Source organism: Telopea speciosissima, chromosome 2 (assembly GCF_018873765.1).
Source record: "Telopea speciosissima isolate NSW1024214 ecotype Mountain lineage chromosome 2, Tspe_v1, whole genome shotgun sequence".
In the NCBI taxonomy this organism is placed as follows: domain Eukaryota; kingdom Viridiplantae; phylum Streptophyta; class Magnoliopsida; order Proteales; family Proteaceae; genus Telopea; species Telopea speciosissima.
The window spans coordinates 15,733,274-15,805,362 of NC_057917.1; the positions used below are offsets into that span (position 1 = coordinate 15,733,274).

Sequence of the window (72,089 nt, forward strand, 5' to 3'; positions counted from 1 at the left end):
GACGATCTTGATCCTCCAACGGTAGAAAATTATCTACTCCATTTCCTGTCTGCTCCATTTTCCCAAGTGCCTCTAATAGAGGAGAGGTGGACCCCACTAGCACAATGTGGTCTAGTAGGGATAAGGTGGTCATTTTCTCCCCCTATTTGAGAAACTTGGGGAAATGGAGCTGCCGGGGAAATGAAGCTGATAATGATCCTCCAATGGCTGTTCTGGGCTGATTATGCGCACATTTGGGATGTTTATAGGCATACATCCCGGTGCTTGTCCAATCAGCTCAGCCGTTGGATGCTTTTTAGGGGTCCAATGAACATCCCGACCTGCACCCAGTCAACCCAGCCGTTGGATGCTCATTGGGCGTGTGCCCCTCATTGGAGAGGATCCGGACACCCCATGTGGAGTAGGCTCTAAGTGTACTGGTGGGTCACACCATTTATTCTAATCGAACTGTACTTGGAGGAAATCCCATGTGAGAACATTACAACGGGAAACAAAATAGTGATGATGATCCATATATCAAAGCTTCTTATACATACTTATAAGAACCTTAATGATAAACAAACCAATTTATATATTTATATCCCCTTCAAAATGATCCTTAGAAACTTAAAAGAAAAGAGGAAAAAAAAAAAAAACAGATGAACTTTGACAGCATAAGAATCAACATTTTCACACTCTTTATCCAATCTATCAGTCGATCTATCATTCTTATACCACTAATAAGAAATTCAACAATAAAAAAAGAAAACAAGCAACACCACAATTGGGGTAAACTAGGCCACTCTCCCCCTCCCCTACCACCCCACTAAAGTGTATGATACAAGAGAGAAGCTGATTGTTGTGGACGGGTTTGGCCCAACCCGGTTCTTCATCATAATTAAGACTTGGTTTACTACTGATGTTTGGGAGCAGGAGCAGCTGAAGGAGGCGCCTTACACTGATAACACTTGGCAAAGAGGCCGAACGTGTCAACTTGCCTGATGAAATTGGTCATACTGGCCCAACCACCGAACCCAAACCCGACCACAAGTATCCACACGACAATAAACGAATTGATCACAAACATTGCGGTCCAACTTGGTAGGAAGAAAGGAGGCTTCTCCGCAGCATTCTGCATCAAGTGAAACAAGAACAAGATATCACAAGTCTTTTCAAAGGCCGACCCTAATTGGTTTTAGATATAAGACAACCAGACCGGCGGCTAAACAAACCAACTAGGGTCCACTACCAATAATGAGCCGTGACTAGTAGAAGATTTAGTCATAGTTAGAGACAAGATTCTGTGTCATTGATGTAGAAGTGGAAACGAACGCGGTACACAACACAACACAAGACAATGGTTGCATATAACTAAGTGAGAAGGACATCCCACCATACTCTTTTATCATCACCTACAATGTATTTCTAAAGGTCCCCAAAGGCTTTAAATGCAAAACACACACACTCTTCTCTCTCTCACGTGCTGGTCGCATGGCCCTTGCAACCAATGAAGTTGCCCCCCAAATGGGGATGTTAGGGAATTGGGAAACCATTACCGGTGTGAAGGATACGCACTGATACGGATACCTACAATAATTAACCATCAAATTTATATTGCCAGTTGCCATACCCCACAACACCCATATCTCATACGCCATCCGTAGGACCCTTCTTATGAAAAGACAAAAGAACCCCTCAAAACAGAATAATAGTCCATTGGCCTAAGCCCAAAAGGTTAGGCAATGTCAATAATGTAATGAAACACTAAATCAATAATGCCTGCCCCTACCAATCAATTACCAAACCTCCCAGCCATGGATTGAGATATTGGTCTTGGTATCGGATCAGCCGGATTGTATCGGTAACGGTTGAGGTTCATATCAATACCTGACCAATCCTAGATTGGGGATCGGTATAGGTATCAAGGTAAAATTGTCAAAAAAAAAAAAAAAAAACACAAAAATTCCAATTTTAATGAGAAGTAAGGGTTAAATTGTCTGATTCGGGTTGATACCGGCCAATCCGGATTGTTATTGACACAGATCGATCTCTCAATCCTTGCTCCCAGCTCCTATTTGACAAAAGGAAGAAGCCCCAACATCACTACTAAGACCGAACTGCTACTTTGTGTAGACGATAAACAAGCTTTCAGGATGACAACTTATGGAACCATGGTTTGAGGTATACGTCACTTGTATTGGCTGATTTAGACTGATACCCGCTGAACTATTGGTAGAACGGTACCGACTAAAGGTAAAACGGTCAAAAAAACTTATTGTTAAGAAAAACCAAAGGCAAAACCGTTCTATCCAAGTCACAGTTTGAGGAATTGATATAGGAAGGTGCGGATTCCTCGTGGATTGTTACAAACAAGGGTAAAAATGTTAAAAAAATCTAATTTTTTGAAGAAAACAAGGCTAAGCCTAATAGATAAGGGACCAATCCGGATCTCCAAGCCGATCCGATTTCTAGGGTGATGGATCCCCAATCCGATACCATGCACTTAAACCATGTATGACCCCCCCGCCCTACAGTCCTTACCAATCACCATTTGTAGCTCATAAATCAAACCAGTACCTAGCCTGAACCAGAACCCGGTTCATCTTTTATCACCAGAGGATGATTGTTACCGAGTAAGCGTGAATAACAACAGTTCGCTCGGTGCAACCCCACCTTGACCATTCAATCTTTTTCACTATACCCTGGCTGACCGTCATCATTTCCTCGTTGTCGTGGAGAGAGTAGTCAACAGTTTATCACTCCTAGTCCACTACTCTCCCCTCTAGAATTACCAAAAGAACCAAACAGGTGAAAAATAATTACAGAATTTGCCTTGATTACCTGTCTAGCAGAGGCTTTCCGGTAGGTGAGCATATGAGCAAGAGAAGGGATAATGTAGACGGTGAAGCTAACCAAGAGAGCACCAACGGCGGAGTTGATAGGCCCAAAGAATGGAAAGATTATGGCCAGAAACCAAATCGGTATCACCACAGGCAACCTCGCCAGCGCTCTCAAGCATATACTCTTGGTGTCATGCATTCCTATCACCTTCTCCCACACAAAATACAAAGGCGTACATGCGAACCCAAATGTTATAAACTGCATCACATTCAAACAAACAGGTCAGAAGAAGAAGAAGAAGAAACAGAAAAAGAAAAAGAAGAAGAGAATTAGACCTGGTGAATGAGCATCAAGATAACGGCGGCATCACGAAAGCCGTTCTTGGGAAGAAGGGAGAAGGCGTTGGAGTGGTTGAGAAGCTGGTCACCGAAAGCCCAGTACACAGAAGCTGCCGACGGAAGCGTTAACGTGAACACGTACAGTGTTGCCAGCAAGTATATGTACTTGAATTTCTGTGGTTTCCACATCGCATGCATTATTTCCCTGAGAAAAGAAAGTAAAAAAAAATCTCAGAAATTCTCAAGAAGACACAGGACCCACAGTACAGAGTTTTCCAGAACCGATAAATAAGCAACTGGTCTTGAATAACGGAATTCTTCTGCAACTCTTTCTACTTTTTTTTACCGTATTTGATTTGAGGAAGAAAACTAAATGACCAAAATGGCCCTTTAGTCTCACAAGAGCAGGATGGGAAATGACACAGAGAAAAAGGGTATAATCGTTATATCTCGTTTTCCTCTTTCCCCCATGATTTTGTCTGGGTTCATAGAAAATCCCAAAATCCCCGGAATGGCCAGCAAAAACTGAAGAAAGACGGGACCCAATTACCCAAACGATTACTCAATACTCACACAGTAACAGCGTGTCCACCGAAAGTGTAGAGGATATTGGTAGCGCCGGTGAAATACAGAACCAGTTTCGTCGGCGCTGTGTGTTGAACTCCGTCAACTTGGCCGTGAACTAGAGCAGCGAATCCCAGTGGCAAACTCCGATAACCATTACTACCATGACTGGCCTCTCCCACCTCCACAGAATCCGGAGTTCTAGTTACCCAACACCTAAACCCCTATTAGTAAGGGTCGTAGCATAAGGGTGCAAAGTCCTAGCCACAGATATACTACATGCAAGTCCTATCATCCCAAGAGATAATCCAAGCGCATCAACTTTTCATCTGGTTTAGCACTCGACTACCAGCACTGCATGGCGTATACAGTTCAATATGACATTCAATCAAAGATATTATATATGTATTCTGAAGTTCTGACACCGGCATTCACCGACACCGTAACCCAATAAAGAATGGAAAGCAACCACAACATCATCACATCAATCATTTAATAAAGTATGCAAAATGCACAATCATGCTTAATAAAATATACTAATAGCATGGTACATATGAAATTAATAATAATAGCAAGCTCAAACAAACCAAACCCACTCATTACATGTTAGGCCCCGAAATTACAAGTTGTCGCAGCGATTAAGTAACACATCACAAGATGGGAGTTTTAAACCTAGACAAAGAGTAAGAATATGATTAAATAAGTAAAAGAAAGGATTCCTAAAAGGTCTCTCTTAATTCTTTTAAGTATAAGATTTCAGAGACAGGGTGATTTTATGGGTGGTCTCATGCCCAATTCCTGAAACCACAGGTAAATCTTGGAAAACCAAGGGCTCAGAACATTCTCAGTCAAGTACGGTTGCACAAGTGGTTTGTCTCAGGAAGTGAAACCGCACATAAATCCTAACTTTCCAGGGGCCTTCTCAGGGAGGTAATTTCAGGGTGGTTTCTTGCAGGTCTTAAGCCACATGTAAAACCTCACACCTGCAGGTCCAAAATCCAAGGCACCTCCTTCCAAGGGTTTCATTTTCAAGTAGTTTAAAAGCATAGGAACACCAAAGAAGCTCCTTCCTATGCTCATTACGGTTCTAAGGCCTCATTAGGTCCATTCAATCTGAGGGATTCAAGAGAAAACCCAAGAAGAACCTAATCCAAGGCACAATAGGGTAGAAACCCTAGATTTCTCAAATGGAAAGAGAATGCTTAGACTTAGAGCTTGTAATGGAGTGAAATAACTCCACCATAGCCTAGGCTTAGAGGTTCCATCGATTCCTTGGGTTCCAAGAGAACCCTAGGTCAAGTCTCTCCCATTTCCCCAAACCTTAAAATCCAAAATAGAGAAAGAGGTATAGGATTTAATGGCTTACCTACCTTAAGAATAGGAGAGCTCCATGTTTATGGCTCCAAGAAGTGGGGTCTCAACCTCCAACCAAGCTTCTCCACCTTCCTCCTCCTTTTCTCCTTCCTCTTTCATTCCACTTTCTCTCCTCCACGATATAGGTTAGATGGGAGAAGTAAAGAGAAATGAATGCTCTCACCCCCTTTAGTCTTATTTATAGAAAATGGGCCTTGGGTGCTTTAAGTTAAATGGGTTAAGAGCTAAATGGGTTGACCCATGATTTTATTTGGGAACTAGGAATGGAATAACCCATCCTTGGGTTAAATAAAGTTAAATGGGCCCTTAAGTTAAATGGGCCATATAAGTTAAATGGCCACTTGAGTCCAATGGGCCTCTTAAACTAAATGGGCCTGCCCACTGGTTATAATTAGGAAAGAGCCTAATTAAAAGATGGGTTCACATGATATGGCTTAAGCTCTTCACATGTTTTCCGAGGTAAGTGGGACCCTCCAATAAAATATTTTCTACACAAATAAAATAGTTCGGACGGTTCAAACCTTGACCCGTACTTCGAGGACATCGAAGGGAAGGATAAATAAATATATTAAGGGCTAGAACTTACTTCTCTAATTGTCATGGTTTGTCATCCATGACCCCAAATAGTTTCCTCCACAGGCAAATCAGTACTGTGGTCAACAATTTTGTAGTTGGGTTTGACCACCAGCGAGAACAGCTTATCAACATACGTGATAGCAGTAACTACACAACACGGGAAGGAAATAATAATTAATTATACTCCTGGGGTGCGGGTATAACAGATGCACAAACACACAGATCACATAGTCCAATGATGCATGCATATGTTAAATAAAATTTTCACCTATCATCACAACTGAGTCAAAGGTATATGCTACTGTGACAACTCGGGTAACACTGTGGGTCACTTCTATCATCACCACAATGAAACCTCAATTGTCACTTGGGGGCCTACGCCAGACAAAGCCACCAAAACTTTCCAGTGGCAGACCCCTTGATAACCATCACTACCATGACTGGCTCTCTCTCACACCTCAAAATTCGGGCTCTGGTTAGCCAATACCTAAACCCCTGTTGGCAAGGGTCGTAGCATAAGGGTGCAAAGTCCTAGCAGCAGATATACTACATGCAAGTCCTATCGTCCCGAGAGGTATTTCGAGCGCATCAACTTTTCATTTGGTTTAGCACGGGTACCAAAGACGGACACGGCGCATACATTCAATATAAAATTCAATCAAAGATATTATATATATAATCCGGGGCTCCGACACCGTAACCCGATAAGAAATGGAAAGCAACCACAACATCATCATATCAATCATTTAATAAAGTATGCAAATGCACAAACATGCTTAATAAATTATACTAATAGCATGATACATAATGCAAATATTAGTAACAAGCCCAAACAACCAAACCCACTCACAATATATGTTATGTCCCGATGTTATGAGTTGTCACCGCGATTAAGTAACACGTCACAAAATGGAAATTTTAAACCTAAATAAAGAGGGAGAACAGGGTTAAATAAGTAAAGGAAAAGATCCCTAAAAAGGTATCCCACAAACCTTTTAAGTATAAGGTTCCAGAGGCAGGGCGATTTTATGGGTGGTCTCATGCCCAATTCCTGAAACCACATGTAAATCCTAGATTACCAGGGGCTCAGGAAGGTCTCTTCAAGCCCGGTTTTAAGGGTGATTTTTCTCAGAATATGAAACCGTACGTAAAACCTCATACCTGTAGGTCTGAGATTCAAGGGATTTCTCACCAAGGGTTCCATTTTCAAGGGGTTTGAAGGCAAGGGAACACCAAGGAAACTTCCTCCTTGGCCCATTAGGGTCCTAAGACCTCATTAGGTCTGTATTTCCCAAAAGATTCAAGAGAGAAAAGGAAAGAGAACCTAATTTAGGGCATAATAGGATAGAAACCCTAGGTCTTCCAAAGGGAGTGAAGTTGTGAGCCTCAGGGCTAATAATGGAGTGAAAGAACTCCACAATAGTCTAGCATAAAGGTTCCAATCAATCCTTGGGTTCTAAGTGGAACCTTAGGCCAAGTCTTTCCCATTTTTCAAACCCCAAAACCCACAAAAATAGAAGAAGTGAAGAAGGTTTTAATGGCTTACCTACCCCAAGGTAGAGGAGCTCCACGTTGAGGGCTCCACAAGGTGAGGTTCCAAGCCTCTAGCCAAGCCTTTCCATTCTCCTTCCTCCTTTTCTCCTTCCTTCTTTTCCTGTCCTTTCTTCTTTCTTTCTCTTCTTTCCCTTCTTCCCACGTTTTTGGTTGGAGGAGAAGTAATGAGAAATGAATGCTTCTCCTCCCTTTTGTCCTATTTATAGTAAGTGACTCGGGTCCTTTATGTCAAATGGGTCATGAGAGCTAAATGGGTCGACCCACTAGTTTTAAATAGAAAAGAACCCAATAAAGGATGGGTCCATTTGGTTGGACAAGAAATAGAATAAAACCCATTATTGGGTCAAGTAAACTTAAATGGGTCACCCAGGTTAAATGGGTCACCAAGGTTGGATGGGTCATTAAGCCAAATGGGTTATTTAAGCCAAATGGGTTTTTTTAAGTTAAATGGGTCAATCCATTAGTTCTAAATAGAAAATAAGATTATTAAAGAATGGAGTCCACATGATATGGGGACATAAGTCCATCACATGTTTCCCAAGGCAAGTGGGACCCACAAACAAAATATCTCCTACTCAACTAAAATAACCCGGGAGGTCCAAACCTTGACCCACACTTCGAGGACATTAGGGAAAAAGGATAAATAAATAAGACAAAGGGGGTTACATCTTATATCACAACTACCATGGTGCGTCACCCATGACCCCGAATAGTTTCCTCCACAGGCAAACCCGTACTGTGATCAATAATTTTGTTGCTAGGTTTGACCACCAGTGAGAACAGCTCACCAGCATATATGGCAGTGGTAACCACACGTCACGGGAAGAAAATAATAATTAATTATACTCCCGGGGTGCGGGTATAACATCGTGCTTGGTTCTTCTGCCTCTCTCAGTACCTCCTCAGTTTAGGTTTTACTGCAAGCAAGACGGATCCCTCTTTGTTTATTCTCCGGGCAGGTCCTCATGTTCTCGTATGTCTTAATATATGTGGATGACATCTTGGTCACCAAGTAGCAATCCTAAGGCAGTTACCAAGCTTTTTGTCAACTTGCAGATGAGATTTCTATCAAGGATTTGGGTAACCTACACTTTTTCTTGGGATTGAGGCGTGTTCGACTGCCGATCGGTCTACTATTATCTCAAACACGAGTACATCAAGGATTTACTCAACAAGGCTAGTATGATCTGATTGCAAGCCGCCTAGATCGCCATGGCCACTTCCACATCTCGACTTTGATTCGTGGGGGTGAACCACATTCAGATCCAACCCAAGATCTGCGCTCCATTGTTGGGGCTCTCCAATATGTCAATTTGACTATAAGGTTTGCCAATTTATGCAATCACCTACAGCAAATCACTGGGTCATGGTCAAACATATACTTTGGTCTCTTCAAGCCACAATTGATCATGGTTTACACATTGGTCGATCCACTTTTTGCTCTCTTTAGGTTTTCTCTGATGTTGATTGGGCTGGAAGTGGTCATGATCGGCATTCTATAGGGAGCTATGCAAATTTCTTAGACCCCAACCTTATCTCTTGGTCATCCCACAAGCAAAAGACCGTCGCACGATCCTCCACTGAGTCTGAGTATAAGGCCCTTGCTGATGCATCGACAGAACTTATATGGTTGGAATCGTTATTTCAAGAGCTTGGTCATTCACTACGTGGTCCTCCTATCCTGTGATGTGACAATATTGGGGCTATCTATCTCTCCACTAATCTTGTTTTCGACGCCCGCACTAAGCATGTGGAAATTGATTTCCACTTTGTTCTTGAACATGTGGCCAGCTCCGTTCAATTTATCTCTACACAAAATCAACTTGCTGGAATTTTCACCAAGCTGTTGGGTACTTCCCGCTTCAAGTTTCTACGAGACAAGCTAAAGATTCGGTGTCCCGATTCTCCATCTTGAGGGGGTGTATCAACACACGTGCTCTCTCCACATCAGGAAACTGTATATCATATCATTTATTGGATATCCTTTGTAAGGAAACCATATCACATGTGATATCGGTTCACATGGAATCCATATCTCATGAGATATTGGTCCTCCACTCAATCTTCTCTTTCCTTGTAGCTAAGATAGACTAGGATCCTCCCTTGTATCTTATATATTTCACTCTCATTGAAGAGATCAATTCAAGGGAAAATCTTTCAATAACACATCACCCCTCCCCCACTCTAAGAAAAAGAGAGAGATTTGAGCAGGAACATGTTGCTTCACACCTCTTTGTCTTCATAGCTTAAACTTAATAACCTTTTCTATCTTCCCTTTCGTCTTTCTTGAATTTCTTATTCAATCTTCAATTAGTTTCAAAGTGATCATCTCCAAGTCTCTGTAACCATAAAATTAATTAAAGATTTCTATATTAGCCATCATAACATTCGAGAGTAGCTTTGGTAAAAGGCTAGAAGGATCACTGTTCCTTTTGTGGCGTGCAGTCAAAATGCATGTTAGCCTATTGAATCAGGTTTTCATCAAATTTGATGAAGAGGACTGTGCAAATCATGGTTTTAGTTATTGGTATTGATATCGATACGTATTGGTCTCAGCTGATACCGATACCGATACGTATCAGTTGAATTGATCTATATCGGTCCAATTCAAGATCAAAAAGTTACTTCTTTCATATAAAAAAAACCACTTTTTGGTCATATCGCCCAATCGGTATCAATGACTTATCGGTATCAGTCTCCGGCAATACCAATTACTGTCGATACAACGCCGATACTTAGAATAGTTGTGATTCTATGCTGTTTCATTTAGTGATTGATTTCAAGATATAAACTATTTTCTTTTTTACTGAATGACAAAGACTAGTCATTCTTACTTTACAGGTGAACAGAGATTAATAGATAACACTGAATTATTCTAACAATATCCAAAAGGTAACAAATTATTTGATGCCTTAAGAGGTGTCAATAAGAAAATCCCATATCTAAAATTTCGAGTTTAAGTATTTTTGTAGATAATAAAAATAGACGATTGATTATCCAAAAATTACCTCTTAAGTTAATCTTGAGAAGAGAAGTGGCGGCCTCTCAATTGTTTCAAGACGTCGTCCGGCGGCTTCATCCGCAAAGCCCCAAAAACCCGAATTGAGAAAACCGGCTTACCAGGGGAAGGGTGGCTAACTCTATAGAAACCAAAGTTTACAGACTCGGCAGACGATGTGGGACTAAAGGTTCCGCACCTTCGCCATGTATCCACACCCCACGACACACAGCTCGTGCCAAAGTTCGGAGTAGCGTCTACACACCAGAGAAAATGTACACCAGTGGGAAGGGTGGCTAACTCTATAGAAACCAAAGTTCTGACTGTAGACGATGTGGGACTAAAGGTTCGCACCTTCGCCATGGATCCATGGCGAAGGTGCGGAACCTTTAGTCCCACATCGTCTGCCGAGTCTGTAAACTTTGGTTTCTATAGAGTTAGCCACCCTTCCCCTGGTAAGCCGGTTTTCTCAGGTGTGTAGACGCTACTCCAAACTTTGGTATCAAAGCCTTGTGAGTAGTTCTCCTGACTCCTGTGCGTTGGAGCTCTGCTCCCTGTTGCTCTGTCTCTGTCTCTGGTTTCTTATGGTTTCCTTGTTTTGTTGCCTAAGTATGCTCTGCAGTTGCCGTCTTCCGACGGATCCTCTGCATCAGAAATAGGTGTGAATTATGAATAGTGTTCTGCCCAGACTCTGGTTGGTAACGTCCCTTGAGGTAGGTGTGGGTATGCAGGCAAGGCCGCTATAAAATCCCGGCACAATCGGGTTACCTCCGACCTAAGTATTAAGAGGCTTACTATTCATTATTCTCTGTGTTATTATTAAACCATCTCGAATCAGTTCCCAGACAGAGGAACAGGTGCATCTCTAACAACCAGTAGTCCCCTCTCTTATCCTTTCATGGCTTTACAACCTCCAGTCACGGCTCCAGTCACCCTTACGCAATCACATGCGTCAAAGGTTGATTACTTGTACGAACTCAGCTATACTCCAGCTGAACAGCAGATTCATCCGACGAATTTCCCGATCCTCAATCCCTATGATGTCTTCCCACAGACATCCACCTCGGTTACCAGGAAGCTTCGAACTATTATTGCTCCCAAGAAGACTCAGGGTCTTAAGGAGTATGTTCAGGCTCCCCCATTTTCACAGAACCAGATTACCGCCAGTGGCAAGGAACAATATTTTCCGGTGAATATCAGTCCAGACTTGATCCGCCAGTGGATCCATCTTGGCTACACTCATCTTCACTTGGGTGCGGTTAAGATCGCAACAACCTTCCATGGTCGTAAAGGTCTCCCAGTGGCGATGCGTCTCAATTTTCTGGATACTCGTTTCTGGAATTTCCCTCATGCCACGATCACAGACGTTCAGACCACTCTGAACGATGGCACGGTCTTCTACACTGTATACCCGAACTACAATATTTCTCTTCAGGATCCCAATCTTGCGGATGCCTGGCAGTTCTTGATACAGCTTACCGGTGCTCCCCAAAAAGAATCAGCTATTGCAGCCACCCTCCATTATCAGATCTGCTACAGGTTGCAGAACCATGCCATGAACCTCAACACTGGATTCTCCAGTAATGATGCAGCCCTCTTCGTCCAGATCGGCGAAGATAGGATCCCGACAATCACTCATGTTCCTAGACAGATTGATCGTGAGACCCTCATCAAGCTCATCCCTGAATCTTGGATCACGGCATATGAATCTACCCACAATATACCTGCTGCAACACCTCCGTTGACAGCCACGAATCCCGTCTACAAATCTCTTGAAGACGGACGTACCATGGTCACCTATCCTCGACCAACTGATATGGGTATGATTCTCCCCGTTCCATCCTCGGATGCCTGGCCTCCCTGGCCTGATCAGGAGAATGATCTCGATGTTTCACCTCCCACGCCGCCTCCAAAACCCAAAAAGAAGAAGCGCGGCCCAGATTCTCTTTGGCTACGTTATCAGGCAGGTTGCCCTAACGTTGGCCCCCTTGGTGAAGATCGTGGACGATATCAGTTCTTCGTAGAATATGGCAACAGCAAACCCTGTTCAGTGGGTTGTTGTTCATCTCCAGATTCTCCGGTAGATCCACCATCCACGCCTTACTGTAAGCCAGATCTTCCACCTGCTCCTCCATCTCCCCCAGCGGAACCTCCGCTCATGCTTTGGCAGCAGCAGCCCATTCCATGTTACATGGCTACCAGTTCTGAAGGCATCAGCAGGAATTTTCCTCCTACAGTTGATTATGAGGATGCTGACCGCCGCTATCATAAGTGGAAGATTACACCACCAAATGTTCTTGACAACAATGGCCTCATGGCTCATAATTCCTCAGTTGAATCCCAACTCAACTGGCAGGCGGAGAATGCTTTAGTTCAGAATCAGTACCTTACCAAGCTTCTCTCATACCAAGAACATCACACGCTTGCTCTCCGTCAGAATGAAGGCGACATCCGTTATCTGAAAACACGGATCGAATCCCTCCACCAGGAGCTTATGACTATAGCTATGACGGTGAAGGATTCAGCTCAGGCCTCCTATCTTATTTCAGGCCGAGAAAAAGAAAAGCGTCTTCTGGAAGAACAGCTCCGCCTAGCCCAAACTCAAAATTATCCGGCTAGTCCGACCCTGTTCCCTGACTCTGTCATGACCCCTGTTTATCATGATTATCAGGCTCCGCATAGTTTTCCTACAGCTATGTTCAAAGAGCTCCAGGACCAGCAGAGACAACTAGCTGCACATAAGGCACGATCCGCTAAACCCAAGCGATCTCATGACTCACCATACCCATCAGTGCCGCAGCCGGTTTTTCAACCCTCTCCATTAAATATTGCTAAGCCCATGGTGCAACCTACTTTCCAACCTTTGACCGAACAACCTTCAGGACCTCCTGGTTTTGTCCCCTGGGTTCCTCCCAGATCTAAACCATCACCTCCTGACTCTGCTTATACGGTTGTTCCCACACCTGCACATCCAAATACCCTTAGCAATTACTTAACACAGTTAACCTTAGCCCCTCCGAGCATCCCTGCTTTGGCAATCTCTAAGGTCTCCTCTGTCACTACTTTTTCGGACTTAGACTCTCAGTCTTGCTCAAGTCCTTTGCCCGTCTATCAGACTAAGGCTCCAGATGAACCTCAAGCAACTGAACCTATCATCTACAGCAGTGATAGTGAAGTGGATATTGCTCCACATGCACCGCACCAACAGCAGCAGCAGCCACAGGCCCAGCATCCTATGATGCCTCCTCCAGTTCAGGCTCCAAGCCCTTTTGGCAACCAAGACCCCAAACAATTGTTCACTTTTGACGGTCTTCCTTTCCATAAATGGCCTGAACGGATCTCCGAGTTTCATGCCTGGCTCACTGCCGAAATGTTAATTGCTGGTGCTACTGACAATACTGTCCTCACCAAGTTCTTGGCCCGTTCCCATGGTACTCTCAGAGAATGGTTTATGGCCCTTGGTGGTTATCGTCAGCTTCAATGGACTCAGATCCCCATTGATGTTTTCATCGCCCAGTTATACAACGAGATGATTGGCCCTATTGAAAACAACCGCATCAAGGCACGAGAAGAGTACTTCCAGATGAAGTGCTGCTCCTTCCAGAAAGCAGATCTTGCAAAACATTACACCCGCATGCTGGACCGCTTCTACATCCTAGGTGGACTGGATGACCCTAACATGAAGCAGGTTTTCCTGAACTCTTTCCCTGAACCTTTGGGAAAAGAGGCTACAAAAGCTTTGCAGCAGTTTGGCCTTCGTATTGATCAGGCTCCTATAGGACGTCTCTACCAAGAGATTCTCAGTGCCCTGCAAAAGCTTTGTGATCAACAGCTCTTCTTCAAGCAATGGGAGAAGACTACCCATAAACTCACAGATGCGTGTGATACCTCATATCTCAAGATCAAGTGCAAAGATAAGGACTGCTCATGTCCTTCCAAGAAGAAGTCCCATTTCTCCAGGATTCATCCCGGCAAGTTTCGTTCTAAGCATAGCCGACCTCATCGGTTCAAACGGACATCTCAGCAGCAGCGACCTTACAAATTCTTCAAACGTAAGAAGTTCAGGCACAAGACTTCCACGAAGTGCTATGCCTGCGGCAAGATTGGTCACTTTGCTCGAAACTGTCCTGACAAGGCTAAACAGGCCAAGCTCATGCATATGCTTGCCCCCTTTTCCATCACAGATGACCCTGATGCAGACGTTGAATCTCTCTACTCTGTAGACGATGATTTCACGCCAGATCTCCTATTCGTTCTTGAAAATTGGAACGAAGATCAACCAGACTCTTCTTCACCCGAACCCGAGTCCGATGGATTTGAACCCATCTACCCGGTCACCTCTTTTGACCCGCCTAAGTCACCAGCTTTGGCTATTACCAAAACCCCCTTACCACAGGCTCCTCTATCCATCCTTCCTACCAAATGGGATCGCCCTATCCAGATCGTTGGCTATTTTGACACAGGATGTGCTAACACCATCCTAGCACCCCAGGTTCTTCCATCCAATTATTGGAAACCCCATCGACAGTTCTTCACTGCAGCCGATGGTGAAACTTTTTCTGTTGACCTCATTTCAAAGCATCCCATTAAACTTAGGATATTTCCCTCTCTTACCATCTCCCACACGGTGTTAGGTTCCTCTCTCCCTGGTCGAGATGCCCTCATTGGTTTCGATGTTCTATGCCAGTTACCCCACCTTCGATGGAGTATCCATGGCCTCAGTTATAAGAAGCATTTTACCCCCTGGACCACTATTCCCAAGTTATTTCTAATGACCCCTATTGCAGATATTAAGGACCGATTAATCCTCAGTTGCAGTGCGGACAATCATGATGATTTCCTCCAGAAGTGTTCCAGCCCTCTCTGGCAAAATGCTAAGTTCTTCATCCATCTTCCTTTCAAGAAGAACGAGGATATCAATCCTACCAAGGCCAGCCATTCAGGCATGAACCCTGATCATCTCACTAGTGCACGTAAGGAGATTGCCCTCTTAGAAGCCCAAGATCTCATCGAGAAGACATCTTCCCCTTGGGCCTGCGCAGCATTTTATGTTAACAAGAGAGCAGAACAGAAACGTGGCAAACTTCGTCTTGTGATCAATTATCAGCCTCTGAACAATTTTCTGCTGGATGACAAGTTTCCATTGCCCACAAGGCCAGCCCTTCTCCTCCAGTTGTCTCAAGCCAAGCTCTTCAGTAAGTTCAACCTCAAAGCAGGATTTTGGCAGATAGGCATCCATCCTGACGATCGACCCAAGACAGATTTCTGTATCCCCGGAGGTCACTACCAATGGAAAGTCCTTCCTTTTGGTTTGAAAGTAGCTCCTTCATTGTTCCAACAAGCCATGCTGCAAATCTATGCTCCCATCCAAGAGCATGCTCTCATCTACATAGACGACATCCTCCTGTTCTCTACCACAGAGGAAGAACATGCACTCCTTCTTCAACAATTCTTGGACATCACTGTCGCCCACGGCATCATGCTTTCCCCAACAAAGATGGTAGTAGCAGTCAACACTATTGACTTCCTCGGTGTCACCATCTCCAATGGACAATTCCAGCTACAACCTCACATTGGTCACTCTTTGCTAGAATTCCCAGACGGCCCTCTTTCTAGGCAAGAAGTCCAACAGTTCCTCGGCATCATCAACTATATGGCCGAGTTCCTTCCTCATCAGATCCGCATGACTAGTCATCTTCACCGCCTCCTGAAGAAAGATGCACCTCCATGGTCCGCTATTCATACCAAGGCAGTTCAGGATCTAAAGGCTCTGGCTCAGAACCTTCCCACTCTGCAGATCCCTTCTACAGGACTCCGCATCCTCCAAACCGATGCTAGTGATACTCAATGGGGCGCTGTTCTCCTCGAAGAACTCCCGGACAAGACACGACGTATCTGTGGATATCGTAGTGGTGAATTCAAGCTCTCCGAGCAACATTACCAATCCACATTCAAGGAAATCCTTGCAGTTCGTCGCGGCATTGAAAGGTTCCAGTTCTTCCTCCTTGGACATTCCTTCCAGATTGAAATGGACATGACAGCTTTCCCAAAGATGTTACAGTTCAAGCAGAAGCAGCTTCCTGAATCTCAGCTCCTTCGATGGGCTCAGTGGTTTTCCCAATGGTCATTCAAGGTTCACCATATCAAAGGCAAGGACAACGTGCTTGCAGACTTCCTCTCTCGCACCAAGAAAAGATTACCATTATCTTCTTCCATCCCTGTCCTCTGCATGCCTCTAACTCCAAGTGCTTCCTCTTCATCTTCCCCAGCACTTCCACCACCTGACCCTTTGCTTCGTCTTCTACCAAGGCTTCCAGCCACTCTTTTTAGCCATCTTTCCCTTCGTACCCTGAAGGCATATAGCATCTCTACATACCAGTCAGTCCTCCTTTCCATAGTCCACACCAGTGGTCTCCAATTTGACTGGGTAGCTTGTCACCCTGACTATCCGTTCCTTACCCCTTTTGCTATCAATCCCGCCTTGTTTGATAAAGACTGTGTAGTCTTCTTCTGGCACCTTCTTGCAGTTCATAAGGTAGCCCTCACCTTTAACCGCCATACCCTCTGGCATTACCTCAGCACAGTCTCCACCATCTTCTCCAACCCAATAGGCTCAGCCTATTTTCGTCTTCAACGACCCCAGTGCTTAGCCCGTTTTCTCCGTCTCTTTGCTCCTCTTCCTACTTGGCTTCATCAACTCTCAGCCCTTGATGAACTCCCCTTTGTCACTTATATCTTCCATCGACCACCGGATTTAATCCATCATCATCTGGTTACTCCCCCCATATTGGATCATAACCTCATTGCCTATGACCCTACCTTTACCTTCCATGAATCCAGCTCTCAGGATCTCTTCATCCATCGTGATCAGTCAGATGAGCATAAGGCTCGATGGTTCTCTTTCATGACAACCATGTGCACCCATAACCACGTTGATCCAGCCGCCTTGCCCTCTTGTCTTCTGCAAAGTACCAACACGGCTTGGGAAGTCAACAACGTCCTACAGCATCCGTTCATCCATCGCATCATGAATGAGCATATGGAGTTCGAAGTCGATCATGCCCTAGACTTCTTCATTCCCTACACCAGCGATACCGACTTTGATACGGATTAGCTTTTTATTTTTGAATGTATGTCTGTATGTATTGCGTATGTCTGTATCAAGTATGTATGTTTGTATGTCAGTCTGTATTTGAGTATGTACGCTCCCTACTTGTATTTGTACCGACAGCAATCAGCATCAGTCAGATGGCAGTTGTCGCCTCAACCACAGTTAGGTGAAGACTTTGTTGCCTCAACCACAGTTAGATGAAGACTTTGTAACCACCTATGGTTAGGTAAGATGAAGACTTTGTATCAACTATGGTTAGGTTAGATGAAGACTTTGTATCTCATATGTGTAACCGTAGTTCTCTGAACACCTTACAATTTAGCTCGTCTTTAGGAAGGTGTGCTCCCAGGGTGCTGCCAGGGGGCATCTAGCGGTTGAGTTGTCCAGCACACATCTTGGTGCATGCCTAGGGATGTGTGCGGCACAGCTCAACGGCTGTCAACGCCCTGGCTGCTCTCTAGAGATGATCCTGATCCAAAATCCTATCCCCTATTATCTCTCTCATCTCTTTCTCTCCCTATAATTTCTTTCTTAATTTTCTTGTTTTATTTTTTTATTTTTTAGATTATCTTGCACATAATAGACTCTGGGAAATAAAATGTCATTAGGTCTTCACTTCACTTTAGGGGTGCAAGTTTGGTCCTGTCGGTCTGAACCCACCCTGAGCCCGAACAGGGTTTGGGCTGCGATATTTGGCCCTGAGGGCGGGTCAGGGTTGGAAATTTTGGCCCTGAGTCAGAGTCGGGTCGGGTTAGGGTTGAGGCCTCAAGCTAAGCCTGGCCCGACCCGGCTCGACCTTGTTTTAAGTTATACTATAAAATATATATGAATATAATATATATATTATAAACTTTAAACGTCACCCACATTTTGTTATAAAATATATTATATATGAAGATAATAAGTGATATAATATATTTTATTATAGTATTATTTTACATAAAATTGATAATTTTCTCTCCGATTAATTCGAGCCCATACATTTCCTTCCCCCTCCCCATGATCAGGGCCAATTAGGGTCAGCCCGGCCTGACCCTGAGGGGGTCAGGGTTGGATTTTTTAGGCCTTGACTCAGGGTTGAGTCGGGCCTAGGCCCAGGTAAGGGGACTTAGGGTTGGGCTAGGGTTCTGTAAAGCCTGGCCCAGCCCGACCTGCTGCAGCCCTACTTCACTTTAGGTCCCTCACTTCACTTTGCATTGATGTTTAATTTGCCCAAAACCTAAAAATAGGAAAAACAGATGCTACTGGAAAGGAAGTAACAAAGAAAACGTGTGGGTGAAGAAGCCCTTTATATCTTCTTTAGTAAGATCTTCCCTTTGTTTAATCTTTAAAGGGCTTTTCCCCAAGTTGTTGGTGATATCTATCAAAGCTTGCTTTTGAAAAGAAGAGAGAAGACTGAAAATTCTCCCTTCAAGGATAAGGATCATTGTAGTTCCAAACCCCACCTATTTTCTTTAAAAATTATTGCTGAGTCATTCTTTTATACTTTTGTTTGGCGTGCTTCAAACATGGGATGTAAAATATGTGTTAGTGACTTAAGGTTGGTGAAACTTTTCAAAGATGCCTTAAGGATCGTCTCCATTCAATTTTTTTTATTGTTTTTGGTTCTCTTATCACGGTTGATTGGTTGAGAACAAACCACTACCTTAACTGTCTGTTCTTAATCAATCAAAAGTTATTATGTAGCTGTTTTATCTTAATGGAAATTTGGAATAGATCTCTTTATTTGAAATGATATGTTTTCTTTGGATTCTTAATGTATCAAGAAAAGGAAAAGCATCTGTTGGATTGGCCCTAAATTATTAAAGGGAGAAAGAACGCTAACGGGTCGCTCGATGCGGTGTGTACCTGCGTTCAGACATGCCAGCACGAAAAGACCATTGCACCCCTAGTCCTTTCCATTTTTCCAGGGATGTGCCGGTCTTTTCTTGCTGGGATGTGTCTGGGTGCAGATAAACGCTGCGCCCAGCGACCGGTTAGCATTCCTTTTCCCATTGTGGGATAAAAAACCGCTAACCGGTCGCTGGATGCAGCGTATGCCTGTGCCCAGACACCGCCCAGAACGAACAGACCATCGCACCCCTGGTCCTTTCCACCTTTCCAGGAGGTGCGCCGATCTTTTCGTGTTGTGCTGTGTTTGGGCATAGGTACACGTTGCAGCCAGCGACCAATTAGCGTTCCTTTTCCCATTATGAGAGAAAGAACGCTAACCGGTCCTAGGACGCGACGTGTACCTGCATCCAGACACAGCCTAGCACAAAAAGACCGTCGCAACCCTGGTTCTTTCCGCCTTTTCAGGGGGTGCGCCAAGCTTTTCGCACTGGGCTGTCTGGGCGCAACAACCGATTAGCATTCATTTTCCCATTATAGGAGAAAATACGCTAACCGATTGCTGGACGCGTTGTATACCTGTGCCGAGATACAACCCAGCACAAAAAGACCGTCGCACAGCCTCTAAGAGGATTTGAAGACAACGCAAACAGAAATTAATGTATGACTAACCACCAACGAACCAACGTTTAAGCCAACTCTAAAATGAACTGCCTGAAAGCTCTATGGCGGAGGACCAAATTAAACTTGAATCTAGAGACCGGAGTAATGGGAATGACCACTCAATTAGGTGATTCCTGAAATGTGAATCCTTATTGAAATAGAGGCAAGAACAGAAACTCTAAAATACGGATGGTTTGATTAATGGAATTGATCTCCGTGCTGGATTATCTTTGTTCTTGTTGTCTTTTCACAATGCCATGGAAGTGCCTGCCACAGACATGCCTCCCTCTAGAAGTCTAGAGTGGTAAAAAGTGTAGGGGTTGGTAGCGACAGGTTTCCAGTGCTTCGTTGCGCATAAGATTGATTGTGTAAATATTGTAGATACTCTCTGTCTTTTTGCAGACTGGAAGTTATTTTTTGTACTGTAGTAATGTAAGAGTAAGACTTTATATGAGAAGTATTTATCTCTTATGCTGAAGTATTGGAGAGTGCATCAAACAGAATTTCCAAGGTGTTGAATGGTTGAAAAGTGCCACTTGACACTCTTGCTTCTTTTGGTGTAACCTGTTTTGTATGCAAAACTGACTCCAAGATAGAATAACCTTTGGTTTCCAGTAGCAAATGTGCACTTGTCTGGAATTGTGCTCATGTCACAAGATAAGGTGCAACGGCAACACAATCCATAATCCATAAAAACGAATTCTGATTTATGAAATCGATGGGCATATATCATAATCATCATCATAACTGCTCTTAAAGGTACAAGCTCAATATTGTTTTCGTATACTTTTTAACTAGACTAAAATACTCCTCTCTAACCAATACAACTCCCCTTACATGTCCATCCCTCTCAAAAGTCGCATCTCTGTACCCCTCTTGGACACGTCCCTTTAGTTACCATTTAGTCCCTCAAATGCAAAGACTTACATCCATGGTTTAAAGTATTGACCAATATGATATGATACAAACCGATATGTATCAGTATCGATCGATATTGATACGATACATACTGTTATGTCATTTTTTTTAAAATGAACTGTTTCAGATTGTATCAAAATGTATCGGCTGATATAGGCTGATACGATATGATATGACCGATACATATCAATACCATCGGTACGTCCAGTAAAGAGTCCTGTGGGTGGTTTAATATGTATCGATACGTATCGACCAATATGGCGTGATACATACCAATACCGATAAATATCGATACATACATACCGATACTATCGATACATTCCATAAAAAAAACCATTTTCACTCACAGACTTGATACAACTCCTATTCTAACAGAGAATTGAAGGAAAACTCTCAACCAAGAATCTAAAATCTTGCATTTAATCTTGGTTTTTCAAACTTCTGGACTAAAAAATATAATCAAGGAGTGCTACGACATCATCCTTTGCATCATCCAATACTCTTCATGGGTATAGACGATTACAACATGTAAGAAACCTCATCTTTTATAACAATTTCAATTTAATGCACTTGTTTGGTTATACATTATTCTCCATTTTAGTGTTTATGCATAACACTTGTTATATATTGCTTATTTATATTATTTTTTGTTCCAAAAGTATATTTCCATGTGTATCTTGACCATTTCTATACGTATCTCGTATCTCCGATACGATACGACACGATAGTCTCTTAAAATCACCTAACCCATATGATACTTGATACAGATACTTTAAACCTAGGATGAGGTGAGGGTGACGTGACCATGTAGTAGTGGTTTGGCAGTGATTGATGAAGGTAGATTGATGAAAAAAAGATTTGGTTTAGAGGTTTAGATTGCTGCAACAGCGAACAAAAAGTTGAAAGTAAAAGAGAGCAAGGCATGAATCCAAATATGATTGAAGGAATTGACCTTCAACGGGGGCCTATAAATCCATACAACAATCGATTTAGGGTTTTGCCTTCACACCATCTCCGACATGAGGTAGGTCTTCGCCAGGGCTCACGGTGCCGTAGGGCATCTGACAGAGCCTCAATCGGCAGTGGAAAAATAACATAAACCCTTGAATTTTTCATTTTGGCGTGAGGTTGAAGACGGTTCAAGTGTTTGAACTTCACAATAACATACAGAGAAAGAGAAGAGATGGAGAAACTAACATTCGCCAGAGGGTGGCTGGGCCAAGGGATGTCTGCAACCTTCGCTGGAGATGGTGTGAAGGCAAAACCCTAAATTGATTTAGAGAATTTTCGTTTTGGGAGAGAAGAAGGTCATGAAGGGTAAAAATGTAAAATGGCACTTAATGTAGGTCACTGAACTAAAAGGGTAAAATGGTCTTTTTACTTACAAAACTAAAAGTTTACTAACACCGTGACCCATTAGTGGGTTTCTTGTAAAAGTGAAACTAGGGGGTGTTTTGTTATTGTTTCAAACTATAGGGGGGTACATGTAATTTGCTCTTATTCTTTTACACAATGGCTCTAATCATAGTAATATAATCTTTTATTATAATTTCCCTTTTGGCTTCATTTGTTTCGGCGTAACAGTTTACCTATAATATTTATTTGGAAATTTTTAATGTTGAAAAGTTTTTCAATGTTTGTTTCCATAGAAAAATACATTGAAAAACTTTTCAACATGTAAAATTTTTTGAAATAAAATTTTACTTGATGTTATGCCAAAACAAATGGAACCTTGGGGAACAAGATTCCCACAACACCAGTTCAATAAACAAAACTACATGCCCCTCACATTTGACATGTCTAAAATAATCCCCCTATTGGAAGAGTTGAAAGGGGGAACCCAAGGTCACACCAAAAATTGGGTGTTGGAGGGAAGCCTCTCCCTTATTATTGAAAGAATGATTTTGTCTTGTTTGACAATTGGCACTAATAGGTCAAGAATTGGCTGAAGGATAGGTTGAGGTCGGATTGATACATAATAACTTAAAAGGGAAGTAGTTTTCTGTCTGGAAGAGAAGAGAGAGAGACTCATGAGAGTGCTGGCATAGACCACACTCGTATATAGAGAACTTTCTCCCTAACTTAAAATATGTCAAAGCCTAGGCCTGAACAACCCAAGCCTTATAAGTAGGGATGTAGATGAATAACTGAAATTTGAATCCGAATCCGAATCTGTATCCGTTTAGGGACATCCGTATTCGTTTAGAGATATCCAGAAAATAATCCGAATACTCTAATTAAAATCCATCTAAAAAAAAATCTGAATACTTAATAATAAAAAATTAAGTAAATAATGATTTTGAGGGTTTTGAAGATTCAACAAGTTCTAGAATATGATGAAAAGAGAATCATGATCTAAGAGATATGGATAGAGAGTGAATTGTATTCGCTAGGGGGAGAAAGGTCCGGGTTACACAAGGCAAAGATGTAAACGGATGGTCGAAAATCTGATCTAATCCGCATCCGAATCCGTTTAAAGGTATCTTGTATTCGGCCAGGGAATATTTGGCTTCGATCACATCCAATCTGTATCTGATCTGAATCCAATCCGTTTACATCTCTACTTTTAAGTGGATATATCCTTGAATATAATATCTATATATGCAAATTTTTATTTTATTTTATTTTGTATTTTGTACTTTTTTTTTTTTGGTGATAGATAAGCCCAAAGGAGAGTCGAACTCATAACCTCTTAATTGTGTGTTGTGGTCATTACCAATTGAGCTACCCCCTAGGGTTACAATCATGCATTATATAGTGTAAGGTATTAATATATAACTTAGATATAATAAAGCATATTCCATTATATATATATATATATTCAATTATATTCAGTAGCACATGCGTTGTGTCTGTTAGAACACGCAAGGGTTTTGTCAAACCCAAATCCGTCCCCATACAGATCTCTAGAACACGATTGAATCAAAATACACAGGGAAAGCAAAGTGTACCTGGCACCCACGTATGCTGGTGAAGAACAAATAAGAACACCTCCATAAGCAGCATCGATCTGTCAGAGAATGAATGCAATCCGCGATGGGGATCTTCTGCCGCCTCCTAAACTCTCCCACAGCTCCCTTTCTTGTGGAGAAAAGAGAAAAGAGAATAGTGACTGCAGGGACCCCTCATCAGTAGTATTTATAATACTCCCCAAACCCTAACCCACTTTCACAATGGGCCAGGCCGGTCCGGTCCATCTCAATAAAATAGTAGCAGCCACGTCAGCCTTTGTATTTCTTGATCCCCATCAATGATTGACCCGATAATTAATTAAGCCCACACTCGTCGTATTTTGGAAAAATCCTAACAGTGTCTACAACTTTTTATCTAAGGAAGTGGTTGAAACCCATCCCCTAGTTTGGATGACCAAATCATTGGCATGTGAGACCGGGTCAATTTCCGTTCCTTGGTTTTGGATACCTTATATCCATACCTTGTGTTTAGCATTCTCTCTATCTATTTTATGTATTTTAATTTCCTTTGTTTGACGTTGGGCGCACATGAATGAATAGTCCTCTTTCTAACAAAAAAAAAACATGTTCAATAAATTGTCTGACTTCAAGAAAAATAAAAAGTAAAATAAGAATGAATGAAATGGAAACAAAAACTACGACTCCCATGAATATCTCCGTTTATCCATTGATTGGTATACTTTTTAAGTTGACAAAAATACCCCTATATAATAGAATATTACTCTCTCTCTCTCACACACACATGTATTTTTCCTGCTGAGTCAAAATTGTAAGAATAGAAGTGTTCTAATATTATTAAAATAAATTTGTATGGAGCAATCAAACGTAAAAATCTCCACCTATTGTTTATGTTTTGGGGTTCTCAGTCCGGAAATTGGTTGTTACAGAAAAAGGGATTATTATCAATATCTTGCAAAGTTACAGAGTGGTAACAAAAGGAAAGAGGTCACTCTTCAGTCACTCAAACCATATTCGGTAGTTTACCATACAAAAAATTCCTATAATGTAAGAATGAGGAGGAGGGGCAAATTGCTTTTAAGATAGTCCAAGTTTGACGAGCTAGGTGATCTTCTTCAATCTCCTTTGCTAAAATATAGGAAAGATCCTCTTCAGTTTTCTTTTTGAAGAAACAAGGAAGATTCTCTTCAATCTCCAAAATAGGTTAAGGGGATTTTCTTTTTTGCCCATGCTACCAAAATCGAGTTCTCCTACTTGTTCAACTTTCCAAAATTGAAGTTCAGTTAATCGACCTCCAAAACATGCCAAATTTTGACATAAGAACACTCTGGAAGGCCTTGCTGATGGCATTCTTGATCGTGCAAGCTGGACTGTTAACATCGGCTAGTTGAGCTCAATTTGGCTGGGCTGGTTTAAGGTGTAGGTTAGGACCTACATCATAAACCACTTGATGTAGCCTCATTGGAAGCTAAGGATCGGAAGAGTTGTGAACACACTCTACCAGATGTGTAATTGGGTAATACAAGCACAAAAGAGAAAAACAATGCGAAAGGAAAGCTACAGTTCAACAAGACGTACTATAGTGAAACTCTTTGTGGTTTCAAAACTCAACAAAGTCCAACTTTATTCATTCAATTCAATATTCACTCCTGTTGGTGCTCTTGGTAGTGTTGTCATTGTTGGCAACAAGGATTTGGTAGTAATGTGGTTGTGAAAACAGTATTTAGTTGGTCAGCAAGGTGTATCCCAGCCGTAGGCGCCGGGGTTCGGGGGCAGCGCCCCCGATGGTCTCGCGGGGGTTCGGGGGCGGCAGTTCCCGAGGCAAAATTTTGGGCTTGCATTTTCTTGTTTCTTTCTCATTGGTCCAAAGGGTATCTTTTGGAATTGTATATATATTCTCGTTAAAAGACCAAAAACGCATCTCTAAAGCCCTAGTAAAGACGGAAATCAAGGAGAAGTTGTGTTCTACCATTCCGACAAGATTCGAGAGCATAGGCGCGAAGGAAATAGTCAGAAAACATCGATTTGGTCGTTGGCGATGGATTCGAGTGCTTGATTCGTCCTGTTGAAGATCTCATAGCATTCGTTTGGAGTTGGGAGTTTTCCTTTGAGAAGGTAAACTTGTTCACAAACCATTGTCTCTGCGTAATTTGTTAAGGGTTGGATTTGTGATTGAAATCTGATTATTAGGTTGATTGATTGTAAGGCTGAGGCCATTTTACATTGGGGATTGAAGTCTTTGCCCTCACTGAGGTGAGAGGTTGAAGCAGGGTAAGGGGAATCCTGGCCGTAGGGGCGGCTAATTGTATTGTTGTTGAGTATTGGGCATATACGAAACCCTGAGAGGTAATGCTCCGTGGACGTAGCCTTCACATAGTGTGGGGTGAACAATGTAAATCGTGTCTCTGTGTCTACTTTTATTTGTTGGAGACTAATCCCTGTTTTGCAACGTGAGTTTACAGTCTTGGTAGACCTGGCCACATTCTGGTGGTGCGAGGTGCGACTGTAAGCGACTCTGTGGTTTGCAGAAGACGTCGCAAAACTTAAGGGAACTGATTCACCCCCCTCTCAGTTCGATCCGGCATTCACAACTCCCCTACAATGAGTCTGGTTTAAGGTGCAGGTTAGGACCTACATCATAAACCACTTGATGTAGCCTCGTTAGAAGCTAAGGATCAGAAGAGTTGAGAACACACTCTACCAGATGTGTAATTGGGTAATACAAGCACAAGGAGAAAAACAATGCGACAGGAAAGCTACAGTTCAACTAGACTATAGTGAAACTCTTTGTGGTTTCAAAACTCAACTAAGTCCAACTTTATTCATTCAATTCAATATTCACTCCCCTATAATGAGCAAAGCTCTTACAATTTATAAGAAAAATTAAACCTTAATTCTTTTGTCTAAATCTACTTTATTCCTACGGTTAAGATCACATCAAATAAAAGAAAACTAAATATAAAAGTAAACCCTAATTTAAGTTAGAATCATTGACAAAGAAGAAATACAAAAAATAACAAAAACACTAAGGAAGATGGCTGTAGAAATCGTCCAGCCTTTAGTGATCCAAGTCAAAGATTGTTACAAACATGCATCTTCCATTAAATCGTCCAACTATGGGCCTCTAACCTGGCAGCTCCAAAGATTCTTCTCTTTGAACTTCCAATTGTGATGTTAAGTCAAAATTGGAAAGAGATCTTGCACAAATCGTGAGCTAATAGGTTGCCAGCTTTGGCTGAGTTGTGATGATCTACTCAAGATAAACTTCAATTCCTATCATGTAAGAATGAGGAGGAGTAAGAATGAGGAGGAGGGGCAGGCTTGCTTTTAAAGATAGTCCAAGTTGGACGAGCTAGGTGATCTTCTTCAATCTCCTTTACTTAAAAATAGGAAAGATCCTCGTCAGTCTTCTTTGCTAAGGTATAGGGAAGATCCTCTTTAATCTCCAAAATAGGTTAAGGGGATTTTCTTTTTTCCCTTGCTACCAAAATCGAGTTCGATCTCCTACTTGTTCAATTTTCCAAAATTGAAGTTCTGTTAATTGACCTCCACACCTTGCCGAATTTTGATATAGGAAGACTCTGGAAAGTTTTGCTGATGTGACATTCTTGATCATACAAGCTGGGCTGTTCTAGTTGAGCTCGGTTTGGCTGGGCTGGTTTAAGTTACAAGTCTGGGCCTGCATCATAAACCACTTGATATAGCTTCATTGGAGCTAAGGATCTGAAGAGTGGAGAATACACTCTACCAGGTGTGTAACGGAGTAATACAATCATATGAAATTTATCCTCTCAAGTGCGGTGCAATGGGCAATGCACCACACTTGAGTATCCAAACCTTCACCCATCACTTAAAAGGGTAAAAAGATGCCAATACCAATGTTTTTATTGTTGGATTCTTAAGTGTGGTGCCCTGGCGGTGCACCACACTTGAGAGGATAAAAATCCGATGAAGACATTGATAATTACCATTTCAAAAATATAAATGAGAAAAAATGACGTGGATTTACTAGTTCATCATTTCATGATATTTAAAAAAAAAAAAAACAATTAGGGAAAAAGAACGCTACCTGGGCGCAAGGGCAGCGCATCGCACACACCCAGGTAGTGTTCTCTTTTCCATAAAAAAAAAAATCATTTTAGGAGAGGTGACCAGCCCTGCTGAGGACATGTGTTAACTTATTAACGTATGCAGTAATTACTCTTCGCGTACGCACAGTTCATCCAGACTCAACATTAAGGGTGTCAATCAGTTTAGTTTCGATCATTTGGTTTGGTTTTGGTTCGGTTCGGTTCCATGCCTTGATGGTGTGATCTGAAATCGAACCGAGAACCGAGTCAACTCTGAAAAAGGCAAACGAATCCGAACCTACTCTGTTCGGTTACAGTTCTAATTCGGTTTTCCAATTTGGATCTAATTCGGTTCTCCAATACGGTTCCATTCTGCTAAGCTGTCAGTTGTTGCTGCGTTTCTGTATTCTCAAGAAACTCCATTTGTATAAATAAAATGCTCATAAAACCTTAAAAGGTATCAGAAATATTAATAAATAAATAAGAAACCCAAGTGAATTCTCCACTTTCAGATTTTATCATTCAGCTTTGTTGTTATATTATTTTTATATAATGGTTTGGGAAAAGTTTTCATACACGGTCGTGTAAACCGTGTATGTGAGAGGGTGGGAATTTCAAAGCATTAATTAATGGGTGGGGATTTATGACTTTTTCAACTCTTTGTGAGAGACCCTTTCACATAAACGGCTTACACAGCCGTGTATGAAACCTTTCCCAGGTTTGGTTTGCAGTCAAAGTTTCAAAAAATGCCTTTTTACACCTTCCGTCCTTTTATACCTTTTACATTTTCCTTCTTTTTTATTTGAATTTGTTGTGTACTTTTGTGTAAGAGGCAACTTGAAGCTCAAGAATAATCCTACATTGGTTTTGGGAGAGGAACTTGAGTGGCTTATATACAGGATTGGTTTTTAAGGGTGTGAGCCCTTGGAGAGGTAGTTACCATTCTCTCACATGTGTGGGGGTCCCTGGGGTGCGTTTGAATCGCGAGTCAAACCGAGCCGAGCTAAGCCAGGGCTGGCATTTTGATTTTAAATTTTATAATTTAAAATATGGTTCACCCATGTGTACCATATTCGTATACGATGTAGCCGAGCCGAGCTGGGTCGTCGTCATGATTGTGATAGTGGTCGTGGTCGTGGTCGTGGTCGGGGTGTGGGCAAAACATTGTTTTTAGATGGCGAAAGTTTTGTATTTTTGTTTTAAATTTTATAATTTAAAATATGATTCACCCATACGGTTCACCCATGTGTACCATATTTGTATACGATATACACGTATACGAATAGATACACACCCATGAAGGGTACCCCTCCTTTGAAACCTGTGCGTGTAAGAATACATATAGGTATGCCTTCCTTGGAAGAGCAGCTCTTGTATGTATAGGTTACCAGTATACGTATGGGTATACCTCTTCATGAAAGGGTAGTTGATACCTATATATACCATGTCTTGCCTGCCATTTTACACACATCAAAAACGAGTTCTGTCTCTGCAATTGTCTGTTCCAGAGACTATTTTCTTACTGTATTTTCTTATAAAGTTGAGTGATAGTATAGCCGTTTGGTATCCTCTGTACCCGTATTTGGTTCTGCAACCTACACGTTTAGTGAGTTGTTTCATCTTGGAGGGCTAGGTGCAAGGTCAACCCAGTTGCAGAAGTGGAACATCTAAAATCTTAAGGAGAGTATCTGTCAGATACGATTCAACTCAAACTGTTCGTGCTTCTTCCTGTGCGTATTGCTTGGAATTCATTTTTCTGGTTCGTGTCTTTCTGCGGTTAGTGTGCTATTACAGGTATTTAACTATCACTGTATATTAGATTAGTCTTACAAATTCTGCCTTGTATAACAAACTTACCCATCAATAAAATCAAAGAAACATATCTTTTTTTTTTTTTTTTAGTAACAAGAAATACATCAAAATTATAGTTCTAAGAGGAAAGCCAACATCATTCAAAAAACAGAAAAAGATATAGGGTTTTGGATTTACGTGTGATATTTGGTTGGGTGATTCAAACCGATGGTTTTTGAACTAAAAGCGTAACCGAACCAAACCTAATTTATTCGACTCGATCCGATTCAATTATTTTGGCTTAGTTTCGGATCCGATTCCGATTTGGTTTCGACACCTTTACCCAACATACGCAAACAATCTTTTCAGTCCCCTTTAATATGTGACTTTTCAAGGATGAGAAAGAAAACGTCTCAATATGGATCAATACCAAACCAAAATGTTCCATTTCGTTCAAATAAGAAATCTAAAGAAAGTATTTCCCTCAATTGTGTGTGTGAGGGAGAGAGGGATTAATAAAAGGGTCGTTTTAACTTTCCTTATTCCGATTTTTTAAGTTTAAAACCCATGTTTGAATGCCTTGTTTGACTAGAAAACTCTAATAAAGGAGCAAAATCGGCTCTTTGCCCTCAAATCCTAAGAGAAAGCAACACAAAGCCCAAATATCGGGCTCATGTGACGGAAGCTAAACCAAGCATCAAACTTTAAAAATAATCAATGGGAGTCAAAGCCTTTCATACGCTCAAGTTCCTAATAAGATAATTAATTACATCTTAAATAAACAACCCTAACCCATTTGCATGAATAAAAATACATGATACCTTCTCCTTCCCCCTTCTGATTCATGTATAATACTCACATGTGAGTAGAGAATATAAGAAGGCTTAGGATAGGGGGGAGTGTGGCATGTGACACATAGACCTACCAACGTGAAGCCCATGTGGACCACTTTCCCAGTTTGGGAATGAGAATCTAGGTCAAATGGGTCCTTTTGAATATTTTTAATAGAGAGAGAGAGAGAAGAACAATCTCACGCTCCCATGTGGGAGTTTGGATCCTCTCCAATCCTCCATTGAGTTGGATAACTCAATAAGCCATCCAACAGCAAATTTAGCTCGTCTCCAGGGAGCCTAGCACGTCCAGGGTGCTGCCAACTGTTGAGCTGTGCCGCACACATCCCTAGGCATGCATTGAGATATGTGTGCCATAGCTCAGCCGCTGGATGCCCCCTGGCAGCACCCTAGGCGCACACCTCCCTGGAGACGATCTTGATCCTCCAACGGCAGAAAATTATCTACTCCATTTCCTGTCTGCTCCATTTTCCCAAGTGCCTCTAATAAAGGAGAGGTGGACCCCACTAGCACAATGTGGTCTAGTAGGGATAAGGTGGTCATTTTCTCCCCCTATTTGAGAAACTTGGGGAAATGGAGCTGCCGGGGAAATGAAGTTGATAATGATCCTCCAATGGCTGTTCTGGGCTGATTATGCGCACATTTGGGATGTTTATAGGCATACATCCCGATGCTTGTCCAATCAGCTCAGCCGTTGGATGCTTTTTAGGGGTCCAATGAACATCTCGACCTGCACCCAGTCAGCCCAGCCGTTGGATGCTCATTGGGCATGTGCCCCTCATTGGAGAGGATCCGGACACCCCATGTGGAGTAGGCTCTAAGTGTACTGGTGGGTCACACCATTTATTCTAATCGAACTGTATTTGGAGGAAATCCCATGTGAGAACATTACAACGGGAAACAAAATAGTGATGATGATCCATATATCAAAGCTTCTTATACATACTTATAAGAACCTTAATGATAAACAAACCAATTTATATATTAATATCCCCTTCAAAATGATCCTTAGACACTTAAAAAGAAAAGAGGAAAAAAAAAAAAAAAAAAAGATGAACTTTGACAGCATAAGAATCAACATTTTCACACTCTTTATCCAATCTATCAGTCGATCTATCATTCTTATACCACTAATAAGAAATTCAACAAAAAAAAAAGAAAACAAGCAACACCACAATTGGGGTAAACTAGGCCACTCTCCCCCTCCCCTACCACCCCACTAAAGTGTATCATACAAGAGAGAAGCTGATTGTTGTGGACGGGTTTGGCCCAACCCGGTTCTTCATCATAATTAAGACTTGGTTTACTACTGATGTTTGGGAGCAGGAGCAGCTGAAGGAGGCGCCTTACACTGATAACACTTGGCAAAGAGGCCGAACGTGTCAACTTGCCTGATGAAATTGGTCATACTGGCCCAACCACCGAACCCAAACCCGACCACAAGTATCCACACGACAATAAACGAATTGATCACAAACATTGCGGTCCAACTTGGTAGGAAGAAAGGAGGCTTCTCCGCAGCATTCTGCATCAAGTGAAACAAGAACAAGATATCACAAGTCTTTTCAAAGGCCGACCCGAATTGGTTTTAGATATAAGAGAACCAGACCGGCGGCTAAACAAACCAACTAGGGTCCACTACCAATAATGAGCCGTGACTAGTAGAAGATTTAGTCATAGTTAGAGACAAGATTCTGTGTCATTGATGTAGAAGTGGAAACGAACGCGGTACACAACACAACACAACACAATGGTTGCATATAACTAAGTGAGAAGGACATCCCACCATACTCTTTTATCATCACCTACAATGTATTTCTAAAGGTCCCCAAAGGCTTTAAATGCAAAACACACACACTCTTGTCTCTCTCACGTGCTGGTCGCATGGCCCTTGCAACCAATGAAGTTGCCCCCCAAATGGGGATGTTAGGGAATTGGGAAACCATTACCGGTGTGAAGGATACGCACTGATACGGATACCTACAATAATTAACCATCAAATTTATATTGCCAGTTGCCATAGCCCACAACACCCATATCTCATACGCCATCCGTAGGACCCTTCTTATGAAAAGACAAAAGAACCCCTCAAAACAGAATAATAGTCCATTGGCCTAAGCCCAAAAGGTTAGGCAATGTCAATAATGTAATGAAACACCAAATCAATAATGCCTGCCCCTACCAATCAATTACCAAACCTCCCAGCCATGGATTGAGATATTGGTCTTGGTATCGGATCAGCCGGATTGTATCGGTAACGGTTGAGGTTGATATCAATACCTGACCAATCCTAGATTGGGGATCGGTATAGGTATCAAGGTAAAATTGTCAAAAAAAAAAAAAACACAAAAATTCCAATTTTAATGAGAAGTAAGGGTTAAATTGTCTGATTCGGGTTGATACCGGCCAATCCGGATTGTTATTGACACAGATCGATCTCTCAATCCTTGCTCCCAGCTCCTATTTGACAAAAGGAAGAAGCCCCAACATCACTACTAAGACCGAACTGCTACTTTGTGTAGACGATAAACAAGCTTTCAGGATGACAACTTATGGAACCATGGTTTGAGGTATACGTCACTTGTATTGGCTGATTTAGACTGATACCCGCTGAACTATTGGTAGAACGGTACCGACTAAAGGTAAAACGGTCAAAAAAACTTATTGTTAAGAAAAACCAAAGGCAAAACCGTTCTATCCAAGTCACAGTTTGAGGAATTGATATAGGAAGGTGCGGATTCCTCGTGGATTGTTACAAACAAGGGTAAAAATGTTAAAAAAAAAATCTAATTTTTTTTTGAAGAAAACAAGGCTAAGCCTAATAGATAAGGACCAATCCGGATCTCCAAGCCGATCCGATTTCTAGGGTGATGGATCCCCAATCCGATACCATGCACTTAAACCATGTATGACCCCCCGCCCTACAGTCCTTACCAATCACCATTTGTAGCTCATAAATCAAACCAGTACCTAGCCTGAACCAGAACCCGGTTCATCTTTTATCACCAGAGGATGATTGTTACCGAGTAAGCGTGAATAACAACAGTTCGCTCGGTGCAACCCCACCTTGACCATTCAATCTTTTTCACTATACCCTGGCTGACCGTCATCATTTCCTCGTTGTCGTGGAGAGAGTAGTCAACAGTTTATCACTCCTAGTCCACTACTCTCCCCTCTAGAATTACCAAAAGAACCAAACAGGTGAAAAATAATTACAGAATTTGCCTTGATTACCTGTCTAGCAGAGGCTTTCCGGTAGGTGAGCATATGAGCAAGAGAAGGGATAATGTAGACGGTGAAGCTAACCAAGAGAGCACCAACGGCGGAGTTGATAGGCCCAAAGAATGGAAAGATTATGGCCAGAAACCAAATCGGTATCACCACAGGCAACCTCGCCAGCGCTCTCAAGCATATACTCTTGGTGTCATGCATTCCTATCACCTTCTCCCACACAAAATACAAAGGCGTACATGCGAACCCAAATGTTATAAACTGCATCACATTCAAACAAACAGGTCAGAAGAAGAAGAAGAAGAAACAGAAAAAGAAAAAGAAGAAGAGAATTAGACCTGGTGAATGAGCATCAAGATAACGGCGGCATCACGAAAGCCGTTCTTGGGAAGAAGGGAGAAGGCGTTGGAGTGGTTGAGAAGCTGGTCACCGAAAGCCCAGTACACAGAAGCTGCCGACGGAAGCGTTAACGTGAACACGTACAGTGTTGCCAGCAAGTATATGTACTTGAATTTCTGTGGTTTCCACATCGCATGCATTATTTCCCTGAGAAAAGAAAGTAAAAAAAAAATCTCAGAAATTCTCAAGAAGACACAGGACCCACAGTACAGAGTTTTCCAGAACCGATAAATAAGCAACTGGTCTTGAATAACGGAATTCTTCTGCAACTCTTTCTACTTTTTTTTACCGTATTTGATTTGAGGAAGAAAACTAAATGACCAAAATGGCCCTTTAGTCTCACAAGAGCAGGATGGGAAATGACACAGAGAAAAAGGGTATAATCGTTATATCTCGTTTTCCTCTTTCCCCCATGATTTTGTCTGGGTTCATAGAAAATCCCAAAATCCCCGGAATGGCCAGCAAAAACTGAAGAAAGACGGGACCCAATTACCCAAACGATTACTCAATACTCACACAGTAACAGCGTGTCCACCGAAAGTGTAGAGGATATTGGTAGCGCCGGTGAAATACAGAACCAGTTTCGTCGGCGCTGTGTGTTGAACTCCGTCAACTTGGCCGTGAACTAGAGCAGCGATGGTCATGTACCAGGCAGTGTAAGTGGTCATTCCAAGTCCAAGAAAAGACCAAATACGGTAGTTGTGAAAGGAAGGTATGAACACCGTCGTTGCACAGCAAGCTCCAAAGATATAAGTCCATGTCCTTTTGTCTAATCGATCGTTTATGTAATATATATTACTGTTCTTCCATTCACAAAACCACGAGATTTGTTCTAATCAGTTCAGGACAAAAAGAAGAAGAACAAGAACAAGAAAAATAATTGTTATTAGTGAAAATTCACTTCACCTTGCACAAGCAATGAGCTGTATAACGGACCCAAAGAGGAGAAATGTACAGTTAAAAGCCAATCCGACAGCTTTCCAGTACGGACCCAACAATCCATCCAGTACTTCGAACCACTGAAATTAAACAGTTAACTCTGCAAGTTAAGAAAGAATTTTTTTTTTGAAAAAAAAAAATCTGTTTTGCCCTTTCACTGAAATCCTTAAATGGTTACCTGAATGACATGGTTCTTGAAGCTCACGTTTTCCTTCTCCTTCCGGCATCGGTACTCGATGTATAGAACGCTTATAAGGTATGCAGTCCAGCTACCCATGATGCCATAGAAGAGCTGAAATAAGATACCAGAAAGCATACCCAGTTGGGAGAACGAGTAGGGTAGCGTTAGCAGAACCTGGGCTACCTGTGAGTAAGGGGAAAAGGTCGAATTGGGTTAGGAGAGAGAAAGAATGAAGCAAATAGAATTACTATCAGTTTGTGGCAATTTTTTTTCTGGATTTTACTTGATTTGAAGCACAGCTGAACCAGGCATCATAAACAGAGCCACCATGCCAGAGAATGCTCTTCATACTGAACTTGGAATTAACTTCTGGCTCTGCTTCTTCCTTCCCATCAGGCTCCGTTGTCTCACTGTAGTTGGTCACGATGGCTTCTTCGGCTTGCTTCATTATTCTGTAATTTTATCTAATGGAAGCCCTTCAGAGTCCGTCTAGATCTGGAACGGAAAATAGACAGTAAATGAGACAAAAATAAGAAAACGAAAGCGGATAACAAAAATACCAAGATCCAAAACAGAGCAACAAACCAAGAAAGAAAAGAGGAAAACCCAAAATGAAACTTCGAAGAACCTAAAAAATCTTAGTTCAAAGAAAGGGGAAGGAGCAAGAAAACGATTGTAACTTATGTTTCTCAAAGAACCCACTTCAAGTTCACCTTATTTGAGAAGTCCCTTTCTCGTGAGTATCGAAGGAGTGAGGGATTCAGAAAAAGACGAATACAGACTCGTCTGGACTAATGCTTGTATCCAAGGAAATTCGTTCTTTTTAGTTACAACTTTTTATAGGCGAGAAAGAGACGAGTCCATTAGTCCAATATCTTTTTCTTCTTTACTGAAGGTGGAAGGAAAAGCAGAGAGTGCTTCACTAGCACTTGAAACGCGTTGCAATCTGCAGAAGAGGTTTAAGAATTCCTCGCTCAAAGTGTCACAACGATTTTAATGCGTTAACAAAGAAGGAACCGACAAGACGAATCGACCTTATCTGTCAAAGTCTCAATGACTACAACTCAGCCTAAGACGCCCAATTAAATGCGTTTTCCCCTTTTTTTTCTCACTCTCTGTGCAAAAAAAAGGCAGTGGCAAACCAAAGACGGCGAGTTGTCAAATCTGAAAATCAGAGCATTTCTGTTGGTGGAGGATTTGCAGAAAGACTGAGAAATGACTAATGAGACTCTGAGAGGGAGAAGAAGCTCAGAAGGCGAAGAAGAAGAGGAGAAAAATAGCCTTTTTGCTCCTCCAAAGACCTTTTTCTCAGTTTCTCTCCCTTTTAGGATGATAAAGCTGAGGAATGAAGGATTGAGTTGAGATAACGAAGACGAAACCCAATAATCGTTCTGATTCGATTCTTCTGAGTCGTTTTTAAGGGCAGGTAGAGAGAATCGAGAGATCTAGCGAAAAAGACGTTGTTCTGATCAGTAAACTGTAAAGAAACTGAGAAAACCGGAGCTTGCTTTTATAGTGCTAAGAACCGGTCCAAACGGCTATAACATAATTAAAAGCAAAAATTAGAATTTCCCAAAAAAATAAATCCAAACAAAGCTCAGCTTCAGATCCAAATCTGAAATTTTAATTTCCCAATTAATTCCAGTCTCTCTTAAAAAAACTGAATCTCTCATTTTTCTATTAAATTATCGAGGGTCCATTACTCCTATCTGTCAGAGAGAGAGAGAGAGAAGATGGGGTGGTCCAACCGGTATATCCATCTTGGGCCGCCTAACTCACAAGGCCAAATCAGAGTAGAAAAAAGACCATTTATGATTTAAATTGATCATTTTGCTTTTACTTTACACGTAGGTTCGGCGCAGCTTGCTTAGCTTGTCGGCTTTAAGCCGAGCACTATCACCAGAACCCCATCACGCTTCCACCCCCGCCGGTTCACTTCATTATTCCTTTCCTTAATATCTGATGGCTCCATGGCCGATCGCCGATTTTGGCATTGACCAGTCAGCGGTGGGATCCAGTTCAAGTTACCATCCTTTCTCACTCCTTTCTTCTTCTCCCATTTTCCAATATATTTATGGGATGATGTTCTCTGTGCCACAGCACAGACTGCGCCCAGACACATCTGTGACGTTCTCTTTCAGGTTTCTTTTTTCTTTTTATTTATTTGAGCAATATTGGTTTCATTTGTTGAGATATTGGGAGTTACTAAGGTGGGGTCGTTAGTCACACATCCGTTTCTTCTAGTTTTGGTGTTTTCATATCACTGAAGAGGTCTCTCCACTTAGTGGCTTAAGGTTTTAGATTAAACTTTTAATGGTATCAAAGCATAGGTCCTTTTGTCATCACAACTCCTAAATTGTCTAACCAAATGAAAAAGTTTTTTTTTTTTTATTTTAAATTTTTTGTCTAAAGTTTACTGATGATTATAGTCATGTGTATAATCTATGACTTCAAACTCACAAAGTATAAAGAATTACAGAAGGGAATGGAATGGAATGGAAGGCGTCCACTATGTCCTACACATGATGGACAATGCCTTCCTAGCCAGGGCATTTGCATTATTGTCCATAGCTTGTGGAATACATGTAAAACAGATAGAATGAAACGAAGACATATAATGTTTGATGCCTGAGAGCACAATGTAAGATTTCCATAAGGTGGGCTGGCATAGTCCCACTTTATTTTAACAAAATTGATTTAGTTGTGTTGATGGGAGCTACCTTAATGGTATGAGTCTAATTACTATGTATGGACCTAAGGTATTGTTTCCTTAATGGGAAAGAAACCCTAGTTTTTTTGTAGGGTCGGTCCCTATCTTCACCACTATAAATAGTTGACACTGGCCCATTAAGTGACTAACCTAAGAAAACCTAAAGTGAAGTGGAAGAGGGCAGATCAAACCAACGTTCGTGTGCAATAGGGATCATAAAGAAAGTATTCGGTTTCAGCTTCCACAACTATGGATCTAGGTACGCCAATCACACCACTGGATTTATTTGTGTGCTCATTGATCTCCATGAATGTTCCGCATGAATTATTCTATTAATGGTATCAGAGCCGATCATGGAGTTTATGGGTTGCGAATTTTATATGGCTGAATGACTATGAAGAAGAAAAAAAAAAAAACTGCCACAGCCATGGATGAAACCATGGCCGCAGCTTGCTGTGATGGTATACCCTAGAGTTTTGCCGATCCCATATTCAAGCCAACCAAATCCTGTGATAGCAGCTAAGTAAAATAGGTTTTAATATCTTTGCAAGTCACTGGTTGCTATCGGATGTATTCAGAAATCCTTTTAACCAGATTTATCCCCTTCTATTCAACTGCCATTTTCGATGGTTTTTTTTTTTTCAACCATTAAACCCCAGGATATTGATTGCCAGAACATGTCGGACCTTCGCCGAGATTAACATGCCCTCTGGTAGCCTGCTTTGGCCATTGCATGCAAAATAAATAAATAAATAAATAATAATAATAAAATAAAACCCAAAAGGGCAAGAGGAACTGTCTCGGTTTTGCATATGGGCATGGTAGTCTCACAGTTTTGGCCATTTGACACTGGCATAATGATCGCAAACATATGTTCTCCCTTCGACGGGATTTTTGGAGCCAGATGCAGCTCCGTTTGGCCGCCGTATGCGGTGGATTGAATTTCTGAAACCCTAAAGGTTTTCTTCTAAATCATGGTCGCCGTGGTTCTTCACCGGGATATGAAACCGGAGTCATGATCACCAGGGCTTGGTGGTCATTCGCCGACATTTTTGACACCGTCGGTCTCTGTTTCGGCCGCTACAAGAGGAGGTGGTGGGGTTTTTTGAAAACCCTAAAAGGGTTTTCGTCTTTTCTTTTTATTATCGCAGTTGGGGTTTTACCAGCATCTGACACCGGTACTATCGTCGCCAGAGGGAGGGGGTCGTTCGTCGATGTCACCCGAGGCTGCCGGCCCCTGGTTTTGGCCACTGTAGAATGGTGGATGGTGGGTTTTCTTAAAAACCCTAAAAAATAACCAATTTTCGTTTCTTTGCGTTTTGGGGAAGAAGATGGGGGAATATTCCCCATCTAATTCCCACTGTTTTGTTTTTAAAAAAAAAAAAAAAAAAAAAAAGAAGCTAAAAGTAAATCATAGGGTATGCTATCGTGTGTCAGATGATCCTGCTAACATGCGTTGTGGGTCGGGTCGATCCAACAACCCAACCCGAAAACCCGATCCGACTGACTTGAAAATCGACCTGACCCGAACAGGTTGACCTTTGATTGGTCAACTCTTTAATCGTTGACCAGAGCTGTTTAGTTCTAGTTCATCAAGATGGAATCTTTAAAAAAATAATAATAATAAAATTAAAAAAAACATAAATAGAAATACTGTTTTTGGTTTATTTTTGTTTTTGTTTTTGTTTTATAAACAGAAATAGAAATACAGTTTTGGTTTACTTTCTATTTTGTTTATACCTTGTGCTATTTTGTTCCCATCACGATAGGAATATCTATAATTGTCTAAACAAATATTTGCATTTGTTACTTACAATGCTTATTTGTTATATCATGTTTTGTCACGATAGAGAACACTATTGAATGCCAACACTTAAAAATTTCGTGTTCTATATTACTTAGTGACATTCTGTTTTGTCCCAATAGGAACATTATGAATGCTCATACTTGGAGATTTTTTATTAATTTCTTTTTCCTCTCATGACTGTTTGCTATTGCCACGATAGGGCAGTACTTTTACCATGTGGTGTTCTGTTTCTAGTACGATAGGGAACTTTTATGCATGGTAACACTTAGAATTTTTTTTTCTGTTATATTTGTTACATGCTTAAAGAGGACTTTTGATGGAAATAAAGTGAGCTCATTCAGTTTTTTGGTGGTTTATTGTTATAAAGTCCATTGAATTAAAAATGTGTAATATGGATATAAGTTTGTATTATTAAAGGCTTATTGTTGTTTTTTGTCATGTTTAGAACATTGTCATATTGATTGGTCAAATTGGTGCGAGGATGGAATTATGTACTCCGAGTCGGTTATATGGTTCGACCAGTGAGACGATGTAATTTAATTATGAACTTTATTCAGATTTTGATTCAATTTGACTGATATGGTTCAATTTAGGCTATGAAATATTCATAGAAATTATTTTTTTTTTGTTCGTTCTACTTACGGAAATAATTTCTTGTTGAAATAATTTGGGGTAACTTTTTTTTTTCAAGGAAGTAATTCCTATTAAGAAAATTATTTCTATTTTGGAAACAATTTTGATAAAATTGATTTTATGAATTAATTTGAGGCTGTTTTAAGCCATTTTTGAACTGTTTTGATCCTGAATTTAAAGAGTACCTTGAACTGGTGGGAGTATGAAATTTAGGTCTAATAAAAGGGTAATTTAATGTTCCATTTTGTGACAGAAACATATTAAAGTATACTCTCAATTTAAGAGATGAATAAGAGTCTTGTTGGCTGCATATTAGTTGTTTAATTGGTTAATCATTTATGTCTTATTTTTCTTTATGCTATGTCACATACATGTACAATATGCAACATCACATGTTGGAGTATTCTAAGTGTGGATTTAGTGCCATTAAGGTTGTGACATCTAACTATGTCACAAGGCGGCAAATAAAACCACATGTATATTATAATACATTAAGGAATTCGTGATATTTTGTATTATTATGAGGTATTATATTTAAATCAGTGATGCACGCTTTTGGTTATTTGTGACATTTAGGAAAACACAATCTTATAATGTCTGGTATTTATAAGTTTGCCATTGAGGGGATATTGTTGCCATATGTTCCATCATTTTATATCCCATAAAGTTATTTTAAGCAATCTTATAAATATGTGAAGGCATTGAAATTTTAATTTTTGTAACTCCTATACAATATGGATATCATGATGTTAATATATAATTGAGGTTTTGGATCATTAAAATAGTAAGCTTGGACTTATAAAGTTACGGATTAAATACTTCCATCATAGTTTTAATGAAACCTACTTGAAAAGTCTTATAAACGGATTGACCATAAATTGTTTATAGAAGTGAATCAGAAATCATATGGTTTAAGTTTGATTTATTGAAATAATTTCTGAATTATAGATATGACCTTATGATTATTGCGTTTGGCTTCATTTCTAGAAATCGCTTCTGTAGATTGGTTCTATATATCATTTCTAGTCTTGAAAATTATTTATCAATAAATATTTATGGATTATTTTTTGTATTTACATATATTACTTTGGAACCTCTACAATGTTATAATCATGAATCTATTAACTTGTTAGTCATGTTATTGTGCACTGATATTTTCGCCATCGTGTTCCACTAGGTTGGATCGAATCAATAATCCGGCCCATCCAATTATTTTTTAAGCTAAAGATTCGTTGTCTGTTTGACTTTTGACTTTGACCAGTTTTGATTATATTGGTTTATGACAGATTTGAACAAGGTTGATTAGTTCAAAAGTGAACAAAATTTTAAATCTTATATGAAGTTTTCTTATGGTGTCACCATGGAAAAAATAGAATTCTATCCTACTATGGGTGATGGATGCATTATACATTGGTTTATATGCATTACACTTGCCTTTCATGAATCTTTAGCCAATTTGATGTATTTTTACTTGCTCGTTGGTGTTATATAGTTTGGGACATTCAGTTTTATCACGAGGAATTGCATGTAACTTATTCATGATATTGACATCCTGTAATAATTCAAACCGTCACGAAAAGATTAATTTATGTGACATTTCTTTAAATATATTGGCTATGTGTGTTTTATGATAAAAATAATATTGAATGAAATTATTAAAATAAAATAGGCATTCAGTAGCAATCTAAGTTTATGGGTTCATGATTTAAGTGATTATGCTTCCTCTTAGTGGGTTAGTAACTTGGATTGTGAGATCATCATTGGTTATTCGGATGGATTGCAGTCAAGAAAATCATCTGACGAACGATGTGCTCTTGCCACCACAAGTGAGTCTTCGTTTGATCGATTTCGCTTGACGGTGTAAGGGTGACGTTTTGGGCTTCACAGCTTTGGAGGTTCTTGTCTTGCCACCACAAGTGATGAAATCTTCAGAGTGGTGTTGTTTCAGACATTTTGCCTTATATGTGAGAGATTCCACTGCGTATTGGGCGATCTTGCCGCCACAAGTGTAACCCCGATGACGTCGGATCTTTCCCCAGTTTATGTTTTCTTATAGTTACTAAAAATAAAATTAGGATAAATCTGATTAATAAGCCTAAATTAATCAGTTTTAATTATATTGTTGGGATATTGATATGCCGTCAGTTCTTGCATATTGTATATTTTGGTAAATTTTGTTTGATCGTGTTTACCAGTTTGGACTTACCAATTATCTTTCTAGCAAAATCTTGAATGATTCCATTTTAGGGTATAAAAAGATTTCTTTAATGTTTCTATGGCTATAATGAGACTGGATTTTGCCATTTTAGAGTTAATGAACCTCCCAAGTCATTGGCTGATAACTCCATTGAAGATAATGTTCTTTATAAAAAGTGAGAAGAGTCAATTTGGTTATGTTTGGTTGTCATTAAATACATTATGGACATGGCCATCAAGAAAAGTGTCACTTTTAATTGAGAGTGCTGAGGAACAGGAACTCATTATACCTATAAACAGAAGATTCTTTATTCATGATAGGCTGGAAAGATCACTTACATAGATTTTATGATGTTTACACCCATTTTTTATGATGGTGTGAATGGAATTTGTAATTATATTGTAAATCACTAATTATGTCATACAAGTTGGGTGAAATGGAGATAAAATATTTACTACTTTTCGTGTATAGTATGTTATTCAGTTTCCTTAGTTTGATCTCCTGTAGACATCCTATATTGCTCAAAGCTATAATTGACTTGAAGTATAAGAGTTTTGGTCAAAAGGAAAGAATATAATAAAAGAAAATTACTGTAAATCAGAACATTTATCTGAAGATTAGTGGGAGTTAATCTTTCTTGTATATTCTAGTAATGATATTTTTGTTGCAAGTAATAAAGTTACCTTTTGACACAAAGAGGACAGATTTACCAACACTCACTGAACTCAGGTGAATGATATTCTTTGTGCATCTAATGTTGGTAGTTTAATGTAACCTCCAGAATACATATGAATTTATATTGCTTATTTTATATTTGAGTAATTTTGTATAGCACATTAGGTGACTACCAACATGACCTAAAGGTCAACATCTGGATATCTGTTTTGTGATGGCAGATGGTGCTATATGTTAGAAAAGTATCTAATAGACACTGACTGCTTTTCTATATACAAGCAAGAGATTTGTGGCTTATTATGAGGTCACTATTTAGACTCTATGGCTGAAGAATTTTTAACTCAAGGCATTTGATATTTATGCTTCCTTGTTAGAGAAAAAGTATGTGAGTCACAAAACTCAAAATGGTACATCACCACAGATAGCATGATTGTTGATCCTCTTACTAAGGACTTGATTCTAAAAATTTTTCAAGATGAATGATGAGCTTTGGGCTTTAAAAGACAATAATACTTGGACCCTGGTCTCTTATCCATCAGGTATCAAACCGATTGGATGTAAATGGGTTTTCTAAGTTAAATTAAATTCTGATGGGTCTTTGCTCCAGCTGCTAAGATGACTACTGTTCGGACATTATTGGCGTTATCATCTTCTCGCCAATGTACAATCTTCCACTTAGGCTGCGTATGTCACAAGTTTTGATTTTAAAAACTTTTTAAAATGACTCTCCAGTTTAGAGAAACTGATTGTGGCCACAAAAGATAGTGTTGAATGGAGTATACCTTAAACCTGATGCCTTGGTCCGAATGAACCTACAAACACCCAAAAATGTAAATCATCACATCTAAAGAGACATGGGACCTAACATGTCAAAGTTCTTATGGCCTCACCAACTTAGGCTGTACAGTATGAGAGTGTGATATGAAAAATGCATGAGACTGTGATCAACATGCCAATTTCCAAATTGGTCCAGGCTCGGAAATCGAATGAGCCACATGAGACAAATACTGGAGGTCTCATCAATCGAAAGCATCATTTAAACGCTTATGCTTCGCCCAAGGAAGCTCATTGGGACTGGATCCAGATGTCCCAAAACACTAGCACCATTTTTCAATCCAAGTGAGACTTTTACTAGTAACTGAATGTGCGTGTATTGACTGGAACCTCGAATATCGAATGAGATAAATACACCACATATGACCTCAATTTATTCTGTAGGAGGCAATTATTAAAGTGTATACGCATAAGCAAATGGCTCTAATAAAAATGCATGTATATTTTCGAAACTTAAATCAATTGCAACTGAACAAGCAAGACTCCCACTAATAAAATGCATCAAAAGAACTATAAAATTTCATATTACTGTCATGCTCAGATATTTTAAATGGATGTCAAAAATGTATTTTTACACAGTGATCTGAAAGAGACTGTGTATATGCGCCCTCCCCAAGGTGTTGATAGTGATTCCCACTCTGTTTGTCATCTAAATTGCTCGCTTTATGGACTTAAGCAAGCCCCTCGAGCTTGGTTTGAGAAGTTCTACCATACTCTACTTTAGGCTGGTTATTCTCAGAGTCACTATGATCACTCTCTTTTTCTTCGGCACTCTCCTACTAGACTGACTCTTCTTCTTATATATGTTGATGATATCCTGATATTTGGTGATGATATAACAGGCATTTCTGTCGTCCAACAGACTCTTCGTAATTCTTTTCACATGAAGGATTTTGGGGAAATGACATACTTTCTTGATCTTGAAGTACAAAGGCCTTCCCACAAGCTTTTCATAAATCAACAAAAATACGCTCATGATATAATTGCTCTTGGTTGTATGGATTCTGCACGTCCCGTCTCCACCCCTCTTGAGATGAATGTTAAATATCAGAAAGATGATGGGGATCCTGTTTCTGATGCAATCCTATACAGGCGGCTCATGGGTAGTCTAATTTATCTCACTATGACTCGGCCTGACATTGCTTATGCAGTCAATATTGTAAGCTCATTTATGACAGATCCCTGCCAGCCTCATTTGATAGCTGTGTTTTGAATTCTACGGTATCTTCTTGGTACAGCTGATCGTGGACTATGTTATCCCGCTCGCTCCTCTCTTGAGCTCCAAGCATACACGGACGCTGATTGGGCTGGTTGTCCCAATACTCGTCGGTCCACAACGGGTTGGTGTGTGTTTTATGGCTCCTCCCTGATTTCTTGGCGATGTAAGAATCAAGATCGCGTCTCCAAATCATCTACTGAGGTTGAGTGTTGTGCTATGTCATTAGCCTGCTCTAAAGTTACATGGTCTCCTTTCAGAACTTGGTTTTGTACCCACCACACCTACTGTATTGTATGCAGACAACACCAGTACCATCCAAATCGCCACTAACCCAGTTTTTCATGAATGTACAAAGCACATCGAGGTTGCTTGTCATGCAATTCGGGACGAGATTCAACGTGGCACTATTTCTCTACCGTATATTTCAACTTCATTACAGTTGGCAGACATTTTTACCAAAGCTCTCTCTCACACTCGTCATGAATTCTTTGTAGGCAAATTGTTGCTGTATGATCCCCCCAGCACCAATTTGAGGGGGGAGGGTGATAAGGATTCCACGTTGGAGCATGGATAAGACCAAATACTAATTTGGTATTTGTGTATATGTGATTGGTTGTATATATGGGTTGATTGGGATGTATTTTGGGCAAGGCATTTTATGGGGATGTCTTTCCTATTATTGGGTGGTAGATGGCATTTCTTGGGGGTTGTCAAGATTGCAGCTTGTATTATTTAATAGTGGTTTTCTCTCAATGAAAGGTAGACAAGTGTGAGTGTTTCTTTTGTGGATGTAGGTCATCTCTATGACTGAACCACGTTAAAACCCTGTGTTTATTCTCTGTTTGTAAATTCTCTTGGTTATGGATCTTCAATTTATCAGTAACGACTCTGTGGGAGGGGTCAACAAATAAATGGTCCAAATATCAAACATCTGAAGTATGGAATTAGGGTTCCATTTTTTATGAGTGAAAACCACCGGGTATCTTTCATAAGAGAGTCTTCTATTGACTCTGCCATATTAAGGTAAAATTTCCAATACACCCTAAAGATTCAAATACACACATTTATAAGGTCACTTTCTTGCTGTGAAAAGTTTTGCACTTTTTTTTTCCCTAATAGAAAAACATTTTATTCATTATCAACATGTAAAACTCATGGAAGAAGAACACATTTCCTGAATCCATGGAACATAATTGGGCCAAACTCTTAATCTCCCTTGGTACAAACTGGAAAATACAAGAAACATAAGACGAAGATAAGAACATGATATCCTCCAAAATATGTCTAATATCTGGGGGTGCAGACGGGTAGTGGTTGGACACATGTGTGATCAGCAAAACTAACATTGCAACCGTTGTAATCAACTTCTTCACCGGCCATGGCATCATGCTCTGATCGTCGTTCAACCCATCTTGCCGTTGTTCCTAATAGTTGGCGGGTAGATTCGAGTTGTTTTTGACTAGAAGAGAAGGTCCGAAACGAAGCACTGGTTCCGCAGGACATTCTTCCACTTCAGAACAACCATGTTCGGTGCGATAAGCAACTGTTGCATCAAAGAAAAGATGCAGTTCTATGATCTGTGTCCAATAATACCACCAAAATAACAAAAGATGGGCAAACATTCAAAAACAACTTGCACTTCACAACGAAAACCTCTGCAACATTGTTTACACCCTATTTTTGCTCTATTTCGGTTACTAGAGAAATAGACCGAAACCTAGTTTAGTCAAGACTAACTTGTCAGTCAGTGATCAGAAAAGAAAACGGTCAGTGATAGTGATCGATAAATGGTCAGCGACCGAAGGACGGTGACTGACAGAAAAATGGTCAGTGACCGATGAACGGTCAAAGATTGATGAATTGTGTGTGACTAACGAATGGTTAGAAATTGACTAAATGTGTGTGACCGACAGACTATTGAGAAATGGGTAGTTATGAAATTACCTAGTAACTCCAAAAACTACCCTAAGGATGGTTATAAAAAGGAGTTTTAGCCATAGAGGAAGGGATCCCCGGATCAACAACACATTACTCTACAAGAGTCTTTATTTATTTATTTATTTTTGTCTCTTATCTTTTAAGATGTTGATCGATGTCATCTCTCATCTTTGTCTTTAGATGTAGCTTTTTATCTTTTCCTTTTATCTTTCAAGATGATCGAAGTTTATCTCTCATCTTTGTCTTTAGATATAGCTTTTTGCTGGAAGTTGGATTCTGGCATTATTTGCATTCATTATTATTATCATCAATATAATCAAGTTTTCTACTCTTCTTCATATTCTTGGCATTGTGATTTTCATGACTGAAAGTCCTTGGAGCAATCGAGGCATTGGAAATAATCCATTCTTTCCTGGTTAGAAGTTAGATTCAATCATTTTTTGAGTCCTTGTGACTGGCACGCTTGCGTATTTTCAACTCACGCCGTCATTTGCCGAAAGAAAGGTAAACAAACGTTTGATAGTAATGACTGATAGGAGAGCATGCCGAAAATCCAACTTCATTCGACACCAGTAGAACACAATTCTTTCACTATTAATAAATTGTAAAGTTTCCATGATTTTCAGAATTGGACCAATCTTAGAAGCAAAGGAAATGAAAAGGACAAAACACGCACTAAGGCAGAGTTTATTTGTTTAGATTCCAAGGTAGAGTGAAGGCTTGGGATTGGAAGAATGGAGAGGGAGAAACGTCCCAACTCTCAACCCTGCCCTCCGTCAAGATAGAAATGTATAAGACAACGAGAGAGAGAGAGAGAGAATTTGGAGTTACAGTTTGAATTTGGACTTAAAGTTTCAAACCTAACACAATCCAATTTTAGATCACATAAGATTTTCCAGAACCTTTAGTCAAAGAAAGTCTAACCTAATCTGATCCAAAATTCTACGGGTTAAGTTAGGAATCAGGATTGAGTCGAACCCAGCCCGGATTCAAATCTTATAGAAAATTTATCTTTTATTGCTTGTTTGAATATTGGGAAATAGGGCAGTTGGCGTGTTGACTCAGGCATTCACCTTATTCAATTTCTATAGATCTTTTCCATGAAACAAAAAAAGAAAGAAAATGAAAAATTATATAGACCTTGAGAGGGTACATCACTTCATTAACTTATTAGATGAAGGATCCCAATTGAATGATGAACAATGAACATTTTTGAAGAAAAAGGGAAGGGGAGAAATTCGGTGGATGTTTAGGAAGAAGTCTTTGAGGGTTTTTTTTTTTCCACCAATGGTTATCAAACCTATCTTGGATAATAAAAGGATTCTTGGTTCTTGATCCATGAGCGACGTAGGAGGTTTGGCTAGGGTTTTGCTGCCGGAGGGTTGCAGGGAGCATGGGGTGGGTGATCCGTGTGCGTTGGAGTTGGCAGGTGGTGTGGAGTTGGGCGAGTGGGATGATCCTTTGTTTCTAGGGGAGCCCCACCTCATCCCTCGCAGGAAGGTGGGGGCCTGCAACTCTTCTATCTTGGTGCAGGTGGCGAGTAATGGGGGTGTGGCGATGCTGCAGCAGTTTGGGCAAAGGAGATCATTTGCAGCAGTGGTGGGTCGTCCCACCTTACCTCAGGTGGCGAACCTGCCGGAACCAGTGATGGACAAGGGAGGGCTTACCAGAATCAGAATTCCTCAAGCGGTGTACGAGGCTCAATTGGAGCTGCATCGTTTTGCCCTACTGGGAAGGGTGAATTTTAGACGAACTACCATGGATTCTCTGCGAAGGTTGGTCAAGGAATCCTGGGCACTGAATGAGGGTGTGGTCTTGAAGACCCTTGGGAAGGGCTTTGTTCTCTTTAGGTTCCAATCAGAGGCAGACATGGCGATGGTATGGAAACGGGGACCTGTTTGGGTGGATGGGGAATTGCTACGTTTCCAACAATGGTGGCCAGAATTCAAGGTGGAAGAGGAGGACATTACGCATGCCCTCACCTAGATCAGGTTCCCCAATCTCCCACAGGAATATTGGCACGAGGAAATTCTGCTGTCCATGGCAAAAGTGGTGGGTAAGCCCATTACGATCGATCGACGTACGAAGTAGTCCCACTTTGGCCATTTTGCTCGGGTTTGTGTCGATGTGGACGAGGCGATGCCCAGGGTGCAGGAGATTTACGTAGAAAGGACCATGCCCAAGTCATCAAAGCTGTTTGTGTTCAAACAGGTTGTGGAGTTCGAAGACCCACCGTCACGCTGTGGTGGGTGTGGCCGTTTTGGTCATAGGGCTGGAAACTGTCTGGCAGGCGACCGTGAGAGAGTCCCTACGGTAGTGCAGGGGGCAAGGAGGTTGAGGGCTTGCAGGGAGAGGCTCACCGAAGCATGGAGGGGCAGCGAAGAGGGAGGAGGAGTCCTAGTAGGACTGTTCCTGATTCTCAGGCACGAGTTCAGGGAAGGGAGGGTCGTGTTACGGCTCCAGACTCCTATTTGGTTACAAATAGGCAATTGGGTCCAACTAACGTGTTGGTTGAGGATGGTGGGCTAGCTGGCCCTTTGAATTTCGAAAGAGAAGGTCGTTCAAGGGAGCAGGGTCTTGAGGTGGTGGTCTCACATGAGGACACGGCTAATGTGGTGGGCCAAGGAGAGGGTAGGGCGTTGGAAGAGAGCATGATGTGTGGTGTGGGTTGCATGGATCATGGGCAGATCGAAGAAGGTGAACTAGAGGTAGTTCTTCCTGTTAGCCAGTGGGTCCAGCCAGTTATTGGGTTGGAGATGGTGCAACACTCTCAGCCAATGACTATCACTAGTGCGGAACAGGGGAGGCAGGCGATTGTACATTTTGATATCTCCACCCAGTCCGCTGAGGAGCAATGCGATACAGTTCCCTTTACAAAGGTGATGCAGCGCTTGGGTAATTTTGTGGATAGGAACCGGCAGGAGAGGAGTGTTCAGGGAGAGAAGGGTCAGAGGAAGAGAGCCCAGGAGTTGGCGACTGTGGATGAGCAGCTTGCTCGGGCTGGTGTTGATGATGATGGGGCACGGCACGTCACGCAGAGCTCAAAAATCCGTTCTAAATGAAGGTTGTGTTCTGGAACATCAGGGGTGTGGCCAATAGGAGCGCCCGGGCTGCGATTTGCCTGCTGGTGCGTGAGCACAGGCCGATGGTGTTTTGTGTGGCAGAATCGAAGGTCAACCCGGATAAATGTCCCATTGGGTTGTTTGGCTCGTTGGGCTATTGCAGGGAGTTTATTAGGAATGAAAGGGCAGGTGGTCATCCTAACCTGTGGTTCTTTTGGAGGGAAGGGGTTACTCAGCCGGTGATGCTGGTGTCCTCTGATCAGCACATCTCTATGTTCATGGAGATACAGGGAGTTCGATGTTTTCTTTCAGTAGTGCATGCTCACTGCCGTAGGGTACAATGGCAGCAATTGTGGTGTGACCTATGCTCCATAGCTGGGTCACGGCTTCTGTGGCTTGTTCTTGGTGACTTCAATGCGTACCTTCTTGCTAGTGAGAAGCGGGGTCCGGGACGGTATGGTGTGGGATCAGCTGAAGACTTTGCGGCCTTTATTGAGTCAGCGGCACTGGTGCCCCTTCAGTCAACAGGGAAGAAATTCACTTGGTCTAACAACAGGAGGAGAGGTAATGTGAGAGCGGTGCTTGATCGTGGCTTATGTAACGAGGAGTGGTTACAGGCATTTCCTGGCAGCGTGCAGAGGGTGTTGGTGAGTGGGTACTGGATCATGCGCTGTTAGTGGTGGACTGTAGTGAAGTGCCTCGGCCAGCCAATGTTCCCTTTTGAATGAATTGGTTCTGGACAGAGCACACTGATTTCCAGGAGGTGGTGAGGTCATTGTGGGAGGAACCTGTGAGGGGCGCGCCCATGTTTGTTGTTATGAAAAAGATGAAGAGGTTGAAGGATCCGCTAAGGCAGTAGGCTAGATCGGCATTCCCTCATGTTGATCAGGAGGTGGAAAGGGCGAGTGCTTGCCTAGAAGAAATTCAGAATCAGATTGAGAATGTGGGTTTAGATGATGCTCTTTTGGAAAGGGAGGAGGCTGCGAGAAGGAAGCACGAGGAGGCAGTGGAGTTACAAGGGAAACTTTGGGCTGAGAAGTCTAGAGAGAAATGGATGAAGCATGGGGATCGCTGTTCTAAGTTCTTCCACTTGTCAGCTAAGATACACAGGGCCAAGAGTGTCATTCGTGAGCTTCACACGGATGCGGGAGAGGTGGAGACTAATAGAGAATTGATAGGGCAGCGGGTGGTAAGTCATTTTGAAGGCTTTCATAAGAAAGGGGTTTCGGTGCAGCATGTGCATCTCCTATCAGAGATTCCAACGTTGGTTATTACAGCTGAAAACGATGTGCTTGTGGCGGTTCCCTCAGTAGAGGAGATCAAGTAGGTAGTAATGGACTTGGATCCCTCCAGCGCACCGGGCCCAAATGGCTTTCCAGGTACTTTTTTCAGAGTTTGTTGGGACATTGTGGGGCCAGAGGTGTGTAGGGCCATTCAGAATTTTTTTAAAGAAGGGATTGTCACGAAAGGGGTAAATTGTAATTTCCTGACCCTCATTCCCAAGGTGGAGAATGCAATGAAAGTGGGCCAATTTCGACCTATATGCCTTGGAAATTTCTTCTTTAAGCTTATCCCTAAGATACTGGCAACTAGATTGGCGCCTTTGCTACCAAAGTTGATTTCAGAAGAGCGGGGAGCATTTCAAAAGGGGAAAATAATTTTTTCTAACATAGGTGTTGCATCAGAGCCGAAAAATATGATGAAAGAAAAGTGCTTTGAGGGAAGCTTGGGGCTAAAGCTGGACGTGCAGAAGGCTTACGACACCTTGGAATGGCAATTCCTATTTGATGTGCTAAGGAAATTTGGTTTTCATGAAAGGTCGATTAAATGAGTGCATCAGACTCTGATTTCTACAAGGATTTCGGTTTTAATTAATGGTGGCCCGGTGGGGGTTTTTTGGTCTGGAACACGGGCTGCGTCAAGGGGATCCGCTCTCCCCAATGTTGTTCATCCTGGCGGAGGAAGTACCGTGTAGGGGATTCCAGGGGTTCAGGCAGAGGGGCTTTCTTAAGGGCATCCCAGGACCGCGGAAGGTGCACACCCCCTCTCATCTACTTTTTGCTGACGACCTTTTCATTTTCATGAATGCGGACTTGCAAGGTGTAAAGAAGCTTAAGGGCTTCCTGGAGGAGTACCATAAGTACTCTGGACAGGCTTTCAACCTGGAAAAAAGCAAGTTGTTTATGGGTGCAATGACTCCTCTAAGGAAGCGACGCATTAAGGAGGTCCTGCAGGTACCAGTGTGCTCATTCCCTACCCGCTATCTGGGGGTACAGCTCTTTCAAGGTAGAGTGAAACGAGATTGGGTCCTTCCTTTGGTTGATAAAGTAAAAGAAAGGCTGGCAGGTTGGAAGGGTCGGTTGCTCTCAATGGCAAGAAGGGTGGAATTGGTGAGGTCAGTTGTGTGCAGCATGCCGTTACATAACTTCTCCGTCTATTTGTGGCCAGCTTCTCTGGTGTCGTTAATGGAGAAATGGATACGTAATTTTATTTGGAGTGGGGAGGCGATGGCGGCAAGGGCCATCATAGTTAGGTGGGAGGCAGTTTGTAAGCCTAGAGAGGAGGGAGGTTTGGGTATCCGCAGGTTAAAGGACATGAATCTAGCCCTACTGGCTAAGTTGAGCTGGTTCATAAAGACTGACAGTTCAGGGTTGGCAGTGTTTTTGAGAGGGAGGTTGGTGAAGTCAGATGGATCGCTATGCAGGCTGAAGTCCTCCTCCATTCTCCCTGGGTTGAGAAAAGTGTGGCCATTTGTTGACAAAGCGGAATGTTAGATCATTGGGGATGGTTCCTCCATCAAGTTCTGGTATGATCGTTGGGTGGGGAATGATAAAATTGTGAATCTTATTGGGGACAATGTGCAAATTGATAGGAATTTGAGAGCCTATGTGGCGGACTTTATTCAAGAAGGGTGTTGGTGTCTACCAACGGTGGTGTCAGCTCCTTTGAATGATGTCTGCAAACAAATAGTGGAAATAAAGCTGCCAACGGTGTGGAAGGAGGATAGGAGGATATGGTCCTTGACGGAATCTGGCCTGTTTACAGTGAAATTGGCTTGGGATGGGCTCAGACGGAAGGGGGGCATGAGCAGCTGGGTGGGTTTGGTGTGGTTTAAGGGGCTGCAGCCTCGTGTGTCAACGTTTGGCTGGCGGTTGGCGTGGAGCAGCCTGCCAACTGATGACCAGGTAAGGAGGTGGCATGTGTACGTGGTTTCAAGGTGTGAGCTGTGCAGGAAAGCTCAAGAAACAATACAGCATTTGTTTCTTGAATGTGAGTTCAGTGTGGGTGTTTGGACTGAACTACTTATGGGGTTTGAGGTAAGGTGGGGGGGGGGGGATTTCTGTCGATGGAGGAATTATTTTCTTGGTGGAGGGGGAAGGCAAGATCGGTCCTACTGCGCAAAGCATGGCTTCCTTTAGCAACTCTAATTCCTTACCATTTATGGAGGGAACGGAACAGACGGAGATTTGAGAATAGGGCTGGTTCACACAAGATGGTGGTTAAACAGGTGATAGCATCTTTGGCGGACTTTGCTGCTCTCAACCCTATTAATGTGAGATCGGTTTTTGAACTAATGCTATCAAGAGCACTACACTTGAAGATAGTGCCATATTTGACGCAGAGGATTATTGAGCTGGGTTGGACCTTCCCAACCCAGGATGGGGTAAAAATGAATATAGATGGCTGTTCTCTTGGGAATCCAGGGCGTACAGAGGCGGGAGGCATTCTGCGGGACCATATGGGTAACCCCTGGAGATGCTTTGCGGTCTATGCGGGTGTAGGGACAAACTTCTATGTGGAGTTTGAGGCTTTGTTTATAGGAATCCACCATGCAATGGCCTTGCCGATTCTTAACCTTTGGGTGGAATGCGATTCCATGGAAGTGGTGAGGTGCATAACTGACCAGCATATTCCATGGATATTCCAACAAAGATGGTGGAATTACAAGGGGTACCTAGATAGCACTACTTGGAGGATTACACACTGCTTCAGGGAGGTGAACACAGTGGCGGATGGGCTTGCACGACATGCAGCTACTACTACAACCAGCAATGTGTGGGACAAACCCCCAAATTATGTTATGAATGAAATTGAGTGGGATGCCCTAAAGAAACCAAGATACAGATTTGTGTAATTTTTTTGTTTTTTATTGATTAGGGGCAGTCGACTATGGGATATGCCATAAGTGGACCGGCTGCCTGACATCTTTGTATTCCGTTTGATTGGGTTGAGTTTTTAATACACATTTGCTGATTCTTAGCAAAAAAAAAAGGATACCAATTGAATCACATGGTCCATTGGTCAAAAAGTTGGACCTTGCATAATATGATGGGAAAAGGTTCTTGAGCCGTCAAGGAGGCTATGTTAGCATCGTTTCTCTCTCTTCCTAACATGAAATGACCTCGTTGCCCTCTTATCTATCAAACTATTTCACACCTTATTGGTGCGCTCCTCTATGCCACATGCCCAGAAAATCCTCACTAATATGATCAAAAATTTTTCCACGTTGATTAGTGATTTTTAGTCATCCTACCTATTTGATGGATGAGAAATTTTCTTAAATCACATGTCAAATTTATAGGCATATATTAATTATGACCCAGTTTTCCTTAAGCCACGATGAAGGACCAACTAATTGCTTCAACAATGGCCATCATTGGGCTTCAATGGGTGTCAAGAAATAGTGAACAACATTTCAGACCTTCAACATAAGGGGAGTAATGATGACCTTAGATTCTTGAGTGAACCCTTCACCGTGGATGAAGAAAAACTCTCCTATTAACTAGTAGCCAATCATATGTGGGTCTTTTGTCCATGGTTTCCTCAAACCTTTTCTGGTTTGTTGGTAAGATTGGTATCTTTGTTCCACACACATAATATCACCATGTGGAAGTTTGATTTGACCATTGACTGTAGCACCCCCAAATCAGGGAAAGATATGGGTGCAGGCTCTCAAGGGCCACCATTAAATAACGGTTGAACTCTTTTTCCTGTTACTTTTAGATGTGAAAACTATAAACACATATTACATAATATCGGAGACATCAGAATATCGCAGCGGAATAACTATAAATATGTGTATATGTTGGCGTTAGCCATCTCATATTGCAGAAATCTATCATCTATTACCTTTTTGAAAATGTGTATGTGCATTTACATCAAACTATATACTGTTATCCCTACTATATACATCTAGACATAATCTCCTGATATACACATCTTAAAAGTATATCAAGCTATCAAAAATACCATCTCTAATCTCTGTCTCTGTCTCTATTCAACCACTTAGAGTACCTATGCCCTTTTCTCTGACTCACCTGACACAATTAGTGCATGGGCACACAACAACACAACGTGTGTACGTTCTATAAAACATTTATACCTGTGGGGTGAGCTAACTACCTCCGTGAGAAGGAACATAGTTCATATCATGCTCATGAATATAAAAATCATACTAGGCTGTGAAAACTCATGCTATGAACATATTGTAATCATAATCTGTAAATTTGGCATACTATATCTGATCATACAAATAGCTGACATGTATGATACTCATAAAAATGAAAACATCATTTATCTTTTATTCTTTTTTCTTGGCTTACTATATCTGTTAATTTGTTATTCTTTTGCTGTGACTTACTTTATCTCTGACTCTCTTTGTGTGACTTTATCTAATCTGTTATTTTTTTTTCTGTCTTTCTTTGTTTGGTTATCCATGTGAACTACCCACTGAGCTTTGTAAAGGTGAGGATACAATGCTCTGTAACTCTGGATATTTGTGAGAATCCAACTATATCTGGAGGAACATTAAGCGATACCCTTGTCGGTAATCAAGGCGCTGGGGAAGTCCACGTCATACCGTGAATCGACACCCTGGCCGGTCACCTCGATCAATGTCAGGGAATTCCATGCCCTAACTATATTTGGAGGAACATGAGACGACAACTTGACTGATCATCAAGGCACTGGGGAAGTCCACGTTGTACCATGAAACGACACCCTGGCTGGTCACCTCAATGTATGGAAAGCTTAAGCCCTAATATTTGTGTACCTCATCCAATACCTATACCCTTAACTGGAAAGGTTGGTAGTCAGAGGTTTGTTCTATGCTTTTATGTACTCTGTTTTTCTTGAGCCACTAGTTCAACTGCCTATCTCAACTCCAGGTTGAGTTGAATATTGATGGAATCCCTAATGTCCCCCAAACTGGTGGGGTAGGCATTGAGGAACCCCATTATCCTTCTCATTCCTCTTGTTGAAACAAGCATTGATAGAACATGGTATTACACTCACTATTGGGTTTTTAAGACATGTTCTAGATTGATCATTTATCATATTCTACAATGGGCAAGAGATCATTGTCTGATCGTGTAGCTCCTGCACCAGCGCAGGAGCATCAACATGGATGAAATATTCTATTTCATGGAGTGTGAGACAATAATTTTATGCACTCTGGTGTTTGAGCATAGGGGCCACACAACCAGAAAATGTTGTTTTCCCCATATAAAATATATTCAATCGCATGCTATTCAATGTATTTGCACTTCGTTTGTATTTTCTAGTGGATATGTATTGGCTTGCATCTATCCTCATAATTCTTGAAAATTTTAAAGCTCTATTTTATCATTTGGCCGACTACATTTGGACTGTTAAACAAACATGTGATTACGAACCTTCGTGTTTGTTCATAAAATTTCAAAAGTTTGTCCATAAAATTCCAAATACATTTGACTTACCACAGAACGGTGACTATGTGCAGACTGGAGACTAATATATGTAGGCCAGAGAACTCTTGCCCTCAATAAAATTGAGTTTTGTATTGACATTTGTTTAGTGCATTTAAAAATTTATTTTGGAGTCAACCAAGAATGTACTTGGATCTTTATTTTTTAGGGAAATTTACACATACCACCCCTAAAGTTTGATGAAAGGATATTTTCACCCCCAGTTTTGAAAAATTATGCTTACCCCCCTGAGGTTTGCAAACGGTAACAAATAAGCCCATTTCGTTGGTTCATGACTAACACTGTTAAAAATTAGACTTGAACTGACAGAATTGCCCTTCTAAGAAAAAAACCAAAAAAAAAAAAAAAAAAAACAAAACCTACAACTCATCTTCCCCAAAATCGATTGGGGAAGATGAGTTGCAACCATCCAGCGCCCCATTGATGGATTGCCCGATGGATTGCTTTCTTTCTAGTTTCAAATTTTGTTTCATTTCTCTGTATTTGTAGCAGATGTAGGTCAAGAATCAATCAAACCGTTGAACATCCTTGATCCATCTCCCATGATTCTTCAAAGCTTGTCTCATACTGATGTCCCTGTTGCTGTCTCCGTGAGTGAACGCCATCTTTATGAGGTTTCTTCGAGCATTTTAATGGTAGAAAGCTGGGTCAGGACCCATGTTCTGACCTACTTCCCTTCGACCAAAATCAGCACCATTGTGGTGGGAAATGCTGTCCTTTGCAATAGAGATCATGAGGAGAATTGGGGTTTGGTTCTGCCATCTCTGAAGAACATTTACTACTCCCTCGTTAGATGAGGCTTGGAGAAAGAAATCAAGATGTCGGCTTCCTTTTTTGGTGACTGTTTAAATCTAAATTCCAACACATTTAGAGATGAACTAACCACGAATCTTATCAATCCTCTGTTAGGTTTTCTTCTTAAATCCAACTCAACCTACTGTGTCAGCCCAACTGCAGATTTTTCACCATTGTCATCTGAAGCTACAGACTTGGTTTCTGCTCACTTTGAATCCATAAAAAATCTTGGGCCATTCCAGATGAATGAGTTTAATGTCGTCCTTTGCACCCAAGAAAAATAGAGACTCAAGAGCAGGAAGGGTTTGGATTTCACACGGAGGGTTATTCACAAACATGGACCTGTAGTTGGTGCAAAAGGGTAATTCGCTCTTCTTCTACATGGACCTGCAGTTGGTGCAAAAGGGTTTGGATTTCTCACGGAGGAGGAAGAAATGGATTTTGCTAATCGCAGCACTCGGCTTCACTGGTTATGGTGCCTATAAGGTCTATTATTTGCCTTCTGCGGTCAAGAAGAGGAAGAGGTTTTTAAAGTTTCTTGAAGCCTTGATTTCCGTGACCGAAACTGTATCCGATTCCGCGGAGACGATCTCAGTCATTTCCAAGGACTTGAAAGAGTTCCTTCAATCAGATTCGGATCAAATTCCCACCAGTTTGAAGCAGATATCCAAAATCACAAGGTTGGAATAGTTTTAAACATGGGAGCTGGGATGGTTGCAACTCATCTTCCCCAATTTCCCCAAAATCGATTGGGGAAGATGAGTTGCAGGTTTTGTTTTATTTTTTTTTATTTTTTTTTGGGTTCTTCTTAGAAGGGCAATTCCGTCAGTTCAAGTCTAATTTTTAACAGTGTTAGTCATGAACTGACGGAATGGACTTATTTGTTACCGTTTGCAAACCTTAGGGGGGTACGCAAAATTTTCCAAAACTGGGGGTGAAAATATCCTTTAGTCCAACCTCAGGGGTGGTATATGTAAATTTTCCTATTTTTTATTATTTTTCTTCTTTTAGATAGTAAATAAAACAAAATCAGTGAAATTACCTCTTATAGCTAGATTTATAAGATTTATCAATAAAAAATTAAATAATAACAACAATAACAACAACTCAGCCTTATCTCAACTAAATGGGGTCGGCTACATGGATCCTTGCAAAGATAATAAGATAAAAATAATAGTAAAACGGCGAGAGTACAACAATATGGACAGAAACACAGGGAAAACTACTTCAATGGGGTCAACTACATTGATCTTAGCCTTCCACTCAGCTCTATTTCGAGGTCATACTTGAGGCAAGACCCAAACTATGCATGTCTTTCCTCACTACTTCTCCTAGGATCAATTTAGGCCTGCCCCTAACTCTTTTAGATTCGTCGATCGGAATCAAATCACTCCTTCGTACTGAAGCATCCCAAGCCCTCTGCCTCATAAGACTTTTCTCCTGTAACTTCTCAAGTATAGGGGCTACTTCCAAGTTAGCTCTATTATGGTCATTCTTTATTTTATCTTTCCTAGTCTTGCCACACATCCATCTCAACAGCCTCATCTCTGCTAGACTCAGTTTATCTATGTGCCATTTCTTCACTGCCCAATATTCCGCATCATACATCATAGTCGGTCGTATGACGTTCCTATAAAATTTCCCGTTAAGTTTAGAGGGATACGCCGATCACACAGAACACCGGTTGCACCTCTCCACTTCAGCCATTTGATTTTAATTATTTTGGGAAACATCTATATTGAAGTCTTTAGTTACGATAGATCCAAGATATCTAAAATAATCACATTGAGGTATCTCTTTATCCTCGATCTTGACCATCTCATTAACCGACATATTGTGGCTAAAGTTGCACACTATGTACTTGATCCTTGTTCTACTTTCTTTAGACCTTTTTACTCCGAGGCAGAATCTCCATAACTCTAAATTGGCGTTAAATCCCCCTTTAATCTTATCCACCAACACAATATCATTAGCAAAAAGCACACCAAGGAATCTCATCTTGTATGTCTATAGTTAAATCATTCATGATAAGCGCAAACAAATAAGGGCTTAAGGTTGATCCTTGATGTAACCCATGTTTAATTGGGAACTCAAAACCTTGATTCCCCCATCGACCTTATTCTAGTCAGCTCGATGTTGTACATATCTCTAATTAAGATCTATGAAAATCTTTGCTTCTTCTTTCTAATTCATTCTCTAAGGTTTCAATAAATTTCCAATCAAATCCAAGAAGATTCAAATCAAAATTGATGAAGCTCATCTTGTGTTTGATTACTAGTTTTAAACCATTAATGTCGACTTGCACTACCATAAAGCTTATAATCTAAAACATTTTCAACTAAGTGATAGCCAAAACCCTATGTATGATTCAACGAAAACAGTTGGAAATGGGGATCCAGAAAGGAGGAGGAAGAAGAGGCACTGAAGAGGGCAGGGAGCAGATGATGGTGGTGGTGGTGGGACTTCAGAGGAGATTGGCAGTCAAAGAGGTTTAATGGTTGGAGAAGATTTGACAAAACCAGGTAAAGTTGGTATTTAAATAACAAACATACACTCTACGTTCTCCCCTTGTAACCGGTTTTTTGTCGGCTGGGTGAGGGTTGCTCACTCGGGCAGGCCCACCTCAGGTGCTCAGCCGCTCAGCCGCTCAGCCGTTGTGTCTTCCACTCTTCCCTCTTTATCAAATTACTTCTTCCCTTTCCCCCCACCACAACATCCCTTGAAGATAATCATGTTTTAGTGGATGAAAATGTGATTGAACCCCTTGAAAATTACTTCTAAGGCCTTATCGAAGTGATGGGTTTCTCTCTCTCTCTCTTACTTATGTATGTGATTGAACCCTGTGGCTAAGAAAGAGGTAGAGATGTGGGGTTTTAACAATCACAATCGGCTTTTGATTTCTTCCAAAGAAAATAAAATATCTAAAAAGAAACGGTTTTAGAAATAGTTAAGTCTTTGGATTTAGTGGAGAAGTAATGATTAGAGATAGAATTCTTGGGATTATGTTCCATTGTTGCTCTACATCATGGCCCTCATCACTTCTCTACCCCTTGGGATTAATGGAATTAATTGGTGGCAGATCAGTCTCTCCCTCTCCCATTTTCTAAGTCCTTAACATATATTTTTTTGGGAAAAAGAACGTTAATCGGTGCTGTGTGTGGACATGTATAAAAAGACAGAAAAAAATTTTTGCTTGCTTCACTTGTAACAGGAATATTCCTACTATATTTCTGTTACAAAGCTGGCAGCCAACGAAATGGAATAATTCACTTCCCCATTGGGTTCATAAATACCCTCATAGGTTTTAGTATTTTATAAAATACCCTTTTCCTGCTACAAGTGTAGCACCAAAATTTCGTCCAAAGACAGACTGCCGCACCCCTTGGAAAGGTAGAAAGTTCTAGGTGTGCAATAGTCTTTTCGCATTGAAGTGTCTAGATGCAGGTACAAACAACATCGGTTAGCATTCTTTTTCGTTTTCCTTTTTTAAATATTCACATAAACTATTCTTTCTTTTCTCTCTCCCTCTTGCACCTCTTTTCTTAGACAAACATGAATTACTTAGAAGTAATTATTTAAACGTGTCCATTTACTTCATGGTAAAGGATTACCAAAATATAAGCCTGCAGGTGCTGATCATGGAGACAAGCAAAAACACAAACCCTCCTCATGACTCCACCGACCAACTAAGCATGCATTTTTAATACATAATTCCATCTTTTGTTTCTTTTCTTCACCTTCTCCTCCTTTATAACCAGATTTTGAGGATGGAAGCCCTAGAATCTTTTTGAACTACATTTAGTTGTTAAGGTCAGATTTTCAATGGAAATTATAAAAAGAGCAAAAATGAAAAGAATCTACATTTCTAGCAACCAAACTTGTTCTTTTTAGTCTTCGAAGATATCAATTTAATAAAGACGGAAGAGTGGCAGTGGCTGGGCATAAGGAGGGTGAGGGCCCCAAACGTCAGACTGAGACGGGAAATGGCTTTTGAATTCGTAGGTTCACTGGGTTAGTGGGTACCTGCATTCCCACTTACGTACTTGGCTGGTTTTGTTTGATACCCCTTCCACAGTGTCTCTCTCTCTCTAAGGTTAGTGGGTTACACATCCACAGTGCGCACGTGCATCTCGACTCATAGTCTCTTATCAAGGAGGCAAGGATACGTTAAACTTCCACTTCCCAACAGTTTTGTTTTGCTTTGCTTTGCTTTCCTTTCGTCTCTATTCCTCTTTCTCTTTTTCTTTCTTTCATTCTCTCCTGCTTTTTTTATTTCTTAATGGGAATGAGCGAGATACTGAGATCTGTTAGCTTTCTCTGGGAACTGCGAGGTGGGAATGCACCATGTGCAGTTGTTACTTGTTACATCTCTGCATATATAGGTTCACATTGTCTAATCCAATACCAGAAATAAAGAAAAAGAGAGTGGGGTAAATAGATATGGTGGTGATCAATGACCCGAAAACAACAGCAGTTAGTTGTCTCTCATTGCTTTAGTTATACAATCTAATCTCAAATCTTCATTGGCCTAACTGAAAATTATCTACTCCCCTGTGGACCTCATGTGTATATGTCAGACACTGAAAATTGCCACCCTCCCCAGACAATGACGACAACAAGATACTGTAGATATATCTTTTTGTCATTCCTGAGGTTGTTATGACGATGATGAGTATCCCTCGAGGTTGCGAGACTTTGTATCAATAGATTTTTAAAGTTTTTTCATACTTCTCGACACATCCACCAAATCATTTATGCAAAATGACCAAATTACCCTTAAAAAGGAAAACATCATAATAAATTGTTATTAATCCCAAAAGTTCCTTGAGGCGCCCAAATAACGGATTATTTCATCACACCCAAATTTGATATAAAAATAAACTCATTTGTCCCTTCATTGAGAGAATATTCTATTTTTAACAAGTGAGACCCACACTAGAGGCAATCCATGCTGGCCAGTACTATCCCCGATTTTCATACCAAAATGTATTATACAAAATAATGAGCATAAGCCTATCGAATCACTTGATTCGGGCATATGGATCAAACGTTATGAGAATTTGAACATTCAAAACTACCCTGGACAGGCTAGACCCAATCCAACTCACTTTGAACCAATCTGGTCAAATACAGCACCAGCCCAAGCAGCATAAAATGCCCTGACGACACTCTAATATGAGGTAGACATTGAACAACCCCAAGTCAACATTGAACCACCCTTCCATCGACACTGACCCTACTCCTAGTCAATGTCTAGCAGTGTACTTTGAGTGCCTATCGAGACTCGACATTCAGACATATTCTGACACTGAATAACCCCCGAGTAGACATTGGGCCATGTTCATCGACAGGATCTCAATGTTGATCCTACCCCTATTAGATGTCGACTCTAACCCACTTCAATGTCGATCCTGTGCAAATCCGAGACACTAAAACTTGCCATGTATGGCCGAGATTTCACTTCATTTTGTGATCAAACCCTATTTTGGCAACTTGGACTCAAAATTTTGGCTTCCTTAGGCCCAAGAAACACATCTTTGGTAACAAAACGCTTGCTTGAACCTCTTTAGCCAAGATTGTTTCTAAAACCTACATTAGTGATGCAAAATCACTTAGAAAATTATCCATGGACGATTTGAATCCAAACAATGATCCAGACTTGTTTAAGAGCATGTACACTCCTCTGAATTTATAAATTCACTGCCTCCCACGTTGAGGGGGATCTTTCTCTAGTTTTCTTTATGGTAAACTTTGGTTCATGAACTTGGAATGAGCTAGAGAAAAGGTTGTGCAACCCTAAATTTGGGGTAACTCTTGGCCTTCTTACTGAGTCAAGGGTGGCCTCAAACCCTTATCCTTTGTAGTTCTAGAATCAGTTAATCTTCCATTGTATCTTATTATTTTGCCTCATCTCTTCTTCCTTTTGTTTACATATTTTCTACTCTTTTCATTACACACAAAAGGGTGTGTGATCCTACCTCACTAGGTAGTGGTCGTATACTCATGTGTGTTTGGTTTTGATTGATATTCTAGTTTTGTTTTAACCTTTTTTTTTTTTAGCTAAAAGATCGTGTATTAAGAGAAACTCAAAAAGAAAAAAAAAAAAGAGGACTAAAGCCTCAAAGAAAAAAACCCAAAACTTTCCCCACCTACGAGACTTTGCCATCAGCAGGGAGAAGCAAAGAGCCAACCAGCCGGAAAAAAAAAAAACCAGAGATCTCAGTAATAGATAAGTCTGAACCTAGATCTACCTTGAGCATCCAAAGCAAGATTATCCTGAACCCAAGTCGGGAAAGATGCCATAACATCACAAGCTTGAAGCATAGCCGCCGATTTCGCCAAATAGTCTGCTATAGGATTAGCTTCACGGAAACAGTGGGAAATCTTCCACCCAATTGAATCCAAGTAAGAAAGGGGACCATTCCACTGCTGCCAAAGGAACAAGTGAACAACTCTTTTCGAGACAAGTAAAAACACAGCCACCGAATCACCCTCAATCCAGAGATTTGAAATGCCCAGAGATTTTGCACACTCTAAACCCTGGATTAAAGCATGAAATTCAGCCTCAAAGTTCGTTGCCACACCTAGATATTCCCTGAAGGAGTAAATGATCTGAGCATCAGAGTTGCGAAACACACCACCAGCTCCTGATGTACCTGGGTTTCCCATAGAGCAACCATCAACATTAAGTTTAAAACAGTCTGGACGCAGGCGAGACCAAAAAATCTCTAACAACGGAGTAGAACCACGAGGTCTCAATGGGATATTCAGATTTCTACCAAGCACAAAATCATGGAACGAGAAAGAACGGCACAGATTAACTAAGAAAAGAACTCCAATCTCCCTGCAAAGAAGACCCCAGACTTGGGATTGGCTAGAGGACCGCCCATGAAACCTTCTGTGATTTCTCTCAAGCCAAATAAAAAAAGGAATGAGAATTAATCCAAAAATCCAAACCCCTTTAAGGGAAACCACATTCAGCTTTCTCTTCCACCAAGAACTCAATTCCAAGAACGAACCATGATGCTGCCAACCAATTATGAATAATCCCGAAAATGAAGACGACAGGAATTGCGAAAATGGGCATTCATAAAAAAATATGAAACAAAGACTCCTCTGCCCGGTAGCAGAGACTACGCCTTGAGGGTATAGGAATGCCAAACTTCTTTACTACATCATCTGTAGGAAATTTACCATGATGGATTCTCCATCCAAAAATTGAGTGACGGGGGAGAAGATATTTATTCCAAAGTAAAACAGCCCAAGGCGGCTTAGGATTTTTCACACGAATCTCCTCCCAAGCCAACCTCACTAAGAACACTTCTGCTGGATTAAGAGACCAGAAACACATGTCATCCACATAAGAGGGTCGAATACGAACCTGCTTCACAGACTCAAAAACTTCTTTCAAGAAATCTGACTACACCTGGGGCAGGAGCCATTGACCATCATGAATTAAGTCCGCCACTTTGCTATCAAATACCTTGAACACCTCTGGCTCCAACGGAGACATCTCAGCTATAGAGGACTAACCTAACCATTTATCAAACCAAAAATTCACTCGGGAGCCATTTCCCACCGCCCATCTTTCATTGCTTGACACCAAATTCCCAAACCCGCTTAATTGCTAGCCAGATTGAAGAGGCTTTATAGCCCCTTTTTAAAGATCGATCAAAGTTCACAAACCTGGCTCTCATAAACCGACCCAAACTTGTCTGGCCATGTTTGATTTGTCACACCAGCTTGCATAACAATGCCTTGTTCACATCTCGAATCCGACGAACTCCCAAAACCCCCCCTCTGGTTTAGGCTTACAAACCATATCCCATTTTACAATAACTTCTCTATTGGAATCTGCATCCCCTGCCCAAATAAAATTTCTGATCCACCTTTCAAGGGTCTTCACCAGGGACTCTGGCCACCAATAAATGGAGAAATTATGAATAGGGATACCTGCAATCACCGATTTAACCAACTCAACACGCCCTGCCATCAAAAGGAGTCTCCTTTTCCAACCCGAGAGTTGCGCCTTAATTTTGTCGAGTAAAGGAAAAATGTGCTCGTGTTTGACATGCCCTTTGAAAATTTCCACCCCTAAGTACCTTGTGGGCAAAGAGCAAATGGAAATGTCGAGATCAGTGGAAATTCGATTGCGCCTTTGAGGAGGAACCTTGCCAAAATATAATTTGCTTTTGTCCAGAATCACCCTCTGGCCCGAGAATTCCTGGTACTTAACCAGGAAGGCCTTCAGGTTGAGAATGTACCTGCTAGAAGTATTCATGAATATAAAGATGTTGTCAGTAAATAAAAGGTGTGTAGGAGTGATACTGCCTCTCGGACCCGTTAGGGCTTTAATTTTTTTATGCCAATAGAGCATGAAGCCCTCTACAAAGCACCTCTTCAGCCAAAATAAAAAGCATAGGAGAAAGCAGATCGTCCTGGCGAAGGCCCCTATCAACTCCAAAAAAACCAACTGGGCCACCATTAAGTAACACCGAAATTCTAAAGGAGATGAGGAGTTGGTGGATCCATCCCCCCCAAGTCTCAGAGAAACCCATCTTTTGAAGCACCCCAAAAAGAAAATCCCAGGATAGGTTATCATACGCCTTCTGGATGTCTACTTTAAATCCGATCCCTCCTCTCGTAGTAGAAAACATTATATTCGCCAACTCCGAAGCCATGCTAATATTATCAGAGATTAACTTCCCTTTCTAGAATGCACCTTGTTCCTCGGACACCAACCTTGGAAGCTTACACATCAATCTCATCGCCATAATTTTGAAATAGTCTTATAAAGGAAGTTGCCCATACAAATAGGCCTAAATTTATCTAAAGATTGCGCCCCTTCAATCTTAGGAATCAGGGTAAAAAAGCAATTATCCACTCCCTTGGGGAGCTTTCTAGAGGAGAAAAAGAACTTCACAGCTGCACAAAAATCATGGGACACGACCTCCCAACACTTCCTAAAGAATGCGCCTGGGAAGCCATCTGCACCAGGAGAACTATCTGGATCAAGATCCCACACTGCAGATTTAATTTCCTCAGAAGAGGGAACCATCTCCAAGCACATGTTATCTACATCATGAATCTCATCCGAAACCACATCCAGCAGATCACAGTGGGTAGAAAGGGGAATCTTTTTATGAAAAGCTTCATAAAAATTAATAACATAATTCGCAATATCAACTTGGTTAGAAATCACCTCCCCATTTTCCTTTTTCAAAGAAAGAATCAGGCCTTTACCTCTATGAATTTGAGTTGAGAGGTGAAAAAAATTTGATTTTCGGTCCCCTCTTTTAGCCATCTAATTCTAGATTTCTCCACCCACAGCTTCTCATGCAATTCGGTAGCGTTAAGCAGTTATGTTTTAGCATCCACTTCTTGACTAAAAAAGTCGTCGGACATGCCATCCCTCTCAATACTTGCTTGCACTTCCTTTAGTTTGGCATCTACAGCCTCAAGCGCCAAAATAATACTAGGAAAAGAGAGCCTAGACCACGTCCGAAGAATAGGTTTAAGGCCTTTAAGCTTCTTTCAAAAACCAAATAATTGGGTTTCCAACCACTACTCCTTGCCAATAGTCTGAAACCACCCTCAAGAAATCGTCATGATCAGACCAGAATTTATGAAAGTGAAAGGGGCAATTTGTAGGATGCGGGATACTCTTTGAAAACAAAAAAATCGGAGAGTGATCCAAAGCAACCCGAGGCAGCACTCTTTGAGCACAATCATGAAGAAAAGACAGCCACCCTGAGAATAGAACCCTCTGTCCAAAACAGCAACCACATTCCCTCTCCTCCTATTATTTGACCAAGTAAAAAAATTCCCCTGAGAAGGAGCTGGAATCAGGGAGCAGGAGTCCACCATTGTCTAGAAAACCGCCGCCAAGCCAAGGTTAAAACGTCTGGGCCTCTCATCTCTTTATTGTATTCTTAGAATTAGAACTTGTGTCATTTTATGTCTCTTTTTATTCATGATTTAGTTTCTCTCTTTTTTTATCACAATTATTACATGTTGTTGAGTCAGGAAACTGTTAGTGGCGGTGGAAGCAATGGGATTCTCATGTAATCACAAAATTTTATGAGCATGCAAGGATCTCAATAAACACATTAATGTACTAACCTCAAGGGGAGAGCAAGGTCACCTAGAACACTCAAATGGAGTATTTCTCCAAAGGAATGCAACACTTGAAGAAGATCTCCCAAGCTGCTTCACCTCCAATGGCCAATAGTGCTTGAGGAAGAAGAAGACTCTTTTTCTCTCTCTAAGCTCTCTCACAATTTTGTGCAAATTGTTCTAATGATTTTTTTTTTCTATCATCATCAATCATCCTTGGCCTTAGGTCTCTTTATATATATAGAGACCTAATTGAGGAGGTGGCAAACCTATGGTCTAGATCTAACCAAGTGGTGTGATCCTAAAGGGTAACCCATAAGATTATCCTAAATTGCATAAAAGGATAAAACTTATCCAAAATCGTAGTAAAGGATAATCCTACCAGGGCGTAAACTGAAAAACCCCTTGCGGTAGGTAATTTTATACATTTTCTCCCCACACTACTAACACCTATAATGGGCCATTACAACCATGGAATAAATGTCACCGCCAAAATTCCGGTCTATTATAATTTATCACGAGAGTATGGAGGACTTTAATTGGCCATAAATTCTTTGAAAACTTTTTTCTAAAATACATTTAATTTAATATTAATAAAATAAAATACTCTTTGTAAATACTTTACAAAATATCTGGCCTTGGATTTGGCACAATCAAATCCGTTCACTCTCTTTTTGGTGTTCTCCCTATATGGGCAGTGAAAACTTTATTGAGCATCACATCCATAACTATTTACATTGTGCACATCGAGCGACCAATATTTAGTTAGTCCTTTTGGTAGACATCAACCATTGACACACCACAAATGTATAGAATATAAATAAAATGGTAAATGTCCCTCAAGTACAGAGAAAATAACTACTGGAGATTCCCGTTACAACTACAATTTCACGGTGAATAATTCGAGAATCCCTGTGGATCATGTTCAACATGAAATGTGCCTACATTTACATTTTGGTCCAATCATTATTGTACGAATGTAAAATATAACAACCATAGAACAGATTGCCCAAATCTATCCGTGGTTGTGAACAAAACGGTTTGAATTGGGCAGATGTAATATACAATTATGACAAGCACATAATTAAATAAAACTAAATTAATTAATTTAATCAAATTAAATTGGGTTTGATAGACACATAAACGTTACATCCAACAATCTCCCACTTGTACATTAAACCCAATGTCCAACAGGTTTTATCCCCATGTTCTCAACATGTCTATTAAATACTACTGGAGTAAGTCCTTTGGTTAAGGGGTCGGATAAATTATCTGTAGAATCAACTTTGGCAATCGATACGTCCCCTCTTTGTATTATCTCTCGAATGAGATGATACTTGCGCTCCACGTGCTTGTTCTTCTGATTTGCTCTTGGGTCATTAGCTTGAGAAATGGCTCCTTTGTTATCACATAACAAAGTTATGGGGTCTTTAACTAGGTCAGGTACTACCTCCATGTCGGTGAGAAATTTTCTCAGCCATACCCCTTCCTTAGCTGCTTCACATGCTGCTAAGTATTCAGCCTTAGCTGTGGAATCCGCCGTTGACTTCTGCCTTGCACTCTTCCATATGACAGCCCCTCCTCCTAACATAAATATCATGCCAGATGTCGATTTTTGGTCATCTTTATCTGACTGAAAATTAGAGTCTGTGTACCCTACTACTAATAAGTTATCTGCACCATAAACAAGGAAATAATCATTTGTTCTTCTCAAGTACTTCATGACGCACTTAACAGCTGTCCAATGTTCCTATCCAGGGTTTGATTGGAATCGACTAACCATACCAACTGCATGACAAATATCTGGTCTGGTACATAGCATTGCATACATGAGGCTTCCAATGGCCAAAGCATATGGAGCCCCTTTCATAGTTTCTATGTCCTCAGGGGTCTGTGGACATTGTGACTTAGAAAGTGCTATGCCATGTCTAAAGGGAACGTTTCCTCTTTTGGAATCTTTCATTCTTAACCTCTCCAGAACTTTGTCTATGTAATTAGCTTAGGACAAACCTAAAATTTTGCATTTCCTGTCTTTGACTATCTTGAGGCCTAGTATATACGTGTCATCACCCAGGTCTTTCATCAAGAAGTTGGTGGAAAGCCATTTCTTAACAGAAGTGAGCATTCCAACATCATTCCCAATGAGAAGTATGTCATCTACATACAGGACAAGGAAACAGACCGAACTTCCACAGAATTTCTTGTAGACACATGGCTCATCAACGTTCTGATCAAAACCAAACTCTTCGATTGTTTAATCAAACCTGATGGTTCCAGCTTCTAGATGCTTGTTTAAGTCCATTAATTGACTTCAACAATTTGCACACTTTGTTCTCTTCCCCACTGGAAATGAACCCCTCTGGCTGAGAAATGTAAATGTCCTCATCAAGACATCCATTCAGGAAGGCTGTCTGGACATCCATCTGCTAGATCTCATAATCGAAGTGTGCCGCTATGGAAAGTAAAATCCGAATGGATTTTAACATTGCGACTAGCAAGAAGGTCTCCTCATAGTCTATGCCTTCTCTTTGGGTATAGTCCTTGGCTATCAGCCTTGCCTTATATCTCTCCACGCTTCCATCGGTGCCTTTCTTCTTCTTGTAGATCCATTTGCCTCATATAGGCTTAATGCCTTCAGGTGGATCCACTAGAGTCCAAACGCCATTGAAGTACATGGAGTCCATTTCGGCTTTCAAAGCATCTAACCATCTAGTTGCATCCACATCTCCTATAGCCTCTTGGTAGGTGTAGGGATCCGTATCCGAAGTATTCTCAACCATGTAGAACTCTTCTACTTTGCTTGATTCCTAGCTAAAGAAAACCAAACGGTCAAGAGCCCTGATTGTTCTCCCACTACGCCTAGGATCTATAGGATTCATCACCGGTGGTGAAGTTTCAATGGGTGGTGGTGTAGGGACCATCTGAGTATCCATGTTATCCAACTCTTGAATTACAACCGGCTCAGTTCTGGGTGCAATTTGGTCATCCTCGAGAAACATGGCGTGTTTACTTATAAAGACCTTTTTATCTGTTGGGTTATAGAAATAGTAACCCACAGTGCCTTTGAGGTAGCCTAGGAAATGGCATCTATCAGTCCTGGGTTCAAGCTTGTCTGCATGCTGTCGTTTCACATATGAAACACAACCCCATACCTTAAAGTGTCATAGACTAGGCTTGCACCCTGTCCACAACTCATATGGTGTCTTGGGTACAGACTTACTTGGAACCCTGTTTAGAATGTATATAGCCGTTTCCAATGCATATCCCCAAAATGACAAGTGCAACTGAGAATAGGTGAGCATGGATCAAACCATGTCTAACAGAGTTCTGTTTCTACACTTTAACTCACCATTTTGTTGTGGTGTGCCTGGTGCCATCAGCTGTGATAAGATCCCCTTATCTCGTAAGTGGTCCAAGAATTCGTCGGACAAGTATTCACCTCCTCGATCGAATCTGAGGCATCTAATATGCCTATCTAATTGGTTCTCAACCTCGGCTTGGAACTCTTTGAACTTTTCAAAGGTTTTTGACTTACGATGCATTAGATAAACATAGCCATAACGTGAATAGTCATCGGTGAAAGTGACGAAGTACTGATATCCCTGCCTAGCAGTGATATTCAGTGGTCCACAAATGTCTGAGTGGATTAAATCTAACATTCCATTGGCTCTTCCTCCTTTCTTAGGAAAGGGTAACTTAGCCATTTTACCTTATAGAGATGATTCACAGGTTGGAAATGGCAGAACCTCTAGACTTTCAAGAGGTCCATCCTTAACTAACCTGTTTATCCCGTCTATCCCTATGTGGCCTAGTATAAGATGCCATAAATACGTTTGATTATTTGGAGAGTACTTTCTTTTCATTACATTAACATTCATGCTAGAATCACCGGATTCATTCAAGACAAAATTGAGAAAGTAAAGGCCATTCAATTTAAAACTAGAGGCAATAAACTTGCCCTGAAGAGTAATGATCATATCATTATCAAATGAAACCTTATAACCATCATCAATAAGTCTTGAAACCGAAATCAAATTCCTAATAAATCCAGGTACGTTATGACAATTATTAAGTTTCAAATAACCAGCATTGCTAAAATAAATGAAAAAAGCTCCTATAGCTACTACTTCAGCTTCATCTTCAGTTCCAACTTTGAGGGTGATCTCATTCCTTTTTATCCTTCTGCTCTCCTAAAGCCCCGGTAACTTATTGCAAATTT

The 72,089-nt window shown here is 41.0% G+C and overlaps 2 protein-coding genes across 2 annotated transcripts; both read right to left on the reverse strand.

Annotated features, from left to right (window-relative positions):
- Window positions 1–838: 838 nt before the first annotated feature.
- LOC122651852 (auxin transporter-like protein 2) lies at window positions 839–3,846 on the reverse strand. Its single transcript, XM_043845409.1, has 4 exons — window positions 3,732–3,846; window positions 3,156–3,363; window positions 2,821–3,078; window positions 839–1,111 (listed from the first exon to the last, which is right to left on the reverse strand). The coding sequence occupies exons 2-4, from the start codon at window positions 3,354–3,356 to the stop codon at window positions 893–895; spliced, it is 678 nt and encodes a 225-aa protein (XP_043701344.1). The 5' UTR covers window positions 3,357–3,363; window positions 3,732–3,846; the 3' UTR covers window positions 839–892.
- A 27,794-nt stretch (window positions 3,847–31,640) lies between these two features.
- LOC122651851 (auxin transporter-like protein 2) lies at window positions 31,641–35,903 on the reverse strand. The gene is made up of 8 exons (XM_043845408.1): window positions 35,852–35,903; window positions 35,422–35,633; window positions 35,136–35,321; window positions 34,925–35,037; window positions 34,535–34,816; window positions 33,958–34,165; window positions 33,623–33,880; window positions 31,641–31,913 (listed from the first exon to the last, which is right to left on the reverse strand). Exons 2-8 carry the CDS (start codon window positions 35,584–35,586, stop codon window positions 31,695–31,697), a joined length of 1,431 nt encoding a protein of 476 aa, XP_043701343.1. The 5' UTR covers window positions 35,587–35,633; window positions 35,852–35,903; the 3' UTR covers window positions 31,641–31,694.
- Window positions 35,904–72,089: the final 36,186 nt, after the last annotated feature.

Excerpts from the sequence above, each read along its gene's own strand:
- LOC122651852 (XM_043845409.1), bottom strand. The coding sequence starts at position 3,356 with ATGCATGCGATGTGGAAACCACAGAAATTCAAGTACATATACTTGCTG. Across the intron at positions 3,079-3,155 it reads TCTTGATGCTCATTCACCAG|TTTATAACATTTGGGTTCGC; the intron begins GTCTAATTCTCT and ends AATGTGATGCAG. Across the intron at positions 1,112-2,820 it reads GGAAAGCCTCTGCTAGACAG|AATGCTGCGGAGAAGCCTCC; the intron begins GTAATCAAGGCA and ends CACTTGATGCAG.
- LOC122651851 (XM_043845408.1), bottom strand. The coding sequence starts at position 35,586 with ATGAAGCAAGCCGAAGAAGCCATCGTGACCAACTACAGTGAGACAACG. Across the intron at positions 35,038-35,135 it reads TCAAGAACCATGTCATTCAG|TGGTTCGAAGTACTGGATGG; the intron begins GTAACCATTTAA and ends GTTTAATTTCAG. Across the intron at positions 33,881-33,957 it reads TCTTGATGCTCATTCACCAG|TTTATAACATTTGGGTTCGC; the intron begins GTCTAATTCTCT and ends AATGTGATGCAG.